A 66,906-nucleotide genomic window follows, 5' to 3' on the forward strand; every position below is an offset into this window, starting at 1 on the left:
ATTCTGCATCAGATTATTTCCTGCAAAAAAAAAAAATAATATTTAAAGTTCATTTCTCAATTATTCAAGTCAAATCAGATGATGTTACTTTTAATGCAGGTAATACAGAATCATGATAGAACACAGCACGGGCAATACACAATTCGCTTGTGTCTGCACATTTTACATTGCTGGTGCTTATTTTACAGGAGCCGTGCGGCGGAACGGGCTTACCCAGGACACCAACAACGGCCAGCTGGAGGTGGCGCCACGAAAGTGGTTTACGGGTGCCAGGAACCGCGACGGAGGCCGCCAGGAGAGGAGACCAGCTGGAGTTTAAGCAGAGGAGCAGATGAGAGAAGAAGTCTAGAGAGGAGCAGAAGAGAGCAGAGAGTTTAAACAGCATTTTTGTGTCTATCGATAATATAAATACTGATCACTGACAGTTTGTTTTGTTGCGGTGGCGAACGTTCAGCAATGATCAGGGGGAGTGATTGAAATAGCAGACATCGATTATATTATAATCATATTGAAATTAATTGTAGGTTCTGGTGGGAACTAAGATGGGCTTTGGTGAATATTTATTGATTAATACAAACGATGCTAGGGAGGTGTGAGCCAGCATGGGGCCCACCTAGGGCCCACATCTGCTGGCCCACGTGGATCCCATATGGTACCCACCTTGAGGCCATGTGGGCCAGCCCAGGTGGGCCACATATGGTACCCATCTTGAGCCCATGTGGGCCAGCCCAGGTGGGCCCCATATGGTACCCACCTTGAGCATACGTGGGCCAGCCCAGGTGGGCCCCACCATTTACCCAGGGACAAATTTATGTGGGCCCCACATGGGCTGCCCACATGGGTCCCACCAAGTGGCCCACCTGGGCCCCATGTGGGGCCAAGGTAATAATGTTGGCTGGGTATGGGTCCCAGCTGGGTCCCATTTCGAACCCACATGGGCTCCAGGTGGGATTTTTCGCTTATACCCATTTGGGTCACGGCTGGGAAAGCCCATATGGGACCCGGCTGGGCCCCATATGGGTCCCATGTCTAACCCACATGGGCCCCATGTGGGATTTTTCGCTTATACCCATGTTGGTCCCGGCTGGGAAAGCCCATGTGGGACCCATATGTGCCCCGGCTGGGCCCCATTTGGGTCCCATTTCGAACCCATATAGGCCCCATGTGGGATTTTTTCGCTTATATCCATGTGGGTCCCGGCTGGGAAAGCCCATGTGGGACCCATATGTGCCCCGGCTGGGCCCCATATGGGTCCCATTTCGAACCCACATGAGCCCCATGTGGGATTTTTCGCTTATACCCATGTGGGTCCCGGCTGGGAAAGCCCATGTGGGACCCATATGTGCCCCGGCTGGCCCCATATGGGTCCCATTTCGAACCCACATGCGCCCCATGTGGGATTTTTCAATTATACCCATGTGAGTCCCGGCTGGGAAAGCCCATGTGGGACCCATATGTGCCCCGGCTGGGCCCCATATGGGTCCCATTTCGAACCCACATGGGCCCCATGTGGGATTCTTCAATTATACCCATGTGGGTCCCGGCTGGGAAAGCCCATGCGGGACCCATATGTGCCCCGGCTGGGCCCCATATGGGGCCCATCTGGGCTGCCCATATGGGACCCAGTTGGACGCCCATGACAAACACATCTGGGCCCCAAGTGGGCAGCCCAGATGGGCCCCAGTTTGCTGCCCACTTGGGGCCCATATGGGCCCCATTTGGGAAGGCTGGCTGGGTTATTAACCCTCGGACCCCCCCCCCCCCTCGCCGTTTCGCCCCTGGTGGAGCTAGCGCGTCGCGGAAAAAACGAGCGTGTGCGCCGTTACGAGACGCAGAGATTGGTGTCCAATTTTAAGGTCCTAGGTCAACCAGTGACCTCTGAGGTCAGGTCAAGTGCCCCAAGGTACGGTTCAGTTTTTGGTGAATAACTTCGCAAAAAACGGTCGCAGAGCGCCGATTTTGGCAGCATCGTGTTCGTCTCGCTCAAGCACGTCGAATGATATACTTTTTGTCCGGGTCAGGTCAACTTGGGGTGTCGACCTCAGGTCAAGGTCAGGTCAGCACCCCCAGGTCACGAAGTTGGTCGAAAGAGGTCATGTCGCATATCATTCGATTCGGCAGGTCTTCCTGAGTCCATTGGTGGCTTTCGCGACTCGCTAGCTCAATTTGATCAAGAGTTATTGACGAAAAACTAATATGACCTTGATGACGTCATAAGTGACGTCACACAAGGTCAACATTGCAAAAGTGACGCATCTAACCTTGCAAGAAGTGCATCAAATCACGATTCTGTGTGCTTGAGATAGTTGGAGATCGTTCCCGGCGCCAGAATAGCAGTTTTCATTTTTCCCCATTGACTTATAATGGTGAGGTCACGAAAATGACCTGACCTCATATGACCTTTAGGACAAATCCGAGATATACAAGTTGTGAGACTCATAATGGATACTAGATCCTGCAAGTTTCATTTCCCTGTGACATCTCCTCTGGCAGTGAGGGCGTTGCGAAGTTGCGACATCTGAAGACCGTGCAGAGGTTCACTTATGACGTCATAGGTCAGTGACCTGACCTGACCCAAAAATGCGGTTGGTGTCAAAAGATTCGGCTTGGATCAAAGGTCAGGTATGCCAAGGTTCAGCTCTCTATCGCCAGCGTGTTCGGAGCTATCGCGAAAAAACCCTATGGGGGGGGCGGCACCCGCCCCCCCCCCCTCGGCCGGCGAGGGTTAAATTAGGCTAGCCTGACAAATGCTTAGATCATTGTAGTAAAGAGCCAGTAACCTAAGAATATATCCCAGAAACAATTACATATACATTGTTTGTAAATTGTAAATTGTACAATTGTTTCTGGAATATAGGGGCTACTGGCTCTTTGCAATATACCTGTCCAATATATCTAAGCTTAGATCATTACAATTACGATTCATTCTGATTCCGATCAAATATAATTAGGTATTTATTTTTAGCTGTAGTAACGCACTGAAAAACGACTTACTAAATGGCTTCTCACCATGGGCGTCGCCACCACTACGGACACTACGGACGGTGTCCGTACAAGTTTTGGAAGGTCCCAAAACTTGTACGGAATGTCCGTACAAGTTTCGACGACCGAAAGTGAGCTTTTTGCATCATATTAAAATTACAAATGCCATAAAAGCATTATCAATATTGCTATTTTTCATGAAAGTATTCAGGATGTTTTAGTTTTGACAAGGAAGGAAGCAGTCTTTATCACATTTTTTCGATGCACATCTACCAGCTCAATGACTTGTTCTCTTTCAAATGCATTTGTAGATTAGGCGCCGATCGATTCCAGATGATCGCACAAGCTTGAAAGAATTCGCCTAACACTGCGGAGCAGTTGGCAGGGGACCTCCCCCTAGCCCTGACACTCTCCTTGTTGAGCAGCAAGAAATACGGAAGGGCAAAATCAGCAGGCTGAAACTGACTAGACCGGGTCGAACCGAGCTGAACAGAGTAGGGTAAGGGTAAAGGGCAGGGATGTAAAAATCGAAGACAGGCCGGGGTTGCTAGGGAGAAAAGAGAATGAAGGGCATATAAGAATGGTTTTGAAGATCATGGACCGCTCACTCGTCAGGATAAGAAGGGCACGACATGCAAGGGCATTGACGAATGGGAAGGGACTACCTAGCTGGGGCATCAGACAGAGAAGGCACTGGGTCGGGCGGGACACGGGAATCGACAGGGCGAAGGACAGGACAAAGATCAGGTAGGGATGGTAGAGTAGGGTAGGAGATATGCAGGGGATATAGGACATGGCATATGCAGGACAGGAAGCAGACAAGAACAGGCTCAGGCAAGATAATGCACAGGATAGAGCAGATGCAGAAATGTCAAACACTGGGCACAGGAAATGACTGTAGGTATAAAGTACGAGACAGAGCACGCCTTTGTCATGGACAACAGGACAGGGGACAGCGCGGGGCACATGGAACAGAGCACAGGAAGGACACCTACACAGGGAAGGACAGAGCTCAGATAGGCAGGACTCAGTAATACAAGGGCCTGTGAGAAAGAAGACTATGTCCTTCAATATGGCCATGTGAAGAGATCAAATATCGCTCTAATGTGGGTCCCACAAATGTCACATTCATGCTAATCAGAAACAAGTACCTAGGTATCATTATTTTGAGAACACAAGTGTTTCCCATCGAGCAGGCCCAAGCGACGTGGGGCGATATTCTAATACGGGGAAACCGTAATCAGAAAGAATGAAGAAAAAACCGAAAGTGCTACTAACGTTAGTGAAAATGTTGTTCGTGTTGTTGTTCATGATGAGCACAAAGTTTGAAACTTCGAGTTAGAACTGTCAACTGACTGGGCTCAGCGATCGCTGGCCCGACATTCTCCAAGGCATGTCCTGGAGCCCTCAGAGGTCGACGCAGGCTCTCAGAGTCAGGTGGGGCCCTCAAAATTCTACTAGGGACCCTTAGAGGCCGGACTGAGGTCATCAGAGGCACATGCAAGGCTAGGCACTCAAAAGCAATGAATGGGTCCTTTCGAGGCAGGTTTGGGCTCCCGTGAGCTGGAATGGGGCATCAAGAACTGCATGGGAGTTAGAGAGCTCAGCTGCGTTGAACCCCTAAAAATCGGCGTGGGCTCCTAAAGGTCGCCTGGAAGCTCGAGATATCTGTGTAGCGGTCTTCAAAGGTTTATATAGGCCCGCCCCTCGGTAGCCAGGGAGGGCCCTCAGAGGCCAACAAAGACTCGCGGGAGCTAACGCTGAATGTAAGGGCCTGAAGTCATTTAAAACACCCAGTCATCAGGAAACAGACGTTTTTCTTTTTCTTTTTCTTTTTGATGGCTCCATGGTTCAAGGAGCGCTTGCATATTTGTTTGCGATATGTGGATGTAGGAGGTTATGTAGACGTAGGAGGTGTCTGCAAAAAGATATGTTTGATTCTCAGGTATTCTGGATTGGGATGCTACAACACATCCTGTACCCTATTATACGAGATAAACAGGAGTGCTTATCTACCTGTTCAAGCATTGCCTCATTCTACTGCATTTCGATAAGACAATTTACTCGTTACGTTAAAAGTGTCCCATTCATGATTCAAATTTGATTTAGGCTGTTCAAATTCAAATTTGATCTCTCGTTGAATACACCATGCAAAACGCATAACGTTTGGTACACTGTAGTGAGATAACAGTATTGTTCATGGGGTTAACACTTCTGACGAATGAGACGACCGACATAATGTGTCTGTTACAGGCAATGTGTGGAATCAGGCATTCTATAGAATGCCTAGGCATTCTATAGAATGCCTGACCGACCAGGCATTCTATAGAATCCCTAGGTATTCTATAGAATGCCTGACCCACCAGGGATTCTATAGAATCCCTAGGCATTCTAAAGAATGCCTGATTTTCAGGCATTCTATAGAATGCCTAGGAAATACACGAATCTTTCCAACATATAAGTGTATGTTGTATAAGATTATGAGCACAGACCGACATGTAACATTATTATTTTCTGCCAGGCTACCTTGCGTTCAGCTATTTATGTTCATTCAGTCAAATGTTCATTCAGTCAAATTTTCCGGTCAGGTATTCAATCTGACCTTATTAGGTCAAATTGTATCAGGATTTCATTCTGAGAGTACAGAGTATTTATCTTAACGCTAGAAAGACGATGGTGGTAATGTCAATATCGGAAACGCCTTTGGTAAAAAAATTACACAAAAAAAAAATTGACAAATCGTCCATTTTTGGAGGTGTTTGCCTTCTAAGGAATTGATTTAAGGTCAAACTGGAGAAAACGGCTACGAGCCAAAAATGAACAAAAATTGGGCTGACCTAAAAAATGGCTTAGCTATTTGTTTTAGAAATGGCACCCTTTCGAACATTGCCAAAGAAGAACTGAAGTAAAATTTCATAATTTTGAGTCTTTGACGACCTTTTGAATACCGCATGGCCCAGAAGTCAAGCTGGAAGGGGAGATCGAACAACACCTAATCCGGCTCTTGTTACGGCCGGGCCACCGGCCGGGCGTGGAATAATGAACCATTTATTCAGGTTATTCCCTGACATTACGGTGTAGGTTGAGCTGTCCATGTATGCATATTGAGAGTCGTTACACGAAGTGCTTATGATGACATAAAATGTGACCTTTGGTGTATTTTTCACCTTCATTTCTAACATCAAAACAAAACCATCGTCATTTCCAATCACTTTCGATTCAAGCCTACGGTCCACCCTCCCAGCCAACACTCTTCTAATGCAGCTTCGTATCTGTAGCAGCATAATCCTCCGAGGGTAACCGTTTAAGCGACTGGCTGGCCTGTGACTCTCCCGCGTGCCTTGCGCCGTGGCTCTCCCGTGCCAACGGAATTGGATCAGCTGCTGCTTGCGGCGCACCATTTGGTGGTCGGCATAGCCCAATACCTCCCTCGCTTCCTCTCAGCTCATTGCCCTGAAATGGTGTGAGGTGACGACCGGCCTAGGCCAACAATGAAAATTAGGTAAACAAATAGCATTACTGCCACTGACCCCTAATTTTCGAAGTGTGTTTCGGACAATCAAAATACTTAGGCATTCTATAGAATGCCTGGGAGCTTAAGCCAGGCATTCTATAGAATGCCTAAGCAGTCAGGGATTCTATAGAATACCTAGGGATTCTATAGAATGCCTGGTCGGTCAGGCATTCTATAGAATGCCTAGGCATTCTATAGAATGCCTGATTCCACACATTGCCTGTAACATGTCCGTACAAGTTGGGGAGCCGTGGCGACGCCCCTACTTCTCACACTAAATTCGCCCCGTTACCATGGGAAATCCTGTGGTTGTTTAGTCCCTAGATGACTGGTCGTTGTCCCCGGTTTTTGAGCCGGAGCGTTCTATGCCTGGTTAACCCGCGCCCTGCTGGGGGGGGGTGTTTGAACACCCCCCCTTGTGGTTTTTCGCGAATATCTCAAAAACGGCGGCGCTCCGCGCCGCCGTTTTTGGTACACCTTATCATACATCAATTCTACACATGTTGTGAAAATTTCAGACCAAGGTCATTCAAGGTCAGGTCACCAGGTCACTTGAAGTGACCTCACCTCATAAAAAGTTTCAATGTCTGTCATAGCTACACCGAGTGACCGATCGCTTTGAAACTTTCAGCGATTGGTAAGAGCAATAGCATGTACAAAATGTATATCTCAGAATTTTGATATCGATGACCTAAGGTCAGGTCAATTTTGCGACCTCCCCATTATAAGTCAATGGGAGAAAATTGAAATGCGCCTCTTTTGGACGAAAGACATTATAAACACTCCCTTACACTGAATTACAGGTGGTTTAGACACACTGAACATGAAAATGGTGTCCGTGACCCCTGTTTATGCCCTGAGGTCATCTTAGGTCACGAATGGTATCTAACAGTTTTTCGCAAATAACTTTTGATAGAGGCATGCTAGAGCGATGAAAACGCCTTAGATGTGTTCAGCTCGACGATACGGATCGACTGATATGCAACATGACCCTTTCCGGTCAGGTCATGACCTTGACCTGAGGTCAAATTTTCAAGTTGACCTTTCAAGGTCAAGTTATAGTTCATTCGATGCGTCTTGACGAGAGGAACACGATGCCGGTAAAAGTAAGCTCGTACAAGGCTTGGGTCAAAAGTTATTGCAGAAAAACTGTTTCCGAAAAAATCGGCTATTTTTGCAGTTTTTGCCCCCTGCAGGCAAAACCGTTGACGTTAGGTCAAATCTGAGAAAATTACTCAGAAAGGGCGTTAATAGGGCTATCGAATGCGCTTTTCCGCGGCGCTGTAGCTCTATTGGTTCCCGAGTTATGCGTTGGCTTCTTGGAAATTGTCGACATTCGACCTGGAAATCGGCGAAATTTTGCCTTCAATGACCTCTGGTGACCTGACCTTTGACCTGACCAAAAAATTGACCGAAGTGATTTCCTCTTTATTTTTGACGCTCTTTCGAACGCCGCTTTCCGCGTATCGCTACGTGGCCCAGGAGCCGATTTAGAAGGGGGGGTGTTCAAACACCCCCCCCCAGCAGGGCGTGGAAATCCAGGACCCCCAGCCGGGCGCGGGTTAATGCCTATAGCCTTTGCCTGAGCATATCCAGCCTCGCCGCCCAGTCCTGATCTGGATCGAACTTCGACACCTTGGCAACATCCACTGGAAAGTAATGCCAGTGAGACGGCTTCTTGTGTGAAGTGCGAGCGAGCTCAAAAGTGAGCCCGCTCGTTGAAGAGCGGAGATTGAGGTCAGGAATGGAGGCGCTGGTGGTGGAACTGGAAGCTGTCGCCACACCGTCTTGGTACTTCTTTCTCCATAGAAGCCGTTTTCACGACGGCCATCTGGGACACATTGGTATAGAGCATGTGCATATTTGGTGCAGATTTGGTCAAATTAGTTTGGGTTGCACAGTTGATTATATACCTCATTTCTCAATTCATCAGACATTATTTTCGATTAAAATACTTAATAAATTTATGATGTGACAACATTTATTGTCAAAGGATTTGGCGCAGAGATTTGGTCAAATTATAGGTGCATTCGTCGGATAGTCCGTCGCGAAAACGGCAAACATCGTTTGTGCTGTCTTGATGTTGATGTGTCACGATATGGAACAAGTTGAGCTTTGGAACTGGTTGTTCTTGAGCTCCCATGCCATTTCCAGCAACTTACCGTGCTTTGGCTGCATAAAATTGATATTCCCTGCCGTACATATCACAACCTGTCCCGATATAACCCAATGCTCGACTCTGAAGCTTCCTTGACCAAGTATGTACATACATTTCGAACATCACAACCCGGATAAAACGCGGTCTCTTCACATGAAACTGACAGAAGGCAATTATCAACGTAACTAGTTCTCTTTATCATGCGGGCTGCATTGGGGATATATTTATTCATTAACCCGCGCCGTGCTGGTGGCCTGAACTTTCCGCCGAGTGCTGGGGGGGGCGTTTTCACGCCCCCCCGTCTAACTCGGCTCCTGGGCCACGTAGCGACACGCGGTAAGCGGCAATCGAAAGAGCGTCAAAAATAAGGACGAAAACACTTCGGTCATTTTTTGGGTCAGGTCAAAGGTCAGGTCACCAGAGGTCACCAAAGGTAAAATGTTGACTATTTCAACATTTTGGAAACTGCCAACGGCTATCTCGGGAACCGATAGAGCTACAGCGCCGCGGAAAAGCGCATTCGATAGCCCTTTTACAGACCTTTCTGAGTAATGTTCTCAGATTTGACCTCAGGTCAACGGTTTAGCCTCCAGAGGGCAAAAACTCCAAAAATAGCCGTTTTTACGAAAAACGTTTTTTCGTCAATAACTTTTGACTCATAAGCGCCATGACATTACTTTTGCCAGCATCGTGTTCCTCTCGTCGAGACGCGTCGAATGAACTATTTGTTGACCTTGAAAGGTCATTTTGAAAATTTGACCTCAGGTCAAGGTCATGACCTGACCGAAAAGGGTCATGTTGCATATCAGTCGATCCGTATCGTCGAGCTGAACACATCTGACGTGTTTTCACCGCTCTAGCACGTCTCTATCAAAAGTTATAGCCAAAAAACTGCTGGCGACCGTTCATGACCTGAGATGACCTCAGGGGCACACAGAGGGGTCACAGGTGCATTTTTCCTATTCAGTGTGTCATGTTTACCTATGAACCGATGTTTGAGAGCGTTTTGAACGATATTCGTCCAAAAGAGGCGCATTTCAATTTTCTCCCATTGACTTATAATGGAGAGGTCGCAAAATTGACCTGACCTTAGGTCACAGATATCAAAAATCCGAGATATACATTTTATACATACTGTTACTCATATCAATCGCTGAAAGTTTCAAAGTGATCGTTCAGTCGGTGTAGCTATAGCGAGCCTTTGAACTTTTTCTGAGGTAAGGTCACTTGACGTGACCTGGTGACCTGACCTTGAACGGCCTAGGTCTGAAATTTTCACAACATGTGCGGAAATGATGTAGGAACACGTGTACCAAAAACGGCGGCGCTGCGCGCCGCCGTTTTTGAGATATTCGCGAAAAACCTGAGGGGGGGGGCGTAAAAACGCCCCCCCCCCCAGCACGGCGCGGGTTAATGTGAGCTATGTTATCATAGGCGTCGCCAGAGATTTTCGGTTGGGGGGGGGGGCAAAATCAACTTTTGTGTTAAAACTTGCCTTTCCCCAGTCTTTACTCACTCGTTTTACATATCATTCGACGCGCAATGGTGAGAGGAATCCGATGGCGACAAAGGTTTCCTTCTAGCTATTACATGTAATTTTTTTACAGAAAAATTCGAAATTTTGAAATTTCATGACAAAAACGACTGGTAGAATTATAGTATATAGTGGCTGCGATTGCCGACGCACTGCAGAGGGCCCCTGTGCAGACGCTCGACGCTCATGATCATTGCCCAGAAAAAGGTGAAAAACGCTCCATTTAATCGGATCACCATGCTAAAACCTCCATTCACGCATGCATGCAGAGGTTTTACGTGAAATGCATAGGACTTATCCCAGCCGCCGATCGTAGCTAAGTTGGGCATTCGGCGGAGAGTGAATGTCGGAAGTATGAATCGGAAGTAATTCATCTTTGCTCCAGTGAGAGGAAGTGTTTTGTTCACTCGAGTGTGAACAAAAGTTTCTCGTTTTTCGTGTGAAGGGAAGCGCTGCAAACGCGAACAAAAACTGTTAAACGGAACCAAAAGCTACGCACGGCATAGCGGCAAGGGATCCCTTAGAGATAGGTTTGGGACTTCCAGGCCATTTTAGGCCACTCAGGCCGGTCGGTGCTGACTCTCAGAAGCATGCTTAGGATTCCGGAGATCGGCGTGGGTCACCTCAAATATTTACGTGTACGTGGTGCTTTAGGGCTTTCCGAGCCCAAGGTGGGGCCCTGAGAAGCCAGTGTGGGCGGCGGGCGCTAAGAGACTAGGCCCAGGGTGAGCCTGGAGCCCTCGGATAGCAGTGTGAACCCTGGGGGTCTGTGTCGAATCCCTAAGGACCCTACGTAGGGACATAATTAACATGTGTTGCGGACCTCAGAGGGACACGTGAGCTGTGACCCCTCAGATGCCGGCTTGGGGTTAGCAAAGTCTGTCGCCTCAAAAGTTTGGCTGAACTATCAGAGGCCAGGTTCTCAGAAATGTTCGAAGGCTCAAATATCCCTGTATGGGCCCTCAGAGAACATGGACACCAGTGGGACTTTAACCCTCGCCGGCCGAGGGGGGGGGGGGGGGGCGGGTGCCGCCCCCCCCATAGGGTTTTTTCGCGATAGCTCCGAACACGCTGGAGATAGAGAGATGAAACTTGGCATACCTGACCATTGATCCAAGTCGCATCTTTTGACACCAACCGCATTTTTGGGTCAGGTCAGGTCACTGACCTATGACGTCATAAGTGAACCTCTGCACGGTCTTCAGATGTCGCAACTTCGCAACGCCCTCACTGCCAGAGGAGATGTCACAGGGAAATGAAACTTGCAGGATCTAGTATCCATTATGAGTGTCACAACTTGTATATCTCCGATTTTTCCTAAAGGTCATATGAGGTCAGGTCATTTTCGTGACCTCACCATTATAAGTCAATGGGGGAAAAATGAAAACTGCTATTCTGGCGCCGGGAACGATCTCCAACTATCTCAAGCACACAGAATCGTGATTTGATGCACTCCTTGCAAGGTTAGATGCGTCACTTTTGCAATGTTGACCTTCCGTGACGTCATTTATGACGTCATCAAGGTCATATTAGTTTTTCGTCAATAACTCCCGATCAAATTGAGCTAGCGAGTCGAGAAAGCCCCCAATGGACTCAGGAAGACCTGCCGAATCGAATGATATGCGACATGACCTCTTTCGACCAACTTCGTGACCTGGGGGTGCTGACCTGACCTTGACCTGAGGTCAACACCCCAAGTTGACCTGACCCAAACAAAAAGTATATCATCCGACGCGCCTGAGCGAGGCGAACACGATGCTGCCAAAATCGCGGCTCTGCGGCCGTTTTTTGCAAAGTTATTCACCAAAAACTGAACCGTACCCTGGGGCACTTGACCTGACCTCAGAGGTCACCGGTTGACCTAGGACCTTAAAATCGGGTACCAGTCTCTGCGTCTTGTAACGGCGCACACGCTCGTTTTTTCCGCGACGCGCTAGCTCCACCAGGGGCGAAACGGCGAGGGGGGGTCGTACCCGCCCCCCCCCCCCTCGGCCGGCGCGTATGTAGAAAACCAATAGGTCCGGCGAGGGTTAAGAGGCCGGTTTGGGCCCTCTGAAGGCTTCTTTAGGGCTCAGTGGAGCTCCTTAGGAGCCCTTGAGGGTTAAAGCAAGCTCATGAGCCCTGCAACACTTGTACTGTACTTGAGCCTGTCGCAGACATTTGACGAGAGTTGAGAAAGGCCCCGAAGATTTCGTTTCACGCTTTGAACGAAAATTGTATCAGCACTCCAAAACTTATGAAAAAACGTATGTAAAATGTAAAAAAGAACGAACTAGGAACATGGAATGAATCACAGCATTGACATTTCCGAGTCTGGAATCGGAGTCTTCAAGACTTTGGCGACTGCGAGTCAGACTCTGGTTTGAACTGCTTGCTGCAACCGAGTCTGACCTCACAGGCATTCTCAGAAAGGTACCCCCATTTTTCCCCGACTCCAAAATCTCATCGGATCTGTATCGATCTCAGGGGGTGCCCGGTCCGAGGTTGGGGGGGGGGCAAGCTGCCCCGCTTGCCCCCCCCCCCCGTGGCGACGCTAATGTATGTTATATAACGCAACCATTGCAACGGTACCGCTCGAACGCTTTCCAAATGGCACAGCTGTCAGAGCGAAATGGCCGCTCTCTCGGTCGGTTTGTAAATCACGCCAGAGAAAACGGTGCACTTGCTGATCTCTTGCTGATATTTGTATTTCATTATACATTTTGGAAATGTCAGAGGCCAGAGCTAATGCCACTGGTTATTCTCTGAAACGTGTGACTAGGCTCCAGAAGGATTATTGATAACCCGCGCACCGACGGGGGGGCGGATATCCGCCCCCCCCCCCCCCCCTGAGGTTTTTCGCGGATAGCGGAATTTATAGCGCGGATAGCGCGGATAGCGAAATTTGTTACGACTATTCTCTCATCAATTTTACACATGGTGTGCAAGCTTGAACCTCCTAACTTTTAAGGTCAGGTCACCAGGTCACTTTGAATGACCCAACCTCAAGTCACTTTTTTGCAACTTTGTCACCGTGCCAGAGCTACAATAGATGTCGGAGGCCTTTGAAAGTCGCAGAATGTTATAAGGTCATTAGTAGCTACAAGTTGTATATTTCGGAATTTTGATATCGGTGACCTAAGGTCAGGTCAGTTTCGCGACCTCCCCATTATAAGTCAATGGGGGAAAAATCAACTCCCTGTTTTTACCACTAAAACGGGTCGGAATGGCCCCATATACCATACATGACTTCATATATGATCAACCTTCACTACCTTGAGGTTTGTTTTGCTGTTGGGCAGCTGTAAGGTCATGTGACGTCACCAAAGGTCACCAAAGGTTTTTTGACAATAACTCCGTACAGGAACAAGATACAGCCGCGCGGATGGTCTCATTGTGTTCAGCTCGTCAAGACGCATCGAATGATATACATGAAGACCTCGAGGTCACGTGACCTAAGGTCAACCTTTGACCTTGGCCTTTCGAGGTCAACATGTATATCATTCGATGCGGATTGACGAGAGGATTACGATGATGCCCTTAGTTTGTTCCTATCTTGACTGATTCGAAAGTTATTCGAGAAAAAACTCTCCATATCTAGCGCCGCCATTTTGACTTTTTCGACCCCTGTGACGTCATTTTTGACCTGACCTGAAAATGACCTTCGTAAAAATTGTAGACCTTGTCCGTGCGTATCCGATGCCGTTTACCGCTTGTCGTTATCTTGCTTCGTTATCGAGATCTCAGGGGGGGGGGGCGGTCATCCGCCCCCCCCCCCCGTCGGTGCGAAGTTGGCGCAGATCCCCGTCGGTGCGCGGGATAAAATTGGAACCATTAGCCTAATGTACCCACTACCCAATGAACCGATACTCAATGTACCCAATGTGCCCCCTACCCAATATACAATGTACGTACGATAGGGATGAATTGAATATGACTCGAACAGTGTGGGTGAGATGCTAAATTCGAAATCAGCTAAAAAATCAAAAAATCAAGATGGCAGTTTTGTAGCCCCTTTAACCCTCGCCCGCACATTGGGGGGGGGGTGGGGGTGGTTGCCACCCCCCCCCCAGGCAGTCTTTCTGCTCTGCACTCAACATTTTTAGAGCTAGAAGGCTGATTTTTCGGATAGCTGCTCCTCTATCCTTTTTTGATGTCCACTGAAAATTTCAAGTTTCTTTGATTTTTGGTTTTGGAGATATGACCTTGTTTTTCAGGTCATGTCATGACCCAAATGGCCAATTCTCAACATCTTGCGTTTGCCATGGGCCTTGTGAGCTTTTGACACCCTGATTTCGGCCTTTTTTGCCAGTCTTACCTCCCACCTATCATGGAACATGTTGTTCGACGATGTACAGGGGTCAAGGTCAGGGTCAAGGTCAACCTAGGTCATCTAAGATAATTGCGTTTTAGGCAAGCTGAATTTAATTTTTGTGAAGTTTTTTGACTGCATTTTTGGTAAAAGCTTCTCAGATCATGATTTCATGTGATATGGACCCAAAAACAATCGGTGCACACATCAGTATACACACAGACACACACAGACATACAAACACATATAATTGACCTTGACCTAACTTGACCTGAAATGACCTCAGCAGCAAAATTCTGGTCGGATAGTGTGACAAAGAGGTTCTAGCTGGCTTGGCACCAGAAAACAGCATCGTCATCGGTATTTGATAAGCAGCGCACTTGATATCCAACGGTTACCCAAAACAGCAACATTTTCTAGTTTGACCTGACCTGGAAGGTCAATGACTGACCTGAGAAGGTAAAACTGGGTATCATTGGATTCGTCTCTTCCCAAAGAATCTTTTTGGTCTTTACTGCTAAGCTCTATCTCCAACAGGAACGAAATGGCGCGGGGGGGGGGGTGGCAACCACCCCCCCCCCCATGTGCGTTCTAGGATGGGAAAATGGCATGTGCGGGCGAGGGTTAATTCTACACCTTTTATGTCTGGAACATTTTTTTCTGTATCTCTAAAGCTGTAGGCCTGACAGCTCTTCCCGCGAAACCTTTTTTTGTTGAAAATGGCAGAAATGACGTCACTCTGACGTCATTAGCGGCCAGCCTATCATAGCCTTTGGAAAAAAATGGTCACAATGTGCAATAGCTGTTCACGGGAGGGTACTGAAAGTTTGGTGACGATCGGCGCAGCGGTTCTGGAGATATATCGAAAAAACTAAGGGGGGAAATGTCCCCCCCCCGCTTGCATGGTTAATGACTTCTTACTACGCGTCCTCCGACCTTTGGTCAAATCTGAAGAAAGCAATGACTTGGAATGTGCTAACCTTCGCCCCAGTGGAGGGGGGCATATGTTACCACCCTGTCGCGTTTTTTGCGTGTGAATAAAAAACCGCGGCGCGTAGCGCCGCGCCGTTTGGGGTAGCTTTTGGTACATCAATTTTGGACAAGGTGTGAATTTTTTGACCCCAGGTCATGTCAGGTCAGGTCACCAGTTCAAGTTAACTGACCAAGCCTAAAAAACAATTTGCAGTCATGTCCAGCCTGCAGTGTTTGTCAGAAAAGTTCAAACTTGGTGGATTGCATGATGTTATGGGCGCCTACAATTTGTAATCTCGGAATTTTTATATCCGTGACCTAAGGTCAGGTCAGTGGCGTGACCTTTCCATTACAAGTCAATGGAGAAAAATGAAAATGCCTCTAGATCCGTGTGTACGCATAGGAACACCGAACAGTCCAACTACATATTTCAGAATCACAATGATTTGGACTACCCGTGATGACCAAGGTATCATTTTTGCTGATAGCCACTAGAAAGGTCATCCGAGGTCATTTGAGGCTACAAACAGATTTTTGCCAATAACTCGCGATTGGAAAAAGATAAAACGCTGGGGAGGGTCTCATTGTGTTTGTCTTGCTGAGACGCATCGACTGATATGCAACATGACCTTTTCCGGTCAGGTCATGACCTTGACCTTAGGTCAAATTTTCAAGTTGACCTTTCAAGGTCAAATTATAGTTCATTCGACGCGTCTCATCGAGAGGAACACGATTCTGGCAATAGAAATGTCGTGGGTTTTGTAGTGGAAATTTATTGTCGAAAAACACTTTTCGTAAAAACAGCTATTTTTGGAGTTTTTGCCCTCTGGAGGCTAAACCGTTGACCTGAGGTCAATTTTGATTATGACCTTATCAAACGAAAAGTTCAAAAGCTATCGATTGTTTTTCCATGCGTTTTTCTAGCTACCATAGTTCCTGAGATAACGGCATGTTTGCTGAAAAATATAATGACCATTGACAAATTTTGACATTTGATGACCTCTGGTGGCTCCAATATTGCTCTAAGATGAAAAATGACCGAAATACTTTCAAACGTACGCATTGAGAGCTATCGACTGCTTTTTACCGCGTCTTTCTAGCCCTCTTAGTTTTTGAGTTAGAGGTGGGTGGTAACATATGCCCCCCCCCCCCCCACTAGGGCGAAGTTGGCGGAGACTGCCACTGGGGCGCGGGTTAAGTAACGCTTTCATATAGTGTATTGCTTTAACGGGGTTTGGTTTTTCAAAAATTGTATGCAATAAATGTAACGTTGCTAAATTATTATTCCTTGACGACATTCGTTGACCTGAATATTTTCCTAGGCAAGAAACAATTCACCCATTTTCAATTTCCAAAGTAGGGTAAAATTAAACACATGAGTATGAATAAAAAAATGCTCCTTACAATGCTACAATTACAATGCTTCGACGTGATAGACCACGCAAAACTTCTCAACAAACTCCGCGCTCACGGCATCGATACCGCTTGGTTCTCGGCCTACCTTCATACTCACACCCAGAGCGTCAGCCTAACTGACTGCATGGGTACCTCTAAAACATCTTCAAAGCTTCCAAACAGCATCGGCGTGTTTCAGGTCTCTGCGCTGGGCCCCTCCTTTTCAGCGTATTTGCAAATGACCTTAACCCTAGAACGCCTAGGGGGGGGGGGTTGTATCAACCCCCCCCCCCTGAGGTTTTTTCGAAGTGCACGCTAAACGGCTTGTCGTAGCGGGCTGAAATTTTCAATATCCTCTGGGGCAACCTTTGCGCATCTGTTGCCGAAAAAAATTGATCAAGTCATGTCAGGTCACGGAGTTATGACGTCATAAGAGGTACAGCCTCCGGCCGACAGTTATCAAACGTGTGCGCCGAATCCCTAGGTTTTCTGCCGGTGCTACCCACATTGTTTGATGGATCATGATGAAACTTCCCATGCATGTTGGGGCAAGCATTGGCTATCGTGTGGTGCAAGAAAATTGACCGGGTCAGGTCAGGTCACGGAGCTATGACGTCACAAGAGGAACAGCGTCCGGTACTATTTTTGAAAAGCGCCCGAACAACTATTTTGCTAATTCTTGTCACCTCAATGGGAATATGCAGCAATATTAGCTTCTATAGGGAGCAAATGGACCTCCCAAATCCAAAAATACAATCAGATTTCAAAAATTTAAATTTTGATTTTTCGAATTTCTGCCGCCGACTGTGACCTTGCCGACTTCCGGCGCTCCCAACGCGCCATTTTTAGAGCTAGGGAAACGAAATACATACCAAACGATAGAGAATTGATTAAGGAACACGATAGTGAAGGTTTCAAGTCGATATCTCCCACCGTTTTGCCGCAATCGCCGCGGAAAGTTGAAAAAGTTTGATTTTTTCGGAAAATTTGACCTTTGACCGGTCATAAGTAGGTCAAATGTTGACCTAGGACCAAAAAATATACCACCAATCGCGAGATCTCGTTGAGAGCAATCCGTTGGTTTTTTCCGCTAAGCTCTACGACCTTCCGTTTCGAAACGCCAGGGGGGGGGGGGTCGTAACAACCCCCCCCCCCTGGTCGTTCGTGTTATGAGAAATGGCCTGGTCGTGCGAGGGTTAACCCGCGCACCGACGGGGGTCTGCGCCAACTTAGTACCGACGGGGGGGGGGCGGATGACCGCCCCCCCCCCTGAGATCTCGAGAACGAAGCAAGATAGCGACAAGCGGTAAACGGCATCGGATACGCACGGTCAAGATCTACAATTTTTACTAAGGTCATTTTCAGGTCAGGTCAAAGATGACGTCACAGGGGTCGAAAAAGTCAAAATGGCGGCGCTAAATATGGAGAGAGTTTTTCTCGAATAACTTTCGAATTAGTCAAGATAGGAACAAACTAAGGGCATCATCGTGATCCTCTCGTCAATCCGCATCGAATGATATATATGTTGACCTCGAAAGGTCAAGGTCAAAGGTTGACCTCAGGTCACGTGACCTCGAGGTCATCATGTATATCATTCGATGCGTCTTGACGAGCTGAACACAATGAGACCATCCGCGCGGCTGTATCTTGTTCCTGTAAGGAGTTATTGGCAAAAAACCTTTGGTGACCTTTGATGACGTCACATGACCTTACAGCTGCCCAACAGCAAAACAGACCTCAAGGTAGTGAAGGTTGATCGTATGTGAAGTCATGTATGGTATATGGGGCCATTCCGACCCGTTTTAGTGGTAAAAACAGGGAGTTGATTTTTCCCCCATTGACTTATAATGGGGAGGTAGCGAAATTGACCTGACCTTAGGTCACCGATATCAAAATTCCGAGATAAACAAATTGTAGCTACTAATGACCTAATAACATCCTGCGACTTTCAAAGGCCTCCGACATCTACTGTAGCTCTGGCACGGTGACAAAGTTGCAAAAAAGTGACTTGAGGTTGGGTCATTCAAAGTGACCTGGTGACCTGACCTTGAAAGGTAGGAGGTTCAAACTTGCACACCATGTGTAAAATTGATAAGGGAATAGTCATACCAAATTTCGCGGCGCTACGCGCCGCGGTTTTCCCGCTATTCGCGAAAAACCTCGGGGGGGCGGATATCCGCCCCCCCCCCTCGTCGGTGCGCGGGTTAACCTTTTAGCGGAGGACGCCGTGGTGGTCCAATATGCTGACGACACCCAGCTCTTGGTCAGTGGTCCTGAAGCTCAGTTTGAAGACACTATCGCTCGTTTGGAACGTGTCCTGTGCTGCCTTGACAACTGGTTCAGATTCAACGGCCGTTTTTTTTTTTTTTGTAAATGCTGAGAACCACAGTTGATGCTGTTTGGAAGCAACCAGAATTAGCGCAACGTTCCCCAATTCAGCTTCAAATTTCGCGACCACCTTCAAGTCCCTTGTTCAGAAGCCAAAAATCTTGGAATTGTCTTTGACCGCACTTTAACCCGCGCCCTGCTGGGGGTGTTTGAACACGCCCCTTGTGGTTTTTAGTACACCTTATCATACATCAATTCTACACATGTTGTGAAAATTTCAGGCCAAGGTCGTTAAAGGTCAGGTCACCAGGTCACTTGAAGTGACCTCACCTCATAAAAAGTTTCAATGTCTGTCATAGCTACACCGAGTGACCGATGGCTTTGAAACTTTCAGCGATTGATAAGAGCAACACTATGTACAAAATGTATATCTCAGAATTTTGATATCGATGACCTAAGGTCAGGTCAATTTTGCGACCTCCCCTGAAGTCAATGGGAGAAAATTGAAACGCGCCTCTTTTGGACGAAAGACATTATAAACACTCCCAAACACCGAATTACAAGTGGTTTAGACACACTGAACATGAAAATGGTGTCCGTGACCCTTGTTTATGCCCTGAGGTCATCTTAGGTCACGAATGGTATCTAACAGTTTTTCGCAAATAACTTTTGATAGAGGCATGCTAGAGCGATGAAAATGCCTTAGATGTGTTCAGCTCGACGATACGGATCGACTGATATGCAACATGACCCTTTCCGGTCAGGTCATGACCTTGACCTGAGGACAAATTTTCAAGTTGACCGTTCAAGGTCAAGTTATAGTTCATTCGATGCGTCTTGACGAGAGGAACACGATGCCGGTAAAAGTAAGCTTGTACAAGGCTTGGGTCAAAAGTTATTGCAGAAAAACTGTTTCCGAAAAAATCGGCTATTTTTGCAGTTTTTGCCCCCTGCAGGCAAAACCGTTGAAGTTAGGTCAAATCCGAGACATTTATTCAGAAAGGGCGTTAATAGGGCTATCGAATGCGCTTTTCCGCGGCGCTGTAGCTCTATTGGTTCCCGAGTTATGCGTTGGCTTCTTGGAAATTTTCGACATTCGACCTGGAAATCGGCGAAATTTTGCCTTCAATGGCCTCTGGTGACCTGACCTTTGACCTGACCAAAAAATTGACCGAAGTGATTTCGTCATTATTTTTGACGCTCTTTCGAACGCCGCCTTCCGCGTATCGCTACGTGGCCCAGGAGCCGAGTTACAAGGGGGGTGTTCAAAATCCCCCCCCCCCCCAGCAGGGCGTGGAAATCCAGGACCCCCAGCCGGGCGCGGGTTAACCCTATTAGTGGCAGGCTCCTGGCTACAATGGAATTCGCACATCGCGCTCGTCAGTAAACGCTGTTTCGGAATCCCAACAGATCTATCACATCTGAATTCTGAGGCACAGCCTGCCAGCCTGTGCTCTAGCCACGCTAGTAAACGCTCCGGTCCTGTGTCAGGTCCGCTATTGCCTGACAGTTTACGGTAACGGCTCGCAGGTCAAAACGTCTAAATGTCCACACCATCAATCTCGCTCATAAAGTTCTCCGTTCTGGCGAAGCTGATTCGCTCGCCTGTGCGCTCCGGACTGTGGGTGATGTGCACGAGCGACCTACAAGACAGGATAGTGACCTCTTTGTTGCTCGATCCCGAACTAAAATGGGGAGGCGCCGCTTTTCGATCCGTGCACCTGCCCTCTACAACACGCTACCAGGACACCTTCGACACCTCCCAGCTCTCCCTTTCTCAAGGCAGTTAAAATGTCACCTTAGGAGAAATGCTGGGGCGAACCGAGCTTTTCTGCGAACCGACCTTTTCCGCGGATAAGTCGGGAGGCTGATAGTGAGTGCACTGCAGAGTGTGCAAGTCGTGTGTTTATGGCTTGTCATTCTGTTTTATTTCCTTCTTTAATATGTTGACGATGGGTAGGAATAGCTGAAGTTTATTCGGGATTGCCTAAATTCAATTAATTGAATGGAATTAAATTGAAATTACTGGTTGATCGATGATATAACATCATCATGGCTGGTCACGGGAGGCGAAAACAGATATAAAAGCGTCCATCTTTGCATGACACCAGGCTTACCAATAGGATTATTTAGCCAATAAGCCGTGGAATAATCTGAAGCGATCTGAAAATTAAAATATTGCAATCCATAACAGGAATCCGAGGTCATTCAATAATAATATATGTGATAAGCGGATGAACCAAAGGTAATGTCAAGGTCTTCGAAATCTGTATTTAGCTATTGTGGTTTGTCGTGAGTGCCAAACGAGGGACGGATAGGTTAACCGGAGCCGGGGCCGGTACTCGGCGCCAACCGCGCCGGGACGGGGGAAGGGGGTATTTGAACACCTCCCCCCTCTAACTCAACTCCACGTAGCGACACTCGGTAAGGAGCATTCGAAAGACTTAACCTTCCAGGCGGTGGGGGGGGGGCATTTTTTGCCCCCCCCCCCTTAGTTTTTTTTTAAATATATCTCGAGAACCGCTGCGCCGATCGTCACCAAACATTCAGTACCCCCCCCCCGGGAGTAGCTAGCGCACATGGTGACAAAAAAAAAATTCCAAAGGCTATGATAGGTTGGCCGCTAGTGACGTCAGAGTGACGTCATTTCTGCCATTTTCGACCCAAAAAAAGGTTTTGCGGGAAGAGCTGTCAGACCTGCAGCTTTAGAGATACAGAAACATGTTTCACACATAAAAGGTGTGGAATCAAGAGGGCTACAAAACTGCTCTTTCCGTTTTTCGAATTTTTTGGATTTTGACCCCCAAAAATCAAAAAATAGATTTTTTGAATATAAAAGCCGAAAATCTAAAAAGTTTTTTGAATTTTGAACAAACCGGAATATATGTGATAGTCCGTACCGTTTTTATCTCCATACCAAATTTGAGATCGATACCTCTTTTTTTGGCTAAGTTATAGCGAAAAAACTGTTCAAAATTGATGACGTCAAATTTTCAAACTCAATTTTTAGCAATTCTAGAACTCGTAGCGCAAAACAAAGACCACCATTAGACTCCCCGTGACGAGCTGCATCGAATCAATACCCATTTTATGCAAAAACATTAACTTTGAAATTTGACCTTTTTACCTGACCTTGACCTGACCTCCACCAGAAAGTGACCTAAACCGTACCTGATGGTCTTATAACCAACACCATTGAGTTGGAAATGAAAAACTGGCCATAAAACATGCGTCGCACAACCTTAGTAAAGTTGGGTTCATGTGGTGACCCTTGGTGACCTTTGGTGACCTGACCTGTGACCTGACCTGGTATGACCAGTGACCTCTAATAGCATCATATGTTCTAGCCCGCGCGGGGCTGGGGGGGGGGGGGTAAATCTTACCCCCCCCTCGCGAATTTTTGCAATATCTCAAAAACAGCGGCGCGCAGCGCCGCCAAACTTTCAGTACCTTTTCTTACATCAATTTGACACGTTCCCTGAAAATTTGAGCGAAATCCGTCGGATTTTTTTTTGAGAAATTGACGTTTTAGTGACGTCATATGTCTACTTTGGCTCTGGAAGCTCTCGAATGGCCGAAGTTTGACAAGATGTTGGAGGACCGAGACATAGCGATGCTGCGTAGGATTCTCTCGTCGGATGCGCCGCCATCTCTAGCTGGACTCGTGATGCGTCGCTCTGATGTGAATAGGAGGCTCACTCGCGGCACATGTGGGGATCAGCTGGACCTGCCTAAAATTAGAACAGAGCGAGCTAGGCGTACTTTTCATTTTAGAGCAGTAAAATCGTGGAACGGTCTCCATCGTTAGCTGTCTGGCAAACAAGCTGTGATGTGATTATTTGAATTGGACAAATTAATTCGTATATGATGTAAGATAAAAACACCAAAACCACCCAACGTTTCGTGTTATTCACTTTTTCAAGGGTGATATGACACATTTTACCTATCGAGTCAAGTACGTTTTTTCGGTTTCGTTCGAATATAGCGCGGGCACTTTTTCACAAATTTCCTCTGCCTTGCATGACATATTCACACATACATACACACATACTACAAATTAACGTCTTTCCTAGCCAACAGAGCAGACACCGAAGCTAGTCTGAAGAATCCACTCGAAGTGTTCAAAACATCACCTTTCGCAATAAACGCTGCTTCTATCAGAAACTAATATCACAAACCTCCTCCATGAACTAAACGCAGTAGATCCCGCTATACAATTCACAGTGGAAGAGGAAGAGAACGACAGGCTTCCCTTCTTAGATACGCTATTGATCAGAACGGGGGACTCACTTAAGTTCACTGTTTACCGAAAGCCAACAAACAAGGATGACCTTATACACTACTTTTCAGGGCACAGTCAGAGAGTTAAATCCGGGGTCGTTATTGGTTTCTTTTTGCGCGCCTTCAGAATATGTTCCGAAGACTTTTTACGTGACGAGATCGATTATGTAGTTCAAACGTTTATGAAACTTAAATTCCCTTTAATCATGCTTTCATCTCTGAGAGACAAGGCAAAGAAGATATGGTCCCGATCTGTCACCTCAGATAACCAGCCCTCAGCTGTAGCTGATCAGCCTGTGGCAGAGACCAAACCAATGGTAATAGCTCCGCATTCTCCTTTGAATGAAACGGTTCAGAAACTGATAGGTCCTGCGCTGGGCATAGTCTCTGTAGGGGGGCAGAAGATAGGTGGGATGATGCGTAAAAAAAGGAAACAGTCTCGCAACAGAGACAGCGTAGTTTACAAAATTCCATGTGGTGGGTGCCCGCGGGTGTACTACGGGGAAACTGGTAGGGGTCTCAAAACACGGATCCGTGAACACAGGGGGGATTTACGTAATCACAGACTTTCTAATGCATTTGTTATTCACGCTGAGAAAGAAGGGCATTTACCTGATTGGACGCGGGCTACACATGTAGATCAAAACTTTTCTAAAACCCAACGGAGAATTATAGAAGCAGCGTTTATTGCGAAAGGTGATGTTTTGAACACTTCGAGTGGATTCTTCAGACTAGCTTCGGTGTCTGCTCTGTTGGCTAGGAAAGACGTTAATTTGTAGTATGTGTGTATGTATGTGTGAATATGTCATGCAAGGCAGAGGAAATTTGTGAAAAAGTGCCCGCGCTATATTCGAACGAAACCGAAAAAACGTATTTGACTCGATAGGTAAAATGTGTCATATCACCCTTGAAAAAGTGAATAACACGAAAAGTTGGGTGGTTTTGGTGTTTTTATCTTACATCATATACGAATTAAGCTGTGATGTATTTTGTGATGATTTTTTTTTGCGCTGCTTACTTTTATTAACTTTGTCTACTTTTTACCCGCGTAATGTGCATTCTTAACTTCACATTTTGCCATCTGAGTATCTTACTGGTACAGACAATTCTCTTTACTTTTATACTGTGCGTCATTCTTATTGATGTGTGTTTTATACCCACTTGTAGTTTTATAGATTGTGAATGATTGTATGACGAGAGCACTGAAAAACCATTCACATGGAGGACTCAATACATGATTGATTGATTGATTGATTGATTCATGTTCGCCATTTTCGCCTCAAAAACGGCAAAATTTCAAACGCCGCTAACATCTTCATTTTTAAAGGAATCAAGACGTAACAAAAAAGCTTATACGTAATTCTACTTTGTCTATCAAATGGCTATCTCAAATTTTTGAAAATTTTGGATTTTGGTCCACTTTTTTCAAAAAACTGACTTTTTTGGGAAAATAATTATAAAATCCAAAATTTTGAGTGTATAAAAAAAACGGAATATATGTCAGAGAAGTGGTCTATGTGCACCTACATACCAATTTTTAGAAGAATCGGTTCAAAAATGTGGGAGTTATTCAAAATTTTATGACGTCACGACACACACAAATTTTGAAAAATGATTTTTTTTGGAAGTTCTAGACCTCGCACGGAAACAAAAATAGAACCATTCGATTCCCCGTGAAAAACTGCATCTGATAGACATTTTTTTAGGCCTTAACAACCAACTTCAAAATTTGACCTCACTTGACCTGACCTTGACCTGACCTCGACCTGAAATTCATCCAGAGGTGGTCCATATCACTTATTGAGTGTGCCTATTGAATAGGGTTGGGACCTATCTGCATGCTCTGTATGTTTTGGTAAAATAAAAAAGCTCAGAATTTTTAATGATTTAATTTAAAATCACTTTGTTAAAAAAATGCCTAGTTAGTTCAGAAATTAGTTATTTGTGGCTGAAAACAACTTGCTTCTGATTGGTCGGGCTAATCATGACGTCACATGTAGGTATATAACTGTCTGTGTATTTGGCGCAGTTGAGACATACATTGTCTATGTATTTTCCTATGGTAAATCGGAGTGATCGGTCGTGTTTTCAGTGTCTCTTTATTCTGCGCTTGTATTGCGTGGCTAAGAAGTTTTATAAAGAATGGCATATACTAAGATGTTCCTTTAATAATGGAGCTTCAATATCTGTGAGTTTTATTGGCAAGCGAAAACTGATTTCGCTGTTATTTTATCTGGAAATTACTCATTTTTTTAGGTCAATATTCGAAATATTTTACTGGAACAAATTGGCACTTTTCTTGATTTTTGCACTCAAATCGCGTGCGATTCAACTGTATTGGAACTTGCAAAACAGCTTGGTGATTACGAGCGAGCGAGCGCAGCGAGCGAAGCGAAGTCTTTTCAATATAACGGAAAAATCTCAGTATGAGCGGCCCGGCCCGGCCCGGCCCGGCCCGGCCCGGCCCGGCCTGTAACGCTTTTGAGAGGCTTATATCTCAGCAACCGCTGGACCGAATGGCCTGCGGTCTTTTTTGCTGGGTAGCCCCATCCCTTCTACCCCGTAATTGACTACTTTTGATACATCTCAGTGACCGCCGTGGCACGTGCCACGTGAAAAGTCAAGGGTGTTCAAGCAGTTTTGCAAAAGTAATGATTTTGAGAGGCCATTATCTCAGCAGCGGCTTGAGCGATTGTCTTGCGGTCATTTTTATAGGGTAGCTGCACCCCTTCTACCAAAGGTCGGATACTCTTCATCTATGTGAGTGACCCCCACTGCACGTGCAAAATACAACAATAAGAGGTGCCAAATTTGTTCCCATTTCAGTAACTCGGTAATTACTGGGGCGATTCCGCTGAAACTTGGCATACAGGTAGGCACCCACCAGGCAATGCATTGCCATGTGTTGCGGTTAGGGTGCTACTGCACGTGCGCACGTGCAGGGGGCGTTTCCAGATCTCGAGAACGGCTGGGCCGATTGCGCTCAAATTTGGTACACTGTTGGGGACCGGTTAGTAGGGTGCCATGCAAAAGTCATTTTGGACCCCGTTTGCACGTGCGCACGTGCAGAATGCCGCTTCCAGATCTCGAGAACGGCTGGGCCGATTGCGCTCACATTTGGTACACGGTTGGGGACCGGTTAGTAGGGTGCCGTGCAAAAGTCATTTTGGACCCCGTTTGCACGTGCGCACGTGCAGAATGCCGCTTCCAGATCTCAGGAACGGCTGGGCCGATTGCGTTCAAATTTGGTACACCACTAGCGACCGGTTAGAAGGGTGCTTTGCACAAGCCCGTTGGAAGTACCCTCTCGCCCTTCTGCACGTGCAGGGCTCACTATCTCGCTCGCTCGTTCTTCGCCCAAAAGGCGTTTTACTGGTTAATTAACTGTGTTGTTATGGCACTGTTTGCAAAGCATGGATAATGAAACTCTGCCAAAGACTTAGCTACATAGCAATGCCTCAAGTAATACGCAGGAGGGACAGAATTCAGAGTCCGATCGAGAAGAATCGGTGCAAATGCTACGAAGACCAGGCAGCTCTGATACAATAGCTAGTCGTCTCACTACTCTCACTCCATTAGACCATCTGATTCCTGACAGCACCGACTCGGATGCAAAGATGGAGCTCATCTTCCAAGCCAGAAACCAGTTATTTGATGGAAGATGTGATGCTGCCTCTGTCTCTGCTTTGTTGGCCAGTTTGGACGGGGCGGAGCTCCGCTCTTTGCGTGAGCGGTTATTCGCCTGTCATCCAGAAATAGTTCCTCCGTTTGCTGGCCGTTCCCTGATTAGGTGCAATACGGGGAGCTGTAATCAGGGAAGTAACTTTCCATATGAAAGGGGTGCAGGTGCACCCTCGTCCCCATCCACTAGAAGTGCACCCCCATAGGCTAAGCGGCGCCCCACACGCCGCCCCACACGATTAGCTCTAGAGCAGATGGCGAGGGTGATTTCCCGGCTACATTCCATCTCGGCGTCGTGATGCTTGTGGGCTTGGAAAGCGTCCAGTCGTATGTAGGGTAGTGTAAGGGTAGGGTTGAGTTCAATAAGGTCCTTACATTTGAAAGGTTTGAACAACCCGCAATCAACACAACATACCACAAGTTAAATAAAAAACTACCAAACTCCGCCCAACTAATATTAATAAACATTACAGCCAAACTAATGGCCTAAATAAAAATATATCTCAAATCCTAACAGTTATCGCGGGTGATGGCGCCATGAGTTGCTATTATCCAAAACAGATGCAAATAAACATGTTTGTATGTCCTATGTATGTTTGTTTTAAAAACGTTGCAGCGGCGCTGGGAACTGCAGTCTTAGATCTGGGTATGTTTGGCATCTGCAACTCTTCATATACACATTAACCCTATTTCGGACGGGGAGGCCTTTCAGGATTTTCTTGTACAATTGCCAAACGCCGCGAGACATTCAGCTCATATTTGGTGACTTTTCCTAAATGCTCATTGCGCACATCTCAGAAAAAAAAATGCCGGGTCAGGTCAGGTCAGGTAACCAGAGCGGGTTTGTTGACCCCACCTCAGAAAAGTTTGCAAACACGTCAGAGCTTGAGTTTTTCACGAAGTTATTTCCTCTCATCAAGTCTTCAAAACAGTACCTGCAGTATGTGTCGTTCGTATATCTCAGAATTTTTGATCTGTTACCTGAGGCTAGGTCAGAGTCGTGACCTTTACATTGCAAGCCTATAGAAAAGTATTGAAATGCGACCTGCACCTCGAGTAAACGAGTCAAAACCACCCAATTCTTTAAGAATAATGACAAATTATCTTATCTGTAATGATCCAGGTGCCATTTACTGACAGGGACACCGGAGAGGGTTATCTGAGCCGAGATCATGTGAGGTGATATCTACAATACATCAATGCTCACAATACTTACAATATTGACAATGCTTTTGCTTACAACACTTACAATACTTACGATGAGACCAGCAAGCACTCTGCCGTTACAGTTCTAACTTCTGTTTCGAAAAACGACGTTACACACATTCGCTGCCAGCATAACATGTATTGTTTGACAGTAACAAAATACAATTGACATCTGAACCCCAAACGGACCGCCATCCACTCAAATTTTATAACCCTGACCGGTCAGGGGGCGAATGGAGGTCATCTCCTGGGCATTACACTCAGCCCTTACACAAAATATCTCACCTCACAGTGATCATTACAACAATAGCACCGACTTGATAGTGGATTTCAAAGTACTTGCATCAGCTCTTCCTGCTATTGCAGACGATCATCTCCTCAGGGTAATGTTGTTCGGGACATGAGCGAAGATCGTTTTCGGAGTTTCATAAGTGCTACTGCAACAGCCTGGCACAAAACAGGACTGGTACGCTCTTCTCTGCACTTTGCCCTTCAGTATATCACAAAAGAATTGTTTAGAATCCATCTTACGCTTCTTTCACAGTCTCCCTTGCCACCGTAGGGCGTAGATAGATTGCTGTTGCTGGTAAGTTAAGGCACGGTAGAAAGAAATTACCTCGGCTCTCAACGCCTTAACCCTCGCCGGCCGAGGGGGGGGGGGCGGGTGCCGCCCCCCCATAGGGTTTTTTCGCGATAGCTCCGAACACGCTGGCGATAGAGAGCTGAAACTTGGCATACCTGACCTTTGATCCAAGCCGCATCTTTTGACACCAACCGCATTTTTGGGTCAGGTCAGGTCACTGACCTATGACGTCATAAGTGAACCTCTGCACGGTCTTCAGATGTCGCAACTTCGCAACGCCCTCACTGCCAGAGGAGATGTCACAGGGAAATGAAACTTGCAGGATCTAGTATCAATTATGAGTCTCACAACTTGTATATCTCGGATTTTTTCTAAAGGTCATATGAGGTCAGGTCATTTTCGTGACCTCACCATTATAAGTCAATGGGGAAAAATTCAAACTGCTATTCTGGCGCCGGGAACGATCTCCAACTATCTCAAGCACACATAATCGTGATTTGATGCACTCCTTGCAAGGTTAGATGCGTCACTTTTGCAATGTTGACCTTCCGTGACGTCATTTATGACGTCATCAAGGTCATATTAGTTTTTCGTCAATAACTCCCGATCAAATTGAGCTAGCGAGTCAGGAAAGCCACCAATGGACTCAGGAAGACCTGCCAAATCGAATGATATGCGACATGACCTCTTTCGACCAACTTCGTGACCTGGGGGTGCTGACCTGACCTTGACCTGAGGTCAACACCCTAAGTTGACCTGACCCGAACAAAAAAGTATATCATTCGACGCGCCTGAGCAAGGCGAACACGATGCTGCCAAAATCGCGGCTCTGCGGCCATTTTTTGCGAAGTTATTCACCAAAAACTGAACCGTACCCTGGGGTACTTGACCTGACCTCAGAGGTCACCGGTTGACCTAGGACCTTAAAATCGGGTACCAATCTCTGCGTCTCGTAACGGCGCACACGCTCGTTTTTTCCGCGACGCGCTAGCTCCACCAGGGGCGAAACGGCGAGGGGGGGGGGTCGTACCCGCCCCCCCCCCCCTCGGCCGGCGCGTATGTAGAAAACCAATAGGTCCGGCGAGGGTTAACCCTATTCCTGGCGGGGGGCCTCAGGAGCCCCCCCCCCTGAGGTTTTTTGGTTATTTCTCCCAAACGCGTTGAGCTAGGAAGCTCAAATTTTCTGACTTTTCCTAAAAGGCTTCTACGCAACATGTCTGAAAATTTTGAGTTGATCTGACCTCAGGTCAGGTCACCAGAGGCGGTTTGGTGACCCTACCTCAGAAAAGTTTGCAATCACGCCAGAGCTAGAGTTTTTGACCGATCAATTTCTTCTCTTCAGGCTTTAGTTAGGGTACCAGTATGTGCAATTTGTATATCTCGGAATTTTGATATCGGTGACCTAAGGTCAGGTCAGTTTCGCGACCTCCCCATTATAAGTCAATGGGGGAAAAATCAACTCCCTGTTTTTACCACTAAAACGGGTCGGAATGGCCCCATATACCATACATGACTTCATATACGATCAACCTTCACTACCTTGAGGTCTGTTTTGCTGTTGGGCAGCTGTGAGGTCATGTGACGTCATCAAAGGTCACCAAAGGTTTTTGGCCAATAACTCCGTACAGGAACAAGATACAGACGCGTGGATGGTCTCATTGTGTTCAGCTCGTCAAGACGCATCGAATGATATACATGATGACCTCGAGGTCACGTGACCTGAGGTCAACCTTTGACCTTGACCTTGCGAGGTCAACATATATATCATTCGATGCGGATTGACGAGAGGATCACGATGATGCCCTTAGTTTGTTCCTATCTTGACTAATTCAAAAGTTATTCGAGAAAAACTCTCTCCATATCTAGCGCCGCCATTTTGACTTTTTCGACCCCTGTGACGTCATCTTTGACCTGACCTGAAAATGACCTTTGTAAAAATTGTAGATCTTGACCGTGCGTATCCGATGCCGTTTACCGTTTGTCGCTATCTTGCTTCGTTCTCGAGATCTCAGGGGGGCCGAATCGGCCCCCCCCCCCCCCGCCAGTTTCTTGTCCCGGCGGAGCCCGCCAGGAATAGGGTTAAGTTATTTTCATAAAAAAGAACAAATAAATGATCAATAAGATGACAGGACTGTAAACATTTTAATCGTAAAGTAGTCCAAATATTGGAATGAGCTTTTGCTTTTCAGCATCCTCCGATTCATCATCTTTATCATTTGAAAATTCGAGGTACATAAAATGTTTATCACGCGCTCAATGTTAACCCGCGCCCCACTGGGGGGGGGCTATTTATAGCCCCCCCTCCCGTTTTTCTGCAATAACTTCCAAACCGCTTGACGGATCGACGCCAAACTTTCAGTACCTTCGGCTGCATCAATTTGAAACCTTGTGTCAAAATTTGAACTTCGTAGCTACCATAGGTTGGCCGGAAATGACGTCAGAGTGACGTCATGTTCGCCCGATTTCGACGCAAAACATTGAACCACGGCAATCGCTCCCAAGAGCTCAGTTTTTAAGCTAGATCCAATTTCTTTGCATGAAAGCACTCAGAATTGACCGCGCTATCAAACTGCTATCTCGAATTTTCAAAATTTTGAAAATTTGGAAAATTTTATATAATAATATTCAAAATTTATATTTTTATATTTTTTTTCAAAAAGTTTTTGTTTTTTTCAAAAAACCGGAATATATGTGACAGAACGCATGATTATGACTAACTCTAGCAAGTTTTAGCTAAATATCTTCAAAAATGGCCAAGTTATACGCATTATTGCAAAAAATTCACAATTATTAATTTTTCAAATCAATTTTTCAGTACGTATTTGACATCGTACACCGATATAAATGGCACCATCGTCTTCCTGAGCTCAAACTGCATCCAATAGACACCTTTTTTGTTGAAAATTTTCAACTTCAAAATTTGACCTTTTTTGACCTGAAAGTGACCTGACCTAAGCTAAATTCGACTCAAAATGACCTCGAATGACACAGAAGACATCAAATTCGAAATCTATGGCCTAAATGGACCATAAAACATGTGTCACGTGACCGACGCATGATAAAATATTTTCGTGACCTGTGATGACCTGACCTTGACCTGAAAATCAAAGTAAAAGTTTGGTACCCTCAGGGTATCTAGAGCATCTGTTCAAGAGTGTGTGTACCAAAAATGAGCCTGATCTGACTTGTAAGACGGCGGCCAGAGCCCAAAATGTGAACAAACCAAAATGCTAATAATTTTTACTTTGACCTGACCTGTGACGTCATCGGTGACCTCGAGGTCAATGAAATTAGGTTTCGCTCGACAGTTTTTCCGGGGCTATCAGACGCCGTTTGAATTTTGACGATCGGCCCAGTAGTTTCGGAGTTAGGAGGGGGGCTATGAATAGCCCCCCCCCCCCCCCCCAGTAGGGCGTGTTATACACAGACCCCAGTGGGGCGCGGGTTAAGTGGGAATATAATACACGGCAGACACATCAATTTTTGACACTGAACATTTCATCCGTAAATGTTTTAGCATAATTTAAAGTTAAAAACAGCGCGAATGGCAGAGTGAAACAAACAACATCTTTCACCCATTTATATAACATGTAATCTGTGGTGCGCCAGATGCGCCATTAATTGTCAACCGCAGAAGGTGACATGTGACGTAACAGCATCAAGAGCATCTTTTTTTCAAAAACTTTTCAAAACAAGTTTCCTATCTTTCTTCCCCCATTTCTCTCAGGATATTGATTTTATGAGGCAATGGTATGCACCATAAATTCTGTGAAAATAGTTTGATCATTTTCATGCATTCTTAAAAAATCGAGTTCCCAACCCCATTCTATGAGTAAAATGACCCATAAAACATGTGTCGCACATGCCCTTTTCAATATTTTGTTTTTGGTGACCTGACCTGACCTGACCTGACCTTGACCTTGACCTCTAAATGATATTGTATGCAACGAATATTGTCTTGGTAGCCTAAGAACACGTTTTGGGCATTCAGTCTCAGTCCACTTGACTCCATTCTTCGGCAACTACGGTGCAAGGCCGTTACTGTAGGAACTTGCAATTTATACCCTTGACCTGACCTTGACCTTGACCTCAAACTTTAAATTAAGTACATGTTTTTAGTTGTTCGTGATGAGATCTTTCGATTGGAGTTTGAATTTTCCAAATCGGACCATTAGTTCGGGAGATAACAGGGGGGGGGGGTAAAATTTACCCCCCCCAGCCCCACGCGTTCGGATGGAGACCCCAGCCCCGCGCGGGCTAGACAACTGACGCCTTATCGCTGATTTTCGACAAAATGCGTTTTACTCGGTGTTATAGCGCTTTCCCTAGAAGCCCCGTGAACGGTGAAACATTTTATCTTTGACCTGACCTGTGACGTCATCGGTGACCCCGAAGTCAATGAAATTTGGTTTCCTTCAACAAATTTGACAGGGCTATCGAACACCGTTTGAATGTTCCGGATCCGTCCAGTAGTTTCGGAGATACGGGGGGGGGCAAAAAATGCCCCCCCCCACCGCGCGGAAGGTGGCCGGGAGGCCCACCGCCTGCCGGGTTAACCCGCGCCGGGCCGGGGGGGGGGGTGTTTGAACACCCCCGCCCCTGCGGTTTTTCGCAGATATCTCAAAAACGGCGGCGGGCACACCTGTTCATGCATTATTTAGGCACATGTTGTGAAAATTTCAGACCCAGGTCACCTTAGGTCAGGCAACCAGGTTACGCCAAGTGACCTCACCTCAGAAAAAATAAGAATGCTCGTCATAGCTACACCGACTGAACGATTGCCTTGAAACTTTCAGCGATTGATAAGAGCAACACTATCTATAAAATGTATATCTCGGAATTTTGATATCGGTGACCTAAGAAATTGAAAAGCGTCTGTTTTGCACGGACGCTATTCTAGACACTCTCAAACACCAAGATGTAGGTAAAATTGACACACTGAACCAGAAAATGGCAACTGTGACCCCTTGTTATGTCCCCGAGGTCATCTCAGGTCACGAACAGAATCTAATAGTTTTTCGCCAATAACTTCTGATAGAGGCGTGCTAGAGCGCTGAAAACGCCTTAGATGTGTTCGGCTCGACGTTGCGGATCGACTGATATGCAACATGACCTTTTCCGGTCGGGTCATGACCTTGACCTGAGGTCAAATTATTAAGTTGACTTTTCAAGGTCAAATTATAGTTCATTCGACGCGTCTCGACGAGAGGAACACGATGCTGGCAAAAGTAATGTCATGGCTCTTTTGAGGCAAAAGTTATTACTGAAAAACGCTTTTCGTAAAAACGGCTATTTTTTGGAGTTTTTGCCCTCTGGAGGCTAAACTGTTGACCTGAGGTCAAATCTGAGAGCGTTATTCAGAAAGTTCTGTAAAAGGGCTATCGAATGCGCTTTTCTGAAGCGCTGTAGCTCTATTGGTTCTCGAGATAGCCGTGGGCAGTTTCCAAAATGTTGAAATAGTCAACATTTTACCTTTGGTGACCTCTGGTGACCTGACCTTTGACCTGACCCAAAAAATGGCCGAATGTTTTCGTCCTTATTTTGGACGTTCTTTCGATTGCCGCCTACCGCGTGTCGCTACGTGGCCCAGGAGCCAAGTTAGAAGGGGGCTGTTCAGACCCCCCCCCCCCGGCCCGGCGCGGAATCTCAGAGCACCGGCCCGGCGCGGGTATCAAAATTCTGAGACATGGATTGTATACCCACATACTGTTATTTTTGTCAATCGCCTAAAGGCTCAAAGCGATCGTTCGTCGGTATAGCTATGGTATTGATTTTTGTCACTCAACACGCGGTACATTATTGCGACAACTGACAAGCCGTAAACGACATTATGTAGATACAGGACAAGTGCATCAGAGGATTAAAAATAGTAGAAATAGCGGCACTAGATGGCAAGAGAGTTTTTTTTGTGTGAATAATTTTGGAATTTATCAAGCTAGTTCTTAACTTAGTATACAATCGTGCTCCACTCGTCAATCCGAGAACGGTAAGATCGGCTCATCGGACTCATCTTACAGCTCATCTGCCACCGTTTCCTCACGGACCGGGCCGACCCTGAGAGCGGCCGGCTGGGCCTTATAAGCGGCTGAGCACTGCTGGACGGTATCAGTTCTCTGCTGACCATCTCACAGCCAACATGCAGATGGTGAGGATCCCGCTACCATGCGCTGCCGACTGCGGCAGTAGCCGTCCAGTGGTGGCTGTGAGGTTGTGCTGTGCCTAATTGTCAAAGGAGCTGCGCGCTTTGATATGAAGTGAGACAGCAGGACACGCATGAGTGCATTTGAACACAACTGATTTTTTCCACTTTAATTATCTATATTCTAAACATAAACATTATAATGAACAAAGTCCTGCATGAATAAAGCCGCGGTTTATTGCATGTGCGTTTCTCCAAGCCCGAATGCCTGAGCTGATGATTTTTTTCCATTGACAGTTCGTGGCTATCCTGCTGGTGGCGGCTGCCTGGGCGGCTCCGTTTGTGCCCGCTCCGTTCGTGCCCGTTCCCGATTTCAGCAGCGCCATCTACACCCCGGATGTGCGCGTGCTCAGCCAGCGGTTCGACCAGGTCCGGGACGGAGACTACGAGTACGGCTACGAGCTGAGCAACGGACAGCGGGTACGTCAGTTCTCCTCTTATGCTAAAAGTCGATCTCAGTGTTAACTTCAAACATTACTCACAGACTCTGCAAAATTAGAAACCGATATCATTTTTTGATGTTGCAGATGATTCGCACTCAGCGCTGCATTTTAGCATGTGGGTGTGCTTTAAATATTTTCTGTAAGTTTTCCTTGCAGCTCCATTACTCAACCAAATTTAAAAACATCGCAATGCGCAAAACACTTTGTCGTTAGGCGGCACGGGTGGACATCGATAGCAGCGCCTCTAGCGGTCACTAGCGAAAGCTGGGCTGTAGGCGATGAAATACCGGCTGAGTTGTCACACGTTGAATAGGTTTATAGACATCTGTCTTGTGAAAAAGTTGAACTTTTGCCTTCAATATTTCTACAGGCAATTTTAGGAGTGATCTTCACATCTGGCAAAACCGTTTATAGTTCGTTTTTTTTTTTCAAAAGGACGCTGGCTCAAAGTTCAATATCGAAGCTCTCACGTGAGTTTTGGCAGCTTCAGTGTCTGGCCAATAATTTCTTACCGAAAAATAATCGATTTCAAATTGTGCACGGTAAGTAGCTGGAAAATGTTTCTTAAAAATGAACATACTATGATGACGTCACTGGTGGCAGCAGGCACCCAAATGTCCGTGCAATGGGACAAGTGTCAACGAATTTGGGTGAAACTTAGTTTTTACTGTTGCCGAGCTTATAATCGAGTAAGCGGTTCCGTCCATGATAGTTATACGTTACATTGCAATACATGTTCGACAGCATGACGTCACTACTGTTCTCCTATTTGGTTCCAAAACGCACATATGGAAATTATCAGGAAGAAATCACATGTTAACCCACGAGCCGCTGGGGGGGGGGCATAAAGTTGCCCCCCCTTTACGTTTTGTGAAATATCTCCGAAACCTGATGAGCTACGAACGTGAAACTTGGCATAGCTTCAAATGAATACCTAGGCAATGTTTGAGGAAAGTTTGGTGGTTGTAGCACCTAAGATGACGTCACAGTGACGTCATAAAGTTTTGTCGTTTCCGATATGGACCGTTTCTGATGACGCTGAGCATGAAACTCGACTGTAAATGAACTAGACAGCACCTGCTGTCATCCTAAAACATCTTACTACACTTCCATCTAGTTTCTGACCAATAATCGGCCCTTTATATTTGGTCCCATATATGTGATGTATCGTGAGGAATATGAGAGTCGCAAATCTATAATTTCACTTATGACGTCACTGTGACGTCATTTCAAATGGGATCGACACCAAATTTGGACACAACCTCGGCTAGGTATTCAGGAAGATGTGTGCAAAGTTTCGCTTCTCTATCTCTTCGCGTTGCAACGATATCGTCGCAGAAGTAAAGGGGGGGCAACTTTATGCCCCCCCCAGCGGCCGGCGGGTGGCGCGGAGGCCCAGCGGCCGCCGGGTTAAAATTAATCGACGTTCGATTTTCTCAGGTTCAGTTTTTGCTCGTTTTGCTCGCTAAAACACGTGCTTGTTCGAAAAACATACTTGGAGCCAGCGTCCTTTTGAAAAAAAAACGAACTATAGATTATTGTATTCACTTCAAGCCTTCCTTATTGTTCTTGATGATGATGCTGGAACTATTTTTAATTAGTGTTTCTAGCTTTGTAAAGGAATATATTGTGCAAACGATGGAAAAACATAAAACTACGATTTTAAATGCAATTTTATCTAACAATTAATGGTAGATTCTTTCCACATAAAGGAAAAGTTGCATGCTAACTGATAATTCAAAGCTCTTGGGGTCAGATGTTTTCTTCTTTTCTTACGTCGCCCCAATGGCCGCGAATACACTTGTGATAGCGCCTATCGTTAAAAAGGTTAAAATTATAAAATTGGCCCCAAATATTTGCTAAAACGCTAGGTTTATAGACATTGCAATAAATAGTAAGAAAAGTACTCTCTCATGCTACCTAAAAGTAAATTCCGGATTCCAAAGAAAATAACTATTCGAGAAGCTTTAGGCATTGCGCTCATCAGCCATCATCATCTCAGAGAGCTGATGATGGCGTCATGCTGAATGAGCTCGAAAAGTTGTTTTCTTTTGAATCCCGAATATACTTTAAAGAGTTATGAGCGGTAGGTTATTTCCTTACAATTTATGACAAAATTGGTTTTAGATACTCAGTTTATGTACTTTGAAAGCGGGTTAACTGACAAATGCCTGCTGATGAATATGTGATGTAGATTGCGAAACAATCTACTTGTACCAGGAGCACGTCTAACTACAATGCAACTGAATTATTATTGCAGATCCAGGAGACTGGACGTGTCGATCGTGCCTCCCAGCCTCAGAGAGGAAGAATCGAGCAGCGGGGCAATTTTGTGTTCATCGCTGATGACGGCAACACCTACCGCGTCGACTACCTGGCCAACGAGGGTGGCTTCCAGCCGCAGGCCGCCCACCTGCCAGTAGCGCCGGCTCAGATTCCCGAGTATGACCAGCTGAGGCAGGAGCACCCGGAGCTCTTCTGGGCTGAGAACGCTGTGAATCTCGGCCAGACGCAATTCATCTAATCAATCATCAGCTCACCTCCTAATCGTCCTTGGGCACCAGATAGCATGTCTGTCATCAAAAACTCATTAGAGACGGGCCAAGTCAACAATAAGGTCAAGGCTATTTAATCCTCATCTAGGTACATAGATATTTACTACATAGATCCCTATCAACTATCTTTGCAATGCTGTTTCTGCTTACTGTTACTGAACTGATAAGTTGTCACCTGAAGGTGTTGGCAATACATTCGATGCAACTCTTCGATCTTCACATTTTGCCTGAAAGATCGAGCTGAAAGTCTGAATGTGATGGAACATCAGTCAAGGTGGTGCGATGAACATCGCAGACCTATGTATGTAGATGGAAGCTACCACTGGCCGGGGGTCTTGGTGACCGAGTGACGAAGCCCGTGGCCCCGCAGTTCGCAGTTTCATCTAGGAATGCATTTGTATTTTGTACATGCATTTGTATTTGTATTATAGCTACTGTCTGTTTTTCTTCTAAAGGACTCTTGCTCCAAGTATGTTTTCCGAAGAAGCACGTATTTAAGCCAATAAAAAAGACAAAAACTGAACCCGAGAAAATCGAACGTCGACTAATTTTAACCCTCGCCGGACCTATTGGTTTTCTACATACGCGCCGGCCGAGGGGGGGGGGGGGCGGGTACGACCCCCCCTCGCCGTTTCGCCCCTGATGGAGCTAGCGCGTCGCGGAAAAAAACGAGCGTGTGCGCCGTTACGAGACGCAGAGATTGGTACCCGATTTTAAGGTCTTAGGTCAACCGGTGACCTCTGAGGTCAGGTCAAGTGCCCCAAGGTACGGTTCAGTTTTTGGTGAATAACTTCGCAAAAACGGCCGCAGAGCGCCGATTTTGGCAGCATCGTGTTCGCCTCGCTCAGGCGCGTCGAATGATATACTTTTTGTCCGGGTCAGGTCAACTTGGGGTGTTGACCTCAACGCATTTTGTCGAGAATCAGCGATGGGGCGTCAGTTGCTTAGTACATATGTTGCTATGAGAGGTCACTGACATTACCAGGTCAGGTCACAGGTCAGGTCACCAAGGGTCACAGGTCAGGTCACATGAACCTAACTTTAGGTACTAAGGTTGTGTGATGCATGTTGTATGGCCAATTTTTCATTTCCAACTCAATGATGTTGGTTATAAGACTATCAGGTACGGATTAGGTCACTTTCTGGTGAAGGTCAGGTCAAGGTCAGGTCAAAAAAGGTCAAATTTTCAAGTTGATAGTATTGCATAAAATGGGTATTGATTCGATGCAGCTCGTCACGTGGAGTCTAATGGTGGTCTTTGTTTTGCGCTACGGGGTCTAGAATTGCTAAAAATTGAGTTTGAAAATTTTACGTCATCAATTTTGAACAGTTTTTTCGCTATAACTTCGCCAAAAAAGAGATATCAATCTCAAATTTGGTATGTGGATAGAAGGTGGTAAGGACTATCACATATATTCCGGTTTTTGCGAAATTCAAAAAACTTTTTAGATTTTTCGGCTATTATATTCAAAAAATCTTTTTTTTTTATTTTTAGGGTCAAAATCCAAAAATTTCAAAAATCTGAGATAGCAGTTTTGTAGCCCTGTTAATTCTACAGCTTTTATGTCCATATCGTTTTTCTGTATTTGCAAGGCTTAGGCCTGACAGCTCTTCCCGCGAAACCCTTTTTTGGGTCGAAAACGGCAGAACATGACGTTACTCTGACGTCATTTCCGGCCAACGTATCATAGCCTTTGGGAAAACTTTTGGTCACAATGTGTAAAATTGATGTCCGGGAGGGTACTGAAAGTTTGGTGACGATCGTCGCAGCGGTTCTGGAGATATATCGAAAAGTCTGGAGGGGGGCAAAAAATAGCCCCCCCCCCACCAGGGCGCGGGTTAAAACCATTGTTCCAATACTGACAGCTCTTCGTTTCGCACGTGGCACATGCATAAGGGGTTGCCTAAATGTATCGAAAATAGTCCAGTACTCGATAGAAGGAATGTAACTGGCCTACAAAAATTACCGCCAGTACAACGGTCATGGGGATGCTAAGATATAAGCTTCGCAAAAGCGTGACAACGGCCAGCCGGCCGGCCGGTCGCTCATACCAAGGCCCTATATACCCCTCATACTCGGAAATTTCTGCTATTCTAAGTAAGAATTCGCTCGCTCCGCTCGCTCTGTAACTATTCTATTTTAACCCTCGCCCGCACATGCCATTTTCCCATCCTAGAACGCACATGGGGGGGGGGGGGGTTGCCACCCCCCGCGCCATTTCGTTCCTGTTGGAGCGGCTTAGCGGTAAAGACCAAAAAGATTCTTTGGGAAGAGACAAATCCAATGATACCCAGTTTTACCTTCTCAGGTCAGTCATTGACCTTCCAGGTCAGGTCAAACTAAAAAATGTTGCTGTTTTGGGTCACCGTTGGATATCAAGTGCGCTGCTTATCAAATACCGATGACGATGCTGTTTTCTGGTGCCAAGCCAGCTAGAACCTCTTTGTCGCACTACCCGACCAGATTTTTGCTGCTGAGGTCATTTCAGGTCAAGTTAGGTCAAGGTCAATTATATGTGTTTTTATGTCTGTGTGTGTCTGTGTGTATACTGATGTGTGCACCGATTGTTTTTGGGTCTATATTACATGAAATCATGATCTGAGAAGCTTTTACCAAAAATGCAGTCAAAAAACTTCACAAAAGTAAATTCAGCTTGCCTAAAACGCAATTATCTTAGATGACCTAGGTTGACCTTGACCCTGACCTTGACCCCTGTACATCGTCGAACAGCATGTTCCATGATAGGTGGGAGGTAAGACTGGCAAAAAAGGCCGAAATCACTAGGGTGTCAAAAGCTCGCAAGGCCCATGGCAAACGCAAGATGTTGAGAATTGGCCATTTGGGTCATGACATGACCTGAAAAACAAGGTCATATCTCCGAAACCAAAAATCACAGAAATTTGAAAGTTTCAGTGGACATCAAGAAAGGATAAAAGAGCAGCTATACGAAAAATCAGCCTTCTAACTCTAAAAATGTTGAGTGCAGAGCAGAAAGACTACCTGTGGGGGGGGGGGTGGCAACCCCCCCCCACGTGCGGGCGAGGGGTAGACATCGCTCGCTCCGCTTGCTCCGCAATCACAAACAAGTAAACCTCATAAAAGGTGACGTCACAAGTGGAGAAAAGACCACGTGGTGCTAGTGAAAAAAAAAAATGTACGAAAACCTAGGACGTCTAGCAACCATATATCTCACCACATTATCCACTTTTTTATCACTTTCTTTGTCAGGGAGATATCTTGCAACGCATCTTTCTTAGTGTCTATTCCGCCAGCTCCTTCTGATCTTCCACTGCCTTTTCAGCATTATCTACTCCTTCATATAGACATACAGCGCCTTTATATGCCGGAACTCCCAGAAGATCGTGCCATCTCCTCTGGCTATGGCACCGTCCTTCGAATCGGGGTTAGCTGCGTTGGTGGTGAGGAGAGTGGGTCCCGAGGCCGGGACGTACGGCATCGTCATGGTCCACCTGAACCTTAAAAAGTTGGAGGATGTTTGCAGCGAGCCCACGCCCGGCCGAGGGACGTCAGACAGCACGGGCTCGGCGCGAGGCACCTGGAAGTCGATGACCGCGTAGTTCCCCCAATATAGCTCGGGGTATACCTTGAGTTGGTAGGTGTCCTCAGTACCAGCGTGTCGGAGGTGATCGGCCAGGTAGAGCATGGAGTGCTGTACGTCCTCGGTCAGCTCTGAGTTGTACTGGAACATCGTCTCACGGTCAAACGCCTTGCCCCCATAGCTTCTGAAGAGTCTTGTGTAGCCTTCGATCTTAGAACCCATCCTACAGGCCAGCAGGACTCCAGTGTTATTCAGCCATCCGAACATGGGGCTTATGTAGTCTCCGAACCGATCACCTGCTCCGAAGGTCTGGTAGATGACACGGCAGGTCACGGCGGTTTGGTTTGTGCAAACACGACCTCGACAGAAGTCGCCCTTCACCAGACAGTCCGAGTCCTGCCGACAGAACTGGTGGTGCTGAGAGCGGCCGGGCATTACAAAGTACTTCCAGCTGTTGTCCGGAGTCAGGGTGTCGTATCCGGCGACTGTGCTGTGCAGTCGACACTCTCCGGTCGCAGGGCTGAAGCTGAGGCTGGCGCAGGTCGGGTTTTGGTGGCAGAGCGCGCAGCAGGTACAGCTGAAGGAATCGCCGGGCTTAACGCTGACACTAGGGAGGTCGGCGGTGAGGTAGCCGGTGGCCCACGCACCCTTCTGGCAGCCCTCCACCGGCGGCAGAGGCAGTAGCAGCAGCAGCAGCAGCAGCAGCGGAAGCGGCGGATGGACGGTCATGGCTGCACAGCCCACCAGGTCCCAGGTCAGCTGAAGAGAGAGAGAGAGAGAGAGAGAGAGAGAGAGAGAGAGAGAGAGAGAGAGGGAGGGAGAGAGAGAGAGGAGAGAGAGAGTGAGAGAGAGAGAGAGAGAGAGAGAGAGAGAGAGAGAGAGAGAGAGAGAGAGAGAGAGAGAGAGAGAGAGAGAGGAGCGGTTGTAAATAGGCAATATGTAAATTCAGAGTGAAATCAGCAATTCGCAGATGGAGGGATATATTTGTTTGATTGAAAATGACTGATGGTATACGTTTTCTTACATAGACATGCCAAACGCATGCTGCTGACTCATCCAACTACACTACAATATCGCTGTAAACCCTTTTCTGGGCCCCGCTGCTTGGGCTCCTGGATTTCTACACCTTTATGGAAAGAGGCCTTTAAACAGTGAAATCCTCTTCCAATTCGACCCCTGGCCACGTAGCGACACGCGGTTGGCAGTATTTGAAAGAGCGTCAAACATTATGAATAAATTACCTCTGTTATTTCTGCGTCAGGGCAACGGTCAGCTTGGGTCGGTCGCGCGCTGGGGCCGGTCAAGTTATGAATAAATAATTTTAGTTATTTTCTACGTCAGGGCAACGCGACGGTCAGCTTGGGCCAGTCATGCGCTGGGGCCGGTGCAAGCTTTAGTATGTACGACGTACGTGCATGGACATGGATGAAAGCTGTGGTAAGCTGTGGTATCTTGATAACATTTGTAGGAGACAAGCGCAAGTTTACAAGTTTAGACAGCCCCTCGCGTGGTCCCTTATTTGTCATATATTTACGAATATTTCGCACTTGTCAGTGAATTATTGTTTTTCTTATGTCAATTGAGCACCATGGCCGGCTGAAACTTGCCCGCAATCTTATATATAGACGGAAAGACCTATAACCCTTTTACTTCGGCACAAGTGACGCACTGCGACGGTTTTTGGCGCCATTTTCAATCGATCTGTTCAAGACTGGAGCCGATATTCATGATATGTGATGTTTAAAAGACGAAACTCTGAAATCTTTTCTGCCATGGGCCGCAAGGAGGTTCACCGTGAGTAGCGGACTTTTATTGTTGAAATGTTTTAATAATTGATGTTTGTTGCAAATTCGTCGGCCATCAGCGTAGTCCCGGCTCGCGTTATTTTCTTTGCACGAAGAACGTGACGTTGTTGCTTAAGCTCGTCGCATACCGAAGATGTGGTATTAATTCAACGTTGAAGCCTCACTGTTCAATTCGCCCAAGCAGTTTTTGCCTGATAAGTTTCACTTTTGCTCTGCCTCTGCTCTCGCCGCTAGTTGACGCTCCCTGCCTCTGGGTCGCAAGTCCATCGCGGCCGAACCACCACTGGCGTCATGCAACGCCCAAGACCGGATCCCATTTCGGCCTCGTATTCGCTGCGGCTCCTCGTAGTCATCCTACTGCCTCTCACCTGCCTGTGTTTGCGGCAAAACCTATCCCCAACGGACAGAGACTACACATCATGTTTCTTACCGTTTCAAGGGACCCATGCCTTGAAAGTTGGCAAAATCAAGACCGTCTTCTTCAGACGCCGAGCCTCCTACAGTGCGAACTCCGTTGCCACCAGACAGCACGGGCGGATCACTTTTAGCTGCTCAGTGCTTTTGGCAGGTGACATCGAGTTGAACCCAGGCCCCAAAACGCAGAAGAGCACCTCCCAAGACCAGTCAGCTACGACCGATCTAACTTGCGCTGCTTGCCCGAGCAAGTCGACCAGGAAGGCGGCGATAATATGTCGCGCCTGTGGAGACCGATGGCATACGTCTTGCGCAAAGCTGACTTTGACCCAAGCACGTGCTCTCAGAATATGGCACTGCAGAACCTGCCTTGGAGCAGCGACTCTCACACATGCTGATCCATTGCAGTGCTGCAATGGATCAGCGACGCGTTGCTCTGCTCAGAGCAACGCGTCGCCGGCGGGTACAGAGCCAGCTGACCTTGCCGAGTACCTGGCCGAGCTAAGGCGCGCTACTGTCGTCATCAAACAAATACCGAAAGCTGCCCGGATTGCTGCCGCCGATTGTCTAGCCAAGCTAATTGACGAGGCAATTTCCGAACGGAATTTCAGCACATGGCGCCGCCTATTGTCTTTCGTGATCGGCTAGCTGACAAACGGGCCCCCGCTATTGACGATTTAAAAAGTTATCTCCCTGGGATAGTAGAAACTCCCTTGCACAGCCTAACCTTACTGGGCTCTCCTCTTCACGAATCCAGCATCGTCACTGCCACGGACGCTGCCCATGATATGATAAAGACACTTTGCAGCCGCATCCGCTCCCTTGACACTCACACAGCCTTATTCTTTTTAGCCCACTACATTGCCGCGCCCCGGCTACAATATCTCCTGCGATCTAGTCCCATGTACTTAAACAGCACAGGATTGCAGGCCATTGACGCCCTTATGCGGTCGGCCCTCACAGACACCTGCAATGTTAGTCTAGGAGACGAAGCCTGGAAACAGGCTTCCCTCCCGGTCCGGTACGGGGGTCTAGGCGTTAGGTCAGTTGAACGGCTAGCTATTCCCTGCCACTTGGCATCTCTGACTGAAGCGTCCTCTCTGGTATCTTCGATTCTCAGCAATCAAGGGAACAGGTACGACGCCATACTGGCCAGAAAACCCGCTCTTGAACGACTCCTTCCTTAAATCGGAGAGGCAACCCTCCCCGACCCCTCTACACCAGGGCAGCAGAGGGCTTGGGACGACCTGGCATCGGAGGCTAGCTGCAAACAGTTACTCCGCGAAACAAATCAAGTCCACAGAGCTCGTTTACTTGCCGCCTGCCAGCCTCACACAGCCGCATGGCTACAAGCAGTACCGGTCCCCAGCCTTGGCCTCTTTTTGGACCCGGAATCTGTTAGGATAGCGGTAGCTCTCCGTCTTGGCGCCCCTATATGTGAGCCACATGTCTGTCGCCTATGTAGCTGCCCGGTCGACAGATTGGGACATCACGCCCTATCCTGCAGCAAAAGTGCTGGCCGGTTTCCCCGCCACCCTGAGCTTAACGATTTGGTGAAGCGCAGCCTCGCTGCATCTGGCATCCCGTCCGTCCTCGAGCCCACGAAACTTGACAGAGGTGACGGCAAGCGTCCTGACGGGCTTACCACATTCCCTTTTAACCCACGAGCCGCTGGGGGGGGCATAAAGTTGCCCCCCCCTTTACGTTTTGTGAAATATCTCCGAAACCTGATGAGCTACGAGCGTGAAACTTGGCATAGCTTCAAATGAATACCTAGGCAATGTTTGAGGAAAGTTTGGTGGTTGTAGCACCTAAGATGACGTCACAGTGACGTCATAAAGTTTTGTTGTTTTCCGATATGGACCGTTTCTGAGGACGCTGAGCATTAAACTCGACTGTAAATGAACTAGACAGCACCTGCTGGCATCCTAAAACATCTTATTACACTTCCATCTAGTTTCTGACCAATAATCGGCCCTTTATATTCGGTCCCATATATGTGATGCATCGTGAGGAATATGAGAGTCGTAAATCTATAATTTCACTTATGACGTCACTGTGACGTCATTGCAAATGGGATCGACACCAAATTTGGACACAACCTTGGCTAGGTATTCAGGAAGATATGTGCAAAGTTTCGCTTCTCTATCTCTTCGCGTTGCGACGATATCGTCGCAGAAGTAAAGGGGGGGCAACTTTATGCCCCCCCCCCCCCCCCCCAGCGGCCGGCGGGTGGCGCGGAGGCCCAGCGGCCGCCGGGTTAAAGGTGGAAAATGCCTAGCCTGGGATGCGACATGCACCGATACCTTTGCTGACAGCAGCCTGGCAAAATCGGCAATAAAACCGGGATCAGCGGCCCGGGCCGCCGAGGATCGAAAGGTACAGCGGTATGCCTCTTTATCAGCCCAGTATCTCTTCGTTCCATTGGCGGTCGAAACATCAGGCGTTGCCGGCCCCAGTGCCATCCGCCTAGTCCAGGAACTCGGCCGCAGGATCACATCAGTGACCGGGGAGAGGCGCGAAACGGCTTGAAAAATCTCTATTGCCATCATTCGCGGAAACGCAGTGGCAATCAGAGGTTCTGCTTATCTTTCCTCCACTGTGAGCTCCGCCCACTCCGCCTTACCACCCCGTGTACCAGCTTTTCATTACGCACAGAAACAACATACTAAACATGACACTCGCAACATCTCCCTTACACCCCCTCTGACACTTTCACCAGCTCCACCCAACCCAGCATCAGCACCATCTCCATCTGAAAGTCACGACACACTTACAGCATACCATACACCAACCGGCCACCACGATATAGCGCCATCACCCCCAAAATCCATCAGTCCAATCTCAACTCGCCTGGCAAAGTACAGAAAAATGTACGAGGAAATGAGGGCCAATTTTGAAACACAAGATCTCTCTCTGAGCCGGAATCCTCTGGCCGACCCAGAGCTGGCTTCCTACCTGGTGCGCGGTGTGACCCAGTGCTCTGCTATATCGTGTTTAGCTGAGCCTTAGCGTTAGGTATCTGTGCATTATATTGTATCCGTCGTAACCTGTATGTTGGTAAATGTTTGTTTCTAATAAATAGTGGATATTTTGTAGGTAATGTTGATAATTTTGTTTTACCTGACCTGTCTGACGTAATCGGTGGCCTCGCAGACCGCAGTCAATGAAATTGGGCTGCACGCGCGTTTTTTTTTTCGGGAGTAGGTACCAGATGCAGTTCGAATTTTGGAAATCAAACCACAAGTTTCGGAGATAGAAGGGGTCTCTGAATCCCCCTCCCCTTCAGTCACTCGCGCTATGACATAATACCCCAGTCATGCGCTGGTTAATGGTTTATAATTTGACAACAAAGGAGAGAGTAAAAAGACAATGATTTGTTGTAACCGAAGGTTACAACAAATGACAGCTGGCCGACTGGCCAGCTGACGATAATGACAGCTGGCCGACTGGCCTGGTTGTGCGCCTTTTACCTCACCCTGTGAACACTGGGCGCCGAGGACAGCGTTTTCGCCGTCCTGCGGCCTCATCTGGAAGATCACAGACGACCCGGAGTGCTGCAAAAAGAACTGAACATGGCAATGCTAACTGGCAGGCGACGGCCCCGCGCCGTTACAGTGATGTGGTCAGAGGCATTGAACACTGTGACACTGCCTGGACGGCGGCCGCCCTACGCCCAACGCCCAATAGTTAAAACACTATTCTTTAGAATTGTGTTTTTCTATTGAAAAACAAATCTGAGTTCCCTGACAATTTGGCAAAAGCTGCCTGAGATCAGTACAACTTGATGCTCTTGAAAACGGATGCTCCAAAAATTCTGATTTTTTCAGGATTTCTAGTGGGCCAGGTGATCTACGTTCTGGTATGGGTCTCCCCTCCGCGGACCAAAACGACCCCCCATTTTCTTCCATGCAGATCAACCACCATTCGGTGCACTACCCATGGGTATGTCGCAAAGTGGCCGGAAAAGTCCAGAACCACGTGCCACGTGCCGTTGAAAATGACCCTGCACACCGGAAATTGGGACTTTTGGTCATTTCGGCGCAACCATGATGCATACTATGGCGTGGGTGACCAAACAATGGGTGTCATCCGGTCGGCAACTGTTTAAGGTGTCGTCCAGTGGGCCAAAGTGGTAGTTTCAAACTTTTGGGATCCACCATTCTGGGGATTCTTTTTGACAATATACTTACGCTTCTTGGCGCAATGTCCATTCCACCCAGCCGGTCGTCAATGCGTTAGGTGACCCAAATGACGATTGACCTGAAGGAAGTTGGGGGCGAGGAACACGCACGTGCCATCCGTTTTTTAATCGGGCGCTTTCATCTAGGAGATTTTTGCAGATATCTTTTTGATTTGTGAAAATGACTAGCCTAGCGGTATGCCAGTCGTTGATAAATTATTATCTTGCTGCGGCGGGGCGCTTATTTGCGGTGTTTGCGTTTGGCGGCTGGCGGGGGACTTTTAGTCGTTTTCGGTTAGCAGTTAGCGTCGGTGCGGTGCGGGCGGTTTTATTTTTCTTCGGCATTTCGGCGTTTTTTTTTGTGTGGTTTGCGGCGGTCGGGCGATTTTGTTGCCGTTTGCGTTGGCTTTTCGGGCGTGCGTTTTACACGTTTTGCGGTGTTTACGTTTTGCGGCGGGCGGGCGTTTTGTGTTTTTTTGCGGTGTTTGTCTTTGGCGGCGGGTGGGCGGGCGGGCGATGCGGGCGGTTTTCTTTTTTTTGCGTTGTTTGCGGTGTTAAGTTTGTTTGCGGTTTGCGGCCGCTTTTTCGTTTTTTTTTGCGGTGTTTGCTTTTGGCGGCGGGCGGGCGATTTTTAGGCGTTTTCGGTTGGCGGTTAGCGGGCGTGCGAAGCGGGCGGTTTTATTGGTTTGCGGCGTTTTTGCGTTTTTTTATTTGCAGTTTGCGGCAGGCGGGCGTTTATTTTTTGCGACGCTTGCGTTAGCGTTTCGGGCGTGCGTTTTGCGCGTTTTGCGGTGTTTGCGTTTTGCGGCGGGCGGGCGTTTTTTCACAATTCAAAGTCCAAACCTTCGGGCCACAGCGCTCCTCGAAAAGCGCTGCCCTCGAGTAGTTCTGTCAACTTATGTCCAGAAAAAAAAGACTCCTCACAGAGACTTGACCTTTACCGGCGCCGTGCTGGTGGTCTGAGTTTTCCTTGGTGTTGGGGGGGGGGGGGCGTTTTCAAGCCCCCTCCCCCCAGTTTAATTCGGCTCCTGGGCGCTGTAGCGACATGTGGTAAGCGGCAATCGAAAGAGCGCCAAGGTACTGAAGGAAATACCTCGGCCATTTTTGGGTCAGGTCAAAGGTCAGGCCACCAGAGGTCATCAAAGGTCAAATTTTGCTATTTCAACAGCTTCGAAACACCAGCATATACTCGTAACTCGGGAACCAATAGAGCTACAGCAACGCAGAAAAAAGGGCATTCAATAGCTCTTTTAATTTTCTTGCTAGGTAGTGTTGTCAGATTTTACCTCAGGTCAATTTTTTAGCCCCCAGAGAGCAAAAACTCTAAAATAGCCGTTCTTACGTTTTTTTTTTCTCTAATAATGTTTGATTCAAGGGAGTCACGACCAGACATGTGCATGGATCCGAGAAAATGGATCTGGGATCTGATCCTACGGATCCTGATCTCGGATCCGACGGGATCATAGATCCAGCTCTGTAATTTATCGAGAGATCCGTAGGGATCACAGATCCGAGTCTCATTTTTTGCTTGAGATCCAGTGAGACCATAGATCCTCACTTATTTTTTGTCAACACATAGTTATAAAAAAAACACTTGTTTCAACTCACAAACGTTCTGTTTTAGTGATGTTATGTGATCGCACGTCATAATCCATAGTTTTGCGTCACTTATTGGCATAGAACCCCTTTAAAACATGGTTTCAAATGTGGTGCATGGCGGGATCCACTCAGATCATAGATCCATGTCCTTAATTTATCGTCAGATCATATGAGATCATAGATCCAAGATGTATTTTTCACGCCGGATCCGGTGGGATCATAGATCCCAGCCTGTACTTTGCTTCGAGATCCACTGAGATCATAGATCCATCACTCGGATCCATGCACATGTCTGGTCACGACATAACTTTTCCAGCATCGTGCTCCTCTCGTCAAGACGCACCGAATGAACTGTAAGTTGTCCTTAAAAGGTCAACTTGAAAATTTGACCTCAGGTCAAGGTCATGGCCTGACTTTAAAGGTCATGCTACATTTCAATAGATCCGTATTGTTGAGCTGAACACATCTGAGTTGTTTTCACCGCTCTGGCACGTCTCTATCAAAAGTTAGCCCGGCGGCCGCTGGGCCTCCGCGCCACCCGCCGGCCGCTGGGGGGGGGGCATATAGTTGCCCCCCCTTTACTTCTGCGACGATATCGTCGCAACGCGAAGAGATAGAGAAGCGAAACTTTGCACACATCTTCCTGAATACCTAGCCGAGGTTGTGTCCAAATTTGGTGTTGATCCCATTTGAAATGACGTCACAGTGACGTCATAAGTGAAATTATAGATTTGCGACTCTCATATTCCTCACGATACATCAGATATATTTATATGCCCGAGACGGGCATATAAAGGACCGATTATTGGTCAGAAACTAGATGGAAGTGTAGTTAGATGTTTTAGGATGACAGCAGGTGCTGTCTAGTTCATTTACAGTTGATTTTCATGCTCAGCGTCATCAGAAACGGTCCATATAGGAAAACGGCAAAACTTTATGACGTCACTGTGACGTCATCTTAGGTGCTACAACCACCAAACTTTCCTCAAACATTGCCTAGGTATTCATTTGAAGCTATGCCAAGTTTCACGTTCGTAGCTCATCAGGTCTCGGAGATATTTCACAAAACGTAAAGGGGGGGGGGCAACTTTATGCCCCCCAGCGGCTCGTGGGTTAGAGTATGTAAAAAAATCTGCTGGGGGCCTTTCATGAACTGAGTTGACCTCAGGGGCACACAGAGGGATCACAGGTGCAATTTTCCGATTATATGTGTCATGTTTCCTACCTATAAACCGATGTCTTAGAGTGTTCAGAACGACATTCGTTCAAAAGAAAACGCGCATTTCAATTTTCTCCCTTTGACTTAGGTATGATGGAGAGGTCGCAAAAATGACGTGACCTTTATAGGTTACAGCTGGCAAAGTTATGAGATATACATTTTATATATACCGTTACTCTTATCAATCGCTGAAAGTTCCAAAGCGCTCGTTCAGTCGGTGTTAGCTGCAGCGGGCATTGGAACTTTTTTAGAGGTAAGGTCACTTGACGTGATCTGGTGACTTGACCAACGAAACGGGTCTGAAATTTTTGCAGCATGTGTGGAAAAAGTGTATAAGCAGGTGTGCCAAAAACGCTGCGCTCCGCCATTTTTTGAGATATTTGCGAAAACCCGAGGGGGTGTGAAAACGCCCCCTCCCCACCCAGCTCGGCGCTGGTTAAAAACGGTCCACTTTATTCTGGGTTTCCTGCAAACCATCACCAAAGTTCAAATATGGTGACTGTTCAGTTCAAAAGTGACAACTCACATTGTAAAAAGAAAGTAAAGAGGAAAAGAACGTCCGTCTGGCTGCGCATCATTTAATGGGCATTGTCCAGTGATTACTGCTACTCCGGAAGTCCTATAGATTTTCTCCTCGTGACGCCCTTCCGTCCTTACCTGCCCCCTCAGGTAGCCGCCCCGAGACGCGGCGACCTGTGACAGGACCGCCTCGAGTCCGGGGACCCTCTGACAGAGCGGGCCCCGACGAGGGAGCCGCCGGACCGCGCGACGGCGGTGGTCGAGTGGGTCGGTTCACAAGACAACGGAAGGTCGGTTCACAAGGCAACAGCAGGACGTAACGGCAGGTCGGTTTGCAACGTAACGGCAGGTCGGTCTTGCAAGGCAACGGCAGGTCGGTTTGCAACGTAAAGGCAGGTCGCTTTATACCGTAACGGCAGGTCGGTTTACAGCGTAACAGCAGCTCAGTTCACAACGTAACGTCAGGTTGATTTGCACCGTAACGGCAGGTCGGTATGACATGTGGTGAAGGATTGGTTGATCGTAGGACCGGCGCAGTGTGAGCTCAACAGAGTGACTGAAGGTCTATTCACTCGATAGTGGCTGATCGGCTTCCCGTCGGTGCGCGGGATATATATATATATATATATATATATATATATATATATATATATATATATATATATATATATATATATATATATATATATATATTTATTTATTTATCTAGGGTTAATTTTTCACGCCGGATCCGATGGGATCATAGATCCTAACCTGCAGTTTGCTTCGAGATCCACTGGGATCATAGATTCATCGCTCGGATCCATGCACATGTCTGGTCACATCTCTCACATCAGGTCGTTGGTTGCCAGCATAACAATGATCGACCAGTATTGATGGATGAGTCCGATGAGTCTATGTATAAGCTGTTGACGAACATTGGCGTCGGAAGAAACCTCTTCTCATTACGAGCGAGCGAAGTCGTATGCTGCAGAATCAGAGCTGTAGACTGTAAAGGGCAGTCCTGCAGCTCAGATGCTTTCGCCCGGTACCAGACCTATAGCAGAACTGCAGAGGGCAGCACTATGCCCAGACAGCACACAGGTCCCAGCCAGGCCTACGACAGTAGGTATCAATGAAGAGGGCAGCACTATAGTCTAGACACCCCGATCTCCTCCCGGCTCCCTCCGAGGGGACCTTCGATCGTAGCCTCCTAAAGAACGATGAAGAGGGCAGCACTGCACCTGTCCGTGCTTCTATCCTCAGGATACTGAAATCCTTCTCCTCCACGCCACAATCCCCTTCCGGGCTGGGCAGGCAACTTTATCTCATGCGGGCTGCTCCCTTGGAGCGGCACTGCTGCTCCCGAGGGAGCGCACCCCGTAGCCGGGTGCAGTGAGTGCCTTGGGGCTGGGTGGCCTGTCCTCTGGACGGGCTCAGCCCCGGCGACTCACTAGGGTGCCTGCCCAGACCAATGTCTCCCCCTAATTCCTATCATCCTTCCGGCTCTGCAATGGTCTTGTCGACCGAAAGGGCCTAACCCAACAAAACAAACAAACAGCACTGCATAGCCCAGATCATAGATCTCAGTCTATGATCTGATAGATAGATCATACACCTCAGTCTAGGTTACAGAGTACAAGCACCATTATTCAATTGCCCAGTTACGCCCACTTAGCCCCTAAGTGGGGTTCATCATTGAGTGTTAGGCCAGGCCCAGGGCAGCAGTCGAATTTTAGTAGGTACTTACATCATGAGCGCCGGGGGTTACGAAATACGACCCTTTCTAGATCGGCTTCTGAGTGTTTTGTCACATGAGGTAAGCGAAGTTCGAAAAGGCGTCAAGAATCACGAGGGAAATACTTTCATCATTTTTCAAGTCATCTCATAGATCGGGTCGGGTGCCTGAAGGTCATCCAAGGTCAAATTTCAATGTCATCCAAGGTCAAAGTAATTTGAGATTACGTTTTTGCTAAAAACACACCGAATTTGATGACTTTTTTGGGTTGTAAACAGTTAACCCGATGTTAACCCGCGCACCGAGTCAAAGATGACTTCACAGGGGTCATAAAAGTCAAAATGGTGGCGCTAGAAATGAAGAGTTTTATCGAATAACTTTCGAAGTAGCCAAGCTAGGAACAACTAGCACATGGCACCATCGTGATCCTCTCGTCAATCCGCATCGAATCATAGGTATATGTGTTGACCTCGAAAATTCAAGGTCAAAGGTTGACCTCAGGTCATGTGACCTAAGGTCATCATGTGTGTCATTCGATGCGCTTTGGCAATCCGAACACAATGAGACCATCCGCGCGGCTGTATCTCCTTCCTGTAAGGAGTTATTAGCAAAAAAAAAAAAAAACTTTGGTAAAGGTCTCCGTCATTTGCCACCGCTCTGACGCGGTGGCAAAGTTGCAAAAAAGTGTGATCATCTGTAATCAAAACTAACATGACATTCGTGATCAGCACACCAAAAAAAAACATAGCAGCCACACTTTACAACGTTCTAACTTCTAACAGATCCCGATTTTACCGACTTTTGGGTCATTGACTTGACCTGGAAGGTCAACCAATGACCCAGAACCTTACAATTGGGTACCACCGGCTTCCCCTCGTCACGGGCAACACGCCCGTTTTTTCCGCGAAGCTCTAGCTCCATCAGGGGCGAAACGGCAAGGGGGGCCATTCCCCCTTTATACGTAAGCGGCTGGAAAACACCAATACGGGCGAGGGTAAATTCATTTAGGGGAGTCCGTTCCCCTTTATACGCTAGCGGCTGGAAAAACACCAATATGGGCGAGGGTAAATTCATTGCAGGATAACCTTTTTACTAGGTCAAAGTTTCGATCTAAGGTCAGACTTTCAAGTCACCAGTGTCTGAAGTTGTTTTCCGCTTTTCGACGTCAGAAACATCATGCTGTTCAAATCGAAAAGCCTCAACCATTGCGCCAAAAGTAACTAATTGCATAGAGCTGTTTTCGCAAAAAAACGACTATAGATTTCTTGCGACTTATATTCTCTGGAGCTCAACTCGACTGCCCTGAGGTCAAACCTGAAAACACGTTAGAGAAGTAAAAGAGCCATTGAGTGGTTTGTCAATTTATTGCGATGCCTTAGCTTTACAAGGTATCCTTTGAGTTATGAGCCATTGGTGAAAAAATATCTGAATCGGGAGTTAGGCTTTGGATCGGAATCTGAATTTGACTCCCAATGCCCTCGACCTTTCAATTTTTTATGACAAGTAGCCTGGAGGTAAGAAATGCTTTGAGACCTTTGGTTTGACCTAAAAATTGACGAAGTAGATGCCTACCTATTTTATCTAATAAGTAATCATGACCTCTCAACTCAAGTCTCAACACCACCTTCCGTGTTGTCAGTCTTCCTTACCTCGCCCAGAGGCTAAGCTGGAGAGGAGTCCACCACTCCTGATCCTGTTTAGCGTACTGCTTTTTCAGATATTCGATATATAAAAAAAAACTCCTAGGGTGACGTAATAACCTTTTCTCGACAGGGACAGGTCACCGTAAAACGTCACATTGCTCAATTTTTATTTGTTTATTTTTCAAAAGCGATGCCAGGGCAGTATCACAGTTTATTCAAAGCCGAATTCATGCCATGAAATTCTTGAGAAAATCACACAAGCATCTGCACACCAGATGAAGAATCACAAGCAACGCTGCAAGCTATCACACCATATGATATTTGACAATTATACCTACACATTTCGATACAGAGAGAGAACATTCCCTGTCCATCTCTTTCCCATTCGAGGCCGTGATAGATCTCCCAGGGTGTCGTAGCCTCCCTTATCTACACCATCTTAACACCGTTAAAGATCATTGTAACGCAACGCAACCGACGCCAGTCAACCCTACGCAATTTATAACCGATAAAATCGGGCGTAGTTTCCACCCCACCCACTAGCGGCACTGCCATTCAGTGTCTGAACCACAGCTTGTCTCGATGCCCACCAGAGGCGCTAGTGCGGCGCCTTGTAGCTGCCGTCCCCGTTCCGCGCGGCGCGCCGCTGTATGATGTCGGCGGAGACGGTCTTCAGGCCGCTGGCCCAGCCGATCCGGTGGAAGAAGTCGATGAAGCCGGTGGTGACGTTGCCGGTATAGTTGGGCAGCTCAGCCGCCTTGTAGTCCCAGGGGAAGCTGTGGTGATAGTTGTGCCAACCCTCGCCGAACGCCAGCGCGGCCACCGAGCGGTTCTCCGCAGGGTGGATGTGCCGGTCGTACGGGTGCATGCCCCACATGTGGGCGGCGCTGTTCACCAACCACGTGCCGTGCAGGGTGACCACGTACTTGAGCACGGCGATGAGGTAGGCGTCCAGCAGGCACTCTCCCCAGCAGAGGTACGGCACCAGGGTGGGCAGGCCGACCACCATGACGGCCGCCAGCGGCAGGTACCAGCGCTTCTGGAACATCACCACGGGGTCCGCCTCCAGGTCGGAAAGGTCCGTGTGGCGGCCCTGCAGCTTCACCTGCGGGTGCTTACGAACCACCAGCCAGCCGCAGTGCGCGAAGAAGAACCCTCGGGTGGCGTCGTGCGGGTCGGCGTCCGTCTCCGAGTGCCTGTGGTGCAGCCGGTGGTCGCGCACCCACTCATGGATATGATTCTGACCGGCCATCGTGTACATCAGCATCAGCAGCACGCGCAGCTTCAGGTTCGCCGAGAAGGAGCGATGGGACCAGAGGCGGTGTGCGCCAGCTGTGACTCCAACTCCGCCGATACAATAACAGAACAATCCAAACACCAGAGTCTGCCATCGTGCCGCCGTCAGCGCGCGGACCAAACCCGCCACGGAGAGGATGTGAAGTATCGTGAAGAAGGCCACGCTCCGCCAGACTATTTCCGTGGGCGGCCGCTTGGCGGCGCTGCCGGCGGCAGGTGGCGCCACCTCCTCTTCTGACAGTTCCGGACCACGACGAGTGGCGACGTTAGGCGCCATGGTGGTGAGGAGAGCCGACGCTTCTGTTCTTCTGACTGGGTGAGTGCTGTCTGCTGAGGGCTGACGGCTGTTGGGCCTCACTTTAGACTGGCTGACCGGCGACCACTAAAAACTAACCGGCGATGTCAACAAAGATCCAGAAGCACAGCTGGGCTGACTGACGACGAGAGCCGATTTGAACGGCAGAGTCCCGGTCCAGCTAAGTTTCCTCTTCTTCACCAACACCCACCGATGTAACACTTGAGGCCTGTCCGTGAACAAGTCGCTATGTTTTGAAGCTCGACTCGGTTGAGTCAATCACTGAAAAGACGATCAGTCTCTGCTGCAGCAGCCACCGGCTGAGGTCCGTAGCCGTCCGCACCCGACCACAGCTGAGCACCACTGGGTCCCACGCGCCTCTTTTGTACCCTCCCGTCACCTCCGACGACAATCCAGGACTAAAGTCCACGGCCGCCGCCGACGAATGGGTAATCGGCGGCGTCGCGCGCAGCCAGCGCCCCCTGCCGGCCGACCGGACGCACCTGGCACTGCGACGGCGGCGGTGGGGAGTGACGTCATATCACGTGACGTGGCGCGGCCACCAATGGGGCGGGGCCATGACGTGGTGCGAGCTCTTTCGACGCCCGCCTGCGGCGATGAGGTTCCGTTGTGCTGTTATTAGTACGGCGAGTCTGACCGACAACCCTTCCCTTCCCATCGGCCGTTACCCTCACAGAGCTGCTGGGGCAATTCATGGTAACCGCCCGCCCTCACACCACCGCGCTCTCAATACTCGGAATGACGGCACGGTCATTGAAACTACACAGCACCACTATAGGCACTATGAGCAAAGCCGGGGGCGTTTTGCGTCATACAGTTCCGCCCGTATCGTTTACCGCTGCGCACTGCAACGGCAAAACGCAGCACCACGGTACACCCACCAATTATACACGAACAGATCGCGTCAATCGCTGAGGTCCAGGTTCAGGTGGTAAAACGGACGTGCCAGCGGAGGCTCGCCGCTCGAGCCGTGTGGCGGGTGCTATGCGCTTCTACAGCTAGAAATTGTAAGCCTGGCGACGGGCGTGAGCGCTAGTTACCGTGTTTTTGGCACCGGAACTCACCTGGCCGGAAGTATAATACTACGATAACGATATAGCGTGCGTGCGGGCGGTGCCACCGTGTGAAATGGGCGGTCACCATATGCTGCCGTGTGACCCGGCAGCCGCCGTCGGGTCATCGGCTAATGGGGACCTCCCGATGGAATTAACGATAGATTACAGTTGCGCGTCAGTGATAAGTGTCAGTCGCAACGGCGGAAAGACCCGATTTGTGGTTAATCACATGGCGCAGAAAGAAGTTCAAGCCATTTACATATATGCTATAGCAATTACAGGTGTCTTCAAATGCGTTACATTATATATAGAGTAGTCTTGCCCGTCCATCAACTTATAAAGATATGTGAATAGGAAACGGATGGCCTGTAATTTCGCCGTTAAATCCCGAAACGGTTTTGTGATTAAAAATTTAATCAATCCCTTCAAAGCCCATCACCTACACCGGAAATACACAGATGCATTGCATACCTTTACAAAATGCGGAAGTGACTTTGATATTGTTGATAGCTGTACTACAGAGCCTTAGCTGCACAAAGCAGCGCTTGTCCATAATGACCTGTGAGTGTGGTTACCAAGTAAAACGTTTATCCGACCGCGTTATTGTGTTGAGCTGTTTATGAGTCACTTGTAAGCTTTAGCCATTCGCCTACTTATAGCTCAAATGTAAAATAAACTCAAACCAGCTCAATTATAAACTAACTTTGCACATTTGCTGACCATGTATAAGGAAAGTGCAAAATTTAAGTGCCTAATAAAATATGTGCCCATTGTAAATGCTGGATGCCCAATGCCCATTGCCCATTGTAAATCGGGGCCGCTACGCATGGTGTCTAACCAGGTGCCATGTTATTTGTTTGGCGTATTTGCCGTTCGAAGCGCAGCTTGCTATTTACCTCTCAGCGTTACGTAACGTTATGGTGAAGAAAGGGTGTTTTGTTTTCTCCGCAGACACAGTGGGGCGTTTCTATGCGAGGACAAAAAGACGGCCGGCTTTTTACGTTCCAAACTGCCTGAGGCGGTGGCGGTCGCCGGGCGGGCGGGAACATCAGTTTCCCAATGCGTGGTACTCGCTGGTTACCTACTTACGTGTCACACCAGTGCCCATGTGTTTATCACGGGACTGGGCTCTGAGTGTCAAATATTATTGTTCTGATGGTAAGCTGCCTTGTCAAAGTTTTTCTTATTTGGATGTTTTTTTCTTTTAGAAAGTTTCTGAAAGTTAAAAAAAAATCCCGGAAAATAATTTGACCCTACGTCTTTGCTCGTAGGGTCAAACCTCAGTACAAGTGTTTGACTTCAACAAAAGTAACCTATGCCTGAGTAGTTATATTGTTTTTCTCGTGTCATTAAACCTCGCCCTGGCACGGGGGTTGATGCAACCCCCCTAAGGTTTTTCAAAGATAGCGTAAAAACGGCGGCGCGCAGCGCCGCCAAATTTGGCATAGCCTATGGGGCAACTTTTTACATATGACCTGAAAATTTCAGGTCCGGATGACCTTGGGTCAGGTCACCAAGTCAGCAAAACCGGTACAAGGTCATGGTCAAATTTCAATTTTCTTTATGCACCTATCCAACTCACAGTTTTGGACTGATTTTCTTCAAACTTTCAGGATGTACTAAGCTCACCGAGTTGTACAACATATACCTAGTTCGGGTTTTTTGATGTCACTGACCTGAGGTCAGTTAGAGATCATTACGTTGTAATGTTAAGCCTATGGTAAAATATTCAATTCGGAAAATACTGGAGATATCCGCTTCGTGCTATCACTTTTGTGCTTTGAAACCACAGTACTTAACACCAGGTCACTTGTTGCTTCTTTGTTTGGTGTACTTATCCATGGGTCGGGTCAAATGAGGTCAACTGAGGTCAAATGACGTTTTTGCCAATAACTTGGCACACAATGACGCTAGAGCTTAAAAATGGTGGGTGATCAGCCGAATCGAATGATATGCAATATGATGCGCAGTTTGGTTAATTTGAACTTAACTAATAAATTAAAGTTTACAACCCTCGTCCGTATTGGTGTTTTTCCAGCCGCGAACGTATAAGGGGGGGTCCGTTGGACCCCCCCTTGCCGTTTCGCCCCTGATCGAGCTAGAGCTTCGCGGAAAAAAAGAGCGTGTTGCCCGTGACGAGAGGAAGCCGATGACACCCAATTTTAAGGTCCTATGTCATTGGTTGACCTTGCAGGTCAGGTCAATGACCCCAAAGGCGGGAAAATCGGGACCTGTTAGAACGTCGTAAAGTGTGGCTGCTAAGAGGTTTTTCGGGGTGCTGATCACGAATATCATGTTAGTTTTGATCACAGATGATGTCTTCATGCATTTAGGCCAGGTCGGGTCAGGTCAGGTCAGGTCAACCAGTAAGGGTATTCGTAGTAGGTGGCAACCGCCTCTGACAGCTTGGTAACATGTTGAAGGCACCAAAACTACTTCGTAAATGTTCATATGGTTGCTAAATTCGAATTCAGCTAAAAAAAAAAAAAACTGGCCCAGAAACATGTAAAACTCGAAAAAGTGAACCGAGGTCATCAAAGGTCAATGACCTGACCTGACCTTCAGATGGCCTCGACACCCACCCTAATGCATGGGGGCAACATCATATCCAGGGTTGTATACCAATCAAGTCGATTGAATTGATTGATTTGATTCAACGCGTATTTTGAGTTGATTGGATTGAGTCGATTGACTTTTCGAGATGACTGGTTGACTGACTCGTTTGACTTTAGCGACTGGTTGACTGATTTGATTCCCGAAAATTAGAGTGACTCGTATGATTGAGTTGATTGAATGGAAAGTTCAAATAAGTTTTAGTTGACGAAAAATAATGACACCAATTGATGACATCAAAGATCACAAAACTACACTGAAAATTGCTTGTCATCACAACTGCAATATGGGGTAGATGGCCAAATAAAGAAGAGGGCCTAAACATGAACACGAACAGCCAACTTTGACTTTCAACTGCAATAACTGCTCCAATCCTGGTGATCATGATAGAACCCATGGCGATGCACCTACCTACCTTTCTGCACTCAGCAGGAAACGTTTTTTTTTTTTAATCCAGATGATAAAGTGCAAGGCCCTATATACTAATAAAGTGTGATTAATTAATAATTCACATCTCCACATCTCCTCAGAAACAACCCACTGAACTCTATAAATATCTGAAACCCCTACAAAAATAACTGAAACAAAAGCGCCGTTTTCGTCTCGCTAAATTTGCTGCATTGTTTAATTTGCAGCAGAACGTTTGTTGATCCTTTTCTCCTGAGAGCCTTAGCATAACATATTTAATATATTTCATTTTCCTTAAAATATTTTACCGAAAATTATAAAGTGGTTTTATTTCAAATGAAATAATAATTAAAACGAAATTGGTGTTGTACAACCGATTTATTTTATGATAATCTACCATACTACATGATTATCAATGACGTCATCTTACCAAAAAATCAAAGACGTAGAATAAGCATTTAAAAAAGCTTAGCATACTTGTTGGCAAAACGTTTTCTATCCCCCAGTCCTAACAGTTTCAAATTGTATTGCAATAAAATGTTTTGAATTCTTCACATATAACCTATCTACCTTCGTTGGTACTGTTGGTAGCCAGTGACACATCTAGGCGGGTAAGTAGGTACCTACCTGCTTTCCTGCTGTCTTCATAAAGCATACATAATGAAGTTGTCAAATTTGTAGCACATTTTCAACACTTTCATATGGTGTCAGTGTGGCATGAAACCTAGCTAGGTTCATTATGTTTAGGGTTCATTTCAGAAGAGCTCCGCATAACTCACATAAGAGACAGACAGGGGCTTTACATGGGGTAGATGGCCTGATGACTTAGCTGGAATACCTATGGCCAAAATTAAATTGACAACTTTTAGGTGAAAGGTGGTGATTTGGGTTAAGGGGCGAGTCAACTACTGGGTTATTTTGCACCCATTAAATGAAACTTCTGCTCCAATTCTACCCATTGAACCTCAATATCATGATCCACCTGTCCATCACCAGGTATCCTTCCTTATTACATAGAATCTTTGAATGGCATGGCAGTTTATAATTTTAAATGACAATATTTTTATGTTTCTTCTGTAGGTAGGTAGGTAGGTAGGTAGGTAGGTAGGTAGGTACACCAGACTGCTATGGACACTTTTCCAAGTTGGTGGGGCAAAAAACCTAATGTATGTCTTGGTTTGAGTCGTTTGATTGAGTTGATTGATTCCTTTCATTGTCGTGTTTGAGTCGATTGAATCAATTCCCGAAAACTGCTCTGACTTGATTGATTTGATTGGTTTCCCAAATTTGTCGTGATTGAATTGATTGCTATTGATTGAGTCGTATACAACCCTGATCATATCACATGTTTGAACGCTTGAAACCACGAAAAGACTGCAAACGCGCGGCTAATGCGAGCCGACATACGCCGAATCGCGATTCCAGCCAAACATGGTCTCGAAAAGTAGGTCACAGGTCAAAGGTCATTTGGGTCAGGGTCATGAAATTTTCCGTACCGGGACGGCCCGGACCACTTCTGCGCCTGCCATCTATCGGGCAGTGCTTGGAACTACAGCGGGCGCCGGCCGGCCGGGCCGCGCGGCGCAGTTACGGGGCTATGGAGGCGAATGAAGTGGTGTAAAACCAGACGAATTTTACGCTTGTAAAGCAAAAAACTAAAAATGTACACTCACCACGGTGTTCAGGAAAGTACTGGGAACAATATGGATATAATTTAAAGCCAGTACGATGCGAACCGTTGGTTCCCTAGAGCAGTATTTACATACTTGTCGGAGATAGGACTTTAACATTACCGGAGCTTCTAAACTGCGCTCGCAAAGTACTTGATTGTAAATATTTGCATTTAGAGGCAAAAATCTAAAAATGTACAGTCAGAGCGTTGTTCCCAATACTTCTAGGTACATAATGAGCATAAATTTAGCTTGAAGTGTCATCACACATTGGTTCCCAGTCCAGTTTAAAGCGACACTTTGTGCCGCAGAGCCTATCTCTTCCAGTGGATGGCGGCTGGCTGGCGGTTGTAGTGGTGGACAAGACAATTCTTGAGTGAAATGAAATCGTTTTCTTTCACAGAAGAATTTTGAAGAACTCGTAATAATTGACAAATGACCGTTAATTACAGTGTATAATTTAAAGTTCATGGCAAATGACAAACTTTTAAACAATGATTGTGAACCCCAGTACCGCTGCGCGTGTAAGCAAGTACTCGACGCACGGTCTGCCCGCCACTTCTGAAAATGGTCCGCGGCCGGCCGGCCGCGACCCGACACGCAGGTTAGGTGTGAAATTGATGAACGCGAGGGTACTGAAAGTTTCGTCGCGATCGGCCGCTTTTTACGCGAGTTATTCGCGAAAAACCATGGGGGGGTCCGTTTGACCCCCCCCCCCTATAAATCAATCAATCAATTTATTATGCGTCTTTTCGAGACAAGATAAAGCATACAGTAAAACATACGACACAATATAACAAAAGATAAACACTCATCACGACGCAAAGATACAATATCGTAGCAGAATGCACAAAGCAGGTTAGGCGCACAAAAGCCTCAGCAGGCGACGGGACATAACTGTCTGACTAGAATTTAGCACGAAGCGAATCGAGTCGACCAAACCGTCACCTTCAGTCGGGCTACTTATAAAGCTAGGGTCAACATGGCCCCTTACAGTATCTAGCACGCTCTGGAAAGAACAGTTCACCAGGGTGTACGCGAGGTGCAAGAATGTTCCGTGTAAACGTTCAGGCTCAGTTGCTAACGCAGCTAGTTCACTTAGTGCTATGTGCTTAACCCGGCAGTTGCTGGGGTATTTCGCCACCCACCGTTTGCTGGGGGGGGGGGGCGTTAAACGCCCCCAGCCGATAACTCGAGAACCAATAGGCGCAGCGAAACGTACGAGGCGACAAACGAAAGAGCGCGACGAGACGCCTCAGATGAGTACTTTAAAGTTGAATTTTGAGGTCACAGGTCGGGTCAAGGTCAGGTCAAACACCTGAAATCGGGCTTTCAGTAGCATGGACTTCAGGACTTCGCAATGGGCGCCTCTCGCCATAAACTCTGTCAAAACGGTGCACAATCCACCCTATAAGGCCTACAAGAGTGTCAGCTCCATATAGGGGTCAGTCAAGCATAGGTCAGGGTCAAGGTCAGGTTAACCGGGTAGGCACATATCCCCGAAAATCAAAACTGATATTCGCAGCCTGTGACACATGTTTTATAGGTAATTTGGGGCGTAGAACACGATGGTGGCATTCATTTTATCATATGTGTATGTGTTTGGCTCAAAAACTTCAATTTAAGAAATTCATGTATCATGGTCGTGAAGTAGTCACGAAAAATTGCCAAGATTCAGTTCAAGATTTTGGAAAATGCGGAACGATAATCAATAATCGAAGATAGCCATTTGATTGATCATGGTATTGGCAGTCTAATGGCGTTTACGGCATGCCTGTATGTCTATTCTGTGATTTTATATGATTTTTTGAACATATGCCGTTTTTGGTCGAAAACTCAGAAATCATGACGTCACTAAAACCTCGATATCTCAAAAATTTTCCGACCGATTTTTTTGAAACTTTGTCACAATAAACTTCAATCAATTCCCTACAGGTACCCAAAATTTGGCGCGCCTGCGGCGCGCCGTTTTTATGCTATGGCCCGGCGAAAAAAGTGGGGGCGTTTAACGCCCCCCCCCAGCAACTCGCGGGTTAACCCTCGCATGTGTAGGGGGGGGGGGGTCGGGTGGACCCCCCCGTGGTTTTTCGCGAATAACTCGCGTAAAAAGCGGCCGATCGCGACGAAACTTTCAGTACCCTCGCATTGATCAATTTTACACCTACCCTGAAAATTTCATGACCCTGACCCAAATGACCTTTGACCTGTGTCCTCTTTTCCGAGACCATGTTTGGCCGGAATCGCGATTTCGCGTATGTCGGCTCGCACCAGCCGCGTGTTTGCAAGCTTTTCGTGGTTTCAAACGTTCAAACATGTGATTTGATGTTACTCCCGTGTGTGTCAAGGTCACCTGAAGGTCAGGTCAGGTCATTGACCTTTGATGACCTCGGTTCACTTTTTCGAGTTTTACATGTTTCTAGGCTAGTTTTTGGAGCTGAATTCGAATTTAGCAACCATTTGAACATTTACGAAGTAGTTTTGGTGACTTCGTAACATGTTACGAAGCTGTCAGAGGCGGTTGACACGTACTACGAATACCCGTCACGACGCCTACTGGTTGACCTGACCTGACCTGACCCGACCTGGTCTAAATGCTTCAAGACATCATCTGTGATCAAAACTAACACGATATTCGTGATCAGCACCCCGAAAAATCCCTTAGCAGCCACACTTTACGACTTTCTAACAGGTCCCGATTTTCCCGACTTTGGGTCATTGACCTGACCTGGAAGGTCAACCAATGACCTAGGACCTTAAAATTGGGTATCATCGGCTTCCTCTCGTCACGGGCAACACGCTCGTTTTTTCCGCGAAGCTCTAGCTCGATCAGGGGCCAAACGGCAAGGGGGGTCCAACCGACCCCCCCCCCCCCTACACATTAGAAGCTGGCAAACGCTGCACACATGCGAGGGTTAAGTCTATGATCATCTCGGAATATTCCCAACAACGCGAAAACCACCGCGCGTCTGAGGATTTCTTGTATCCTGGGAATTTTTAGAGCAATAAGCAGAGCAGAATGATGTGCGTATTTTGACAGACCAAGGGCAGCTTTGATGCAGCGAGACTGGACGCTGTCCAGGGTATCAACATCAGTTGAGCGGAGAGAAACCGTATGACATCCAAACATAAGGGCAGGGACAACCACAGTTTTCCACAGGAAAACTTTGTCAGCAGGTGAGAGACATTCACTGAGCATACCGGTAGGAGTCAGTCCATAGAAAGCTCCACGAGCTCGAAAGCTCCTATACGGGCGAGGGTTAAAAATTGAGAAAAACTTCAAGTACTCTTAAGCAAGCAAAAAAGTATATCATTCGACGCGCCTTGACGTGCTGAGTTCACTGGTACTTTTTATTTTGCTCTATCTTGATTAGATAAAAAGTTATAAGCAAAACACTTTGGACCTGTTTTTAGCGAAATTTCTACATTTATACCCCCCAAAACCCCCCTAAATATTGACCTAGAGCAACCAAATTTGCACAGGGGCGAGAACTCCAGGGGGCCCACCTACCTGCCAAATTTGGTGTTTCTAGGTGCCATAGGAGCCAATCGCGAGGGGGTCGCATCAACCCCCCCCCCCCCACCCTGGCCGTGTTATGAAAAATGCCCTGCCAGGGCGAGGGTTATTAAGTTATGCCCACTTACTAAAACATTATGAGCGTCATAACATACAACTACGGGCTTCAAACGCCTACCTACCAAGCTATGGCCAAAATCGTCGTAGGTTGAGAATCCTTCTATTTTTCGTTTAGTTGGGTACTTTTGCTGGAACACGTTGGTTACATAATCTCGTTTCTTCAGTTACTTATGGCGGATAGGAGAGCACATGGAAAACCCTTCATGTTCAAGCATGGAAATTACGTACAGCCTCAAGAAAGTCACCTTAACACGCGCAGTGGAAGGGTTGCGAGTACTACGCCCAGTGGAAGGGGGGGGGGCGGATGTCGCCCCCCCCCTAAGATCTCAGCTCCCACTGGAGCTAGAAAAACGAAATTTGGAGGGTAGGTGGGGGCCATGGGGAACTCTGTTGTGTGTAACTTTCATGACCCTAGGTCAATATCTTCAAGGTCAAATGAGGTCAAATGTGGTCAAATCTGCCATATTTGCGATTTTTTGCGTTTACACGCCGATAACTCAAAAAGTTACTGGCCGATTTTCTTTTTTCTTTCACTATACGAAAGATCAAACATTTGTGAGTATGTATGGTGAATTTCTAGTTAATCCAACAATAAATATGGCAGTTAGAAGCCTGGTAAGGGTAAGATGTCGCCGGCTGAAGCGGGATCGGCCGACGCGGGAAACGCGGCATTCACAATTTTGTGTTTACACACTCATAGCTCAAGTTGTTACCGGCCGATTTTCAATTTTTTTTGACCATATGATTGCCTGTACATTTCTCAGTCTTCTCACCAAATTTGACGCGAATCTAATGTAATCAGCGGTAAGGAGCGCCATGGGCGTAGGAACGGCTGGAACATTGTGGGTGCATGGGTGCAGAAATCCAGCCATGGCCGGTGAAGCGGGGGGGGGGGGGGCGACACCCGAGCGAAGGCTCGTTACGAGCTTTGAGGGTGTACCATGTCGAAAAGGTACCAACCGATAAGTGCATTTGGAAGCATTGACCCTCGCATGTGTAGGGGGGTCGGATGACCCCCCCCCCCATGGTTGTTCACAAATAACTCGCGCAAAAAGCGGCCGATCGCGACGAAACTTTTAGTACCCTCGAGTAGATCAGTTTTACACACACACACACACACACACACAATGTTT

At 47.2% G+C, this 66,906-nt stretch overlaps 2 protein-coding genes across 2 annotated transcripts; one reads left to right on the top strand and one right to left on the bottom strand.

Moving 5' to 3' along the window:
- The first annotated feature begins 34,911 nt into the window (after positions 1-34,911).
- Positions 34,912-38,333, top strand: LOC122391823 (flexible cuticle protein 12-like). The gene is made up of 3 exons (XM_043386121.1): positions 34,912-35,070; positions 35,362-35,544; positions 37,828-38,333. Exons 1-3 carry the CDS (start codon positions 35,062-35,064, stop codon positions 38,089-38,091), a joined length of 456 nt encoding a protein of 151 aa, XP_043242056.1. The 5' UTR covers positions 34,912-35,061; the 3' UTR covers positions 38,092-38,333.
- Positions 38,334-54,940: 16,607 nt separating this feature from the next.
- On the bottom strand, positions 54,941-56,880 carry LOC122391825 (acyl-CoA Delta-9 desaturase-like). The gene has a single exon (XM_043386124.1). The coding sequence runs from the start codon at positions 56,352-56,354 to the stop codon at positions 55,380-55,382; it is 975 nt and encodes a 324-aa protein (XP_043242059.1). The 5' UTR covers positions 56,355-56,880; the 3' UTR covers positions 54,941-55,379.
- Positions 56,881-66,906: the final 10,026 nt, after the last annotated feature.

This window comes from Amphibalanus amphitrite, unplaced genomic scaffold, assembly GCF_019059575.1.
Source record: "Amphibalanus amphitrite isolate SeventyFive unplaced genomic scaffold, NRLGWU_Aamphi_draft 000456F_arrow, whole genome shotgun sequence".
NCBI lineage: Eukaryota > Metazoa > Arthropoda > Thecostraca > Balanomorpha > Balanidae > Amphibalanus > Amphibalanus amphitrite.

Excerpts from the sequence above, each read along its gene's own strand:
- LOC122391823 (XM_043386121.1), top strand. Across the intron at positions 35,545-37,827 it reads AGCTGAGCAACGGACAGCGG|ATCCAGGAGACTGGACGTGT; the intron begins GTACGTCAGTTC and ends TTATTATTGCAG.
- LOC122391825 (XM_043386124.1), bottom strand. The coding sequence starts at position 56,354 with ATGGCGCCTAACGTCGCCACTCGTCGTGGTCCGGAACTGTCAGAAGAG.